This window comes from Prosopis cineraria, unplaced genomic scaffold (genome assembly GCF_029017545.1).
Source record: "Prosopis cineraria cultivar Desert tree isolate PC_DT_omini unplaced genomic scaffold, ASM2901754v1 PC6, whole genome shotgun sequence".
NCBI lineage: Eukaryota > Viridiplantae > Streptophyta > Magnoliopsida > Fabales > Fabaceae > Prosopis > Prosopis cineraria.
In genome coordinates, this window is record NW_026555337.1 from 15,327,520 (window position 1) to 15,399,608 (window position 72,089).

General features: G+C 32.5%; 4 protein-coding genes across 5 annotated transcripts in view; 2 read left to right on the forward strand and 2 right to left on the reverse strand.

Annotated features, from left to right (window-relative positions):
* Positions 1-2,811, reverse strand: part of LOC129312358 (protein CYPRO4-like) — a 2,968-nt gene extending 157 nt beyond the window's left edge. Inside the window, exons 1-3 of one of the 2 annotated variants that reach the window (XM_054954918.1) lie at positions 1,725-2,811; positions 715-760; positions 1-42 (exon numbers count right to left, since the gene is read on the reverse strand). The exon at positions 1-42 is cut by the window's left edge and continues 157 nt beyond it. In XM_054954918.1, coding sequence (XP_054810893.1) covers positions 1-42; positions 715-760; positions 1,725-2,762 — 1,126 coding nt within the window. In that variant the 5' untranslated portion in view covers positions 2,763-2,811. Of the gene's footprint in view, positions 43-290; positions 761-1,724 lie in introns of those variants that run through there. The other variant, XM_054954917.1, reaches the window with a different exon arrangement.
* A 5,197-nt stretch (positions 2,812-8,008) lies between these two features.
* On the forward strand, positions 8,009-13,860 carry LOC129313937 (uncharacterized). The gene is made up of 5 exons (XM_054957325.1): positions 8,009-8,017; positions 8,876-9,048; positions 11,060-11,183; positions 11,723-11,977; positions 13,373-13,860. The coding sequence occupies exons 1-5, from the start codon at positions 8,009-8,011 to the stop codon at positions 13,634-13,636; spliced, it is 825 nt and encodes a 274-aa protein (XP_054813300.1). The 3' UTR covers positions 13,637-13,860.
* A 19,580-nt stretch (positions 13,861-33,440) lies between these two features.
* On the reverse strand, positions 33,441-54,924 carry LOC129313582 (uncharacterized). The gene is made up of 3 exons (XM_054956824.1): positions 54,770-54,924; positions 34,632-34,853; positions 33,441-33,921 (listed from the first exon to the last, which is right to left on the reverse strand). Exons 2-3 carry the CDS (start codon positions 34,833-34,835, stop codon positions 33,709-33,711), a joined length of 417 nt encoding a protein of 138 aa, XP_054812799.1. The 5' UTR covers positions 34,836-34,853; positions 54,770-54,924; the 3' UTR covers positions 33,441-33,708.
* Positions 54,925-71,848: 16,924 nt separating this feature from the next.
* Positions 71,849-72,089, forward strand: part of LOC129314649 (UDP-glucuronate 4-epimerase 3-like) — a 1,936-nt gene continuing 1,695 nt past the window's right edge. Inside the window, exon 1 of the mRNA XM_054958136.1 lies at positions 71,849-72,089. This exon is cut by the window's right edge and continues 1,695 nt beyond it. The gene's annotated coding sequence lies outside the window, so the exon portion shown is untranslated.

The window sequence follows — 72,089 nt, forward strand, 5'->3', positions numbered from 1 at the left end:
GCCTCAAGGCGTCCTCATGATTCCAAGACTTCTTTTGCAGAGCTAAGAAACACAATATTTGCAATTTAGAGAGAAAAAGCATGTCAGCATCTGGTTGGCTCCGATTTAACGAGTCAAGACTAAGTCACATTAAGATTTAGTGTATCGGGGGTGTGAGTAAGAGAGAAATAAGGGCTATTAACTGTATGTCTATATTGATGATGAACTGATGATGATTCTTTATAATTGCATTATTATTTTATAATAGACAAAGTACAACTACTATAATTATAATAACCAAGTCGCCTGAATGAAACAAACTAAATTCTGTTATCACATTACAAACAATGGCTGTATACATAAATACAAAACTAGTATGGATGGATTCAATAGAAATTAATAGCCTATTAAAAATCTGACCAATTACTATTCACCCCTGAATGAAACACGGAAAAACATGAGAAATAGATAGACAACAAAGGTTGAGATTTCACAAACGAGGTCGTTTTCCACACAAGCTAATAGAGCTAACTTTCATGGGAGTTGCCACAACCAATGGAGATCCTGAAGAGTCACTATCAGCAAATTTGTCATGCATGAATCGAGATTCTACAATTGACTCATCCTTCACAACTATCATATAACAATAACAGCTCTTAAGCCCTTGCTGATTTCTATAACATTCATGAACACTGTTCTTCACCTGCTGAAAACTCCATATCACACTAAACTTACCCGCAGTTGCAACAAGGTGACGCTCCTTTATGCCATTCTCAGTAACCTGAAAGAGAAAAGAAATTACAAATATATGCAGTACTTGCTGCAAGTTTACTCACAAAACTACCCTGTAAATTTAGAACAAGTTCAAGCCTGTTGGTCTGCCACATTGCAAGCAGAGTAACAAAGTATCTGATTCAAGCTACAAATTTCAACAGATTTGAACTATTTGATTCACTTAATATGCAACATAAGCATGGTACTTACATATTAGAATTTAGGACCCTATCCACAACATTTAGTTCTAAAAGTTACTTACTAAGGTTAATCAAATGAATCCCATTAAACATGTGCATACATAATACATTGGACTGGTAAAAAAAGACCAATCAGTGGCAAACTGTTGAGCCGCCGGTAGGAGTCAAGCTTGACAAGCTATCATATTAGGCCTATCTTTATAAGTCCACCCCTAAGAGTTCAAGCTTTGGCTAGCCCTTCATCCCTTATAATTTTTTTTTTGTAACTTTTTTTTAATAGTTTACTTAAAGCTTTGAATTAATATAAGAAAATAACACAATTTGTTGAGATTTTATTTTAGGTGATAAAAATGAAGTCACCGATGTTGAAACAATACCACCTAACCACCTCCTCCAAATAAACCTTTCTTGGAAGATGTAATGTTTTATTTTTAAATGAAGATTGATCATAATAATAACTGAAGAATATTTATATTTTAAATATTTAATTAAGGTATTTTATAATTTACACACACACTAGTATAATAAGAAATTTTAATTAAAAAAAGTTATACAGGCTTTTGGGCTTGGCTTGTCAATGAGAGCTGGGCTTGAAAAAAAAAGTGTTAATTTTAGAATAAGAGGGCTTGTGGGCTTGAAGATCAAGGTTGGGTCTATAAATTATAGGTAACTGCCTAGGATTTTTTTTTTATTTTTTATTTTTGATCTGCTACTGGCTAGGATTTTATCGCAACAGTTGCATAATCTAATAATAAAGCAGAAAATAATTACCCAAGAAAAATGGCCACCATGAAACTTATTGTTTATGGCAGCTAGATGTGAATCCTGAGGAGACAACTTCAACAGTCTCGGCATTCTTCCCATGAATCCATCTTCCGTTTCCCCATCTTTAGCCGTGTGTAAGTTGCAAATCAGTATCAAATAAGTGTCAGTAGTGCCTAGCACCCACCTGCCATCATAAGTAACATCAACATGGGTGATAGGAGAGCCTAGCCCAGGAAAAATAGTCTTTGATTGCCACATTGATGTCTTTGAATACAACCGTATTCTTCCATCAAGAGACCCTACAAATATTGAACCATCTCCAGTAGTTACAAAGCACTGAAAATTTGTTCCTCTAGAGAATAGATAGCCATGGTTCCAATGCAACACTGGAGAATTTTGAACCATTCCTTTCCCGTCACGCATATCCCATTGACAAATCATATTATCAGCTAATCCCAGAAATGTCGAATTGGAAGGATCCAATTGTGATCCCTTGGTATCATTTGTGATATCCCTCATAGTGATATCGACTCGATCCTTCTCAAATTTCCATTCATTGACAATCTTAGCAGTCTCGAGATCAAGCTGGTGAAGACTTGACGCGTGTGGTCTTCCTTTCTTCATTGGACTCATCAGCAGCATATCAGTTTCTGCCCTCATCAATATTGCTTTACTTGCCGCTAATTGGTCTGAATTCGAACTTCCAACCAAATTACTACCATCAAATTTCACAGACACACCATTCCCATAGATCCCACGGCTAAAATTTCGGTAAACTTGAATCCCTTTGTCATTCACCAAGAAACTATGATCAAGAGCACCCAATGTCAGGCTCACCACTCGCCCATCAGTAGCCTCCTCAAACTCCTCCATGAAGTCCTCGTAAAATTGATTCACCAATGCTTTGGATCTGGATTTGGGGGACGACTTAGCGTCGTTATCGTTATCATGCTCTTCTTCTTCGCAGTCGTGTTCTGGTCTATCGTCTTCTTCGTACTCAGAGTCGGAGACATCGAAGCCCTCGCTACTCTGAGAAGCTCCCATCGGCGATGAATTTGAGAGAGAGAGAGAGATCGAAATGACTTGGCTTGGCTTTTGATGTTGCGTATGCAGTTTCTAATCATTAACTTCGGCCTTTTGAGTTTGTTGCTTTTGGCGCTCATGTGGAGGGTGACATTCATAGCTTAACCGCGAAGCTTTGAAAGACGCTCCTCTATTTATATATATGTGTGTGTAATAATATTATATTTAGTAATTGTCTCACGATCTTATGGACTTCAATAATATGCTTTTATTATGTAAATAAGGAAGGGAAAATAACAGTTAAATCTTAAAAAGAAATAATAACAGTTAAGTCTCAATAATTTTTTTTTAAAAAATTAATTATAAAAATTTTAATTGTAAATACGATACTTAAATTTTAAATATAATAATTAATTTGCAATTTAAATTTTTATTTATAACTGTTTAAATTAATATTTATAATTTATTTTATAAAATTTTTTGTCAAAAGCTTAATTTTCATTAGTTTATTCTTTTGTGACTTTAATGACAATCTCCCAATAAAGAAACTAAAGGCACTCTTAGTTATTTCCTTGGAATAAAAGAGTTATGATTGAGTTATTAATTTTGTCTAGAAAATAAATTTTTAATTTTATTTCTATTTAAATAAAAAATTTTAAATTTACATTACATTTTTTTTCATAGTTTTTTTTTATTATCACATTCTTTATCATAGTTAATGAGCTTAAATATTGATAATACAAAAAAATGTAATTAATATCCTATCAAATCTTATATTAAGGATAAATTTTTTTTTTTATATAGAAAGCATTCTATAATAAAATCAGGAAGGAGTGTTAGCAGTATGTGAGAAATAAAAGAGAATTTAAGGAAAGGAAGAATCATTTCACATCAGTTTTCACTTAGATGCATATGAATGGAAACATGCACACAATATCTTTAATTAATCCTCTTGTTAAAATTTTATTATAGTCCTTAGCTATCGAAGACTGTTATTTCAAGAAATATAATGTATTTTATATGGAATGTGAAATGTACATAATTTTTCAGAACCCAAGTTCATCTAAATTTACATCTAAATCTATAATATATTGTAAAAGCCGTCGGATGGAAACTATAAATCTATAGTTCCCATCTAGCTTTTTTATTTTTAATTTTTTCTTTGCTATCGGATGGGAATCTTATATGTATTGTAGAATTTTTTTTACTTTTTAATTGTTATTGGATGGGTACTATATCTGACTTTTTATTTTTTTACTTTTTTATTTGATAATTTCTTTAATATGATATAATTTTAAAAAAAAAAGTAAAGAACAATTAAGCACTTTAGTAAAAGAGATACATGTGAGACCTATAAAAAATAAATTATTAATGTAAAACTTATAGTAAAATATTTTGTCTATTTATATCTTAATCAATGATATCTCGCAATACTTATATAAATATTTTTTAATATAGATAGTTATAAAATACAAGCCTTTCTCCTATTTTTAAGATTTTATTTTCATCCACCTAATCATTAGTTGATAGTTAAGTCATGTGTATTAGACTAAAATACCTCTATTTAAATATAAATTTTGTCTAAAAATCATTTAAATTATCAAAAAATTAATTTTTATTATTTAAATGTATTTATTTTATAACTCTTTTAAAAAATTAAATATATAAATTGGCCAAAAAAAATTCAAAGACACAGTCTATGGACTCGATAAAGAGAAAAAAATAAAATAATTTTTAATAATTTAGGATAGTTAAACCATCCTAAATAAACTTAAAAGTTAGAGATGTTAATAGTCAGGCTCAACTATAAATTTTTATATGTTTAGATATTTTAAATTCAATATAAATTGAGGCTTTAAGGGGAATGAAGAGAATGTAAGATTTTAATAAACTTAATATTTTAAAAATTGGAGTAGTGTGGTTTAAAAAAATTTGTGTAGGACCTACTATCAAAAATGCTAGTGGAGATATACATTTATAAATTTTAAAAATTTAAACAAGGTGTAAAAAATAATAAGATTTTTATATTTTGAGAGATCATGTATGATTCATAATACATATTGATGGCAAACATAAGATTTTTAGTAAAAATAATAAGTATTAGATATGCAAAGAAATTACCATTGGTTAAAAATGATTGTGAGACCTATAATTTAATTAATAAAATTTATTCACGTTGGATGAAAAACATGTGTCATATAAATTTTTATTTATAAATGTTAAAATTTTAGATATGGTGTAAAAAACAATGTGATTTTTATATTTTAAAAAATCATATGAGATTCATAATAAAAATTAAAAGTGGATATAAGATAAAAATAAATTTTTATATATTTATTATTAACACAAGGTAACAAATCAAAATAATTTGTATGAGCATATATACAATAAGTTTTTGTTTATATTGTTCAAATGCATAAGGTATACAAATATATCTTATTATATTATTTATATGTAAAAGTTGATTATGGTTTAAATACTTATAAAAATATTCATGTAGTTATATGCCTTAAGTGCAAAAAAAAAAAATTTATAGGCTACAAGTTAAATATTATATATAATTAATGATTTTATCTTCCATTGCACTCCTAATCTTTTCTTAATAATCATTGTGTTACTTGCAATGGCTGTACATATGATTGACAAATAGTATTAAAATATGGATTATATTGTTTGCTTGATTTAGAACCATTATAATTATAATTTATAAATAATATTATTACATAAATTATAGTACGATTCATTATAGTATATGTTTCATCCTTAAAGTGATATATAGGGCAGCCTATTTTGAAAAAAAAAAACAAGCTAGATTATATTTTAAATTACAAGAAGTGAGAAATTTAAAAAGAAATAATGGTAATTTTTAAAGATGTATAAGAATAGGTATCATCCTATTAATTTTTAGTTTTAATCTTATACTTGTTAGCTGTAGGGATACTTTTCTTGCTGGCTGTAGGAAAGTTATTTCTTAAATTTTTAACTTACACAAGATAATACGTTTTAAAATAAAATAAGTTATCATTTTTAATACAATTAGGAATATTATGTTAAATATTATGAAATATTTAATTTATTATTTGTATTTATGTGGAAAAAAATTAAATTGTTAATTTATCATTATAATTTATTTATCTATCCTCTCGCTTCCTAATTAATGGAATTTCAAACAATTTTTTACCAAAAAAATTTTAACAATTAAGTATAACAATAATTTAAAATATTTTATTAAAATTATAAAATTTAAATAAACATAAATATAAAATTATGTTGACTAATTTATCTCTTATTCCATTAATTTTTTTCCTACACATGTGTTTGAAATATTATTTTAATAGACTTACTTCTTTTGTTAAAATGTGTTTGATTGGAGGTTTTTGGAGGGGAGGGAAGATGCTCCCCTTATTTGATTAAGAAATTTTGGAAGAGAGGGGAGCTAAAATAACCCCTCCCCTCCCCTTCCCTCCCCTCCCCTCATGCTACTTCTCTCCAAATTAGGATTTCTTATTTAAAGAGAAGTTAATTTTTTTTAACCATTTTGTCTTTATTTAATTTTAAATATTCTAAGTATATTCATAATTAGTTTTTTTTTCATATCAAATTGTGTTTCACTCCCAAATCTCCACTGACCTCATTGATTGTTTTTTTAAAAGTTATGTGTCATCATATTTTATTATATATTTAGTTATTTATTTTTTATAAAAAATTATTATCATTATAATTATTGGTTTAACTTTTTTCACATACTAACAATATGAGAGGATGAGAGTGAATTTTTAAAAAATCATGTAATTTAAATTGAGATGTAAGATTATTTTCAACAAGAAAAAATTTTAAAAAATTAAACTAATATATAAGAATATAATAATAAATTAGTTATTACCTCTCCTCCCCTCCCCTCCTAAACCAAACAAAGAATAATTAAATTTTTTTTAAAAGTATATTAAGAATGGTATTTTAGTGCAACATACATGACTTAATTGTCAACCGATGATTAGGTAGATGAAAATAAAAACTTAAAAGTAGAAGACATATTTGTATTTTATAACTCTTAACTATTAATTTTAAGAGGAATTTATATAGATTTTAAAAATAAAAAAATCTTTATAATTAAGATAAAATAAAAGAAAAGGTAATATATTTTATTTTAAGAATATTAAATATTTTTAATATTTTTATTTTTATTTTTGAAAATGAAAACATTCCCGTGAATCTCACGGGTATAAATCTAGTTAGATGCAATGGAAACATTATTTTTTGTCAAAAAAACGTGAAACATTATTCTAGATTCATGAATACGGAAAGAAAATAAAGAGATGATCCCTTTCACCGAGGATACAATCAAGAAAAGTCATGTTTGTTACCGTGGAATAGGAGGTAATAGAATGAAAATGATAATAGGAAAAGCCCATTACCTGATAAGAGTGGCTATTTCAATAAAGACTACCTTCCAATATTTTAAAAGCCGAGTTGTACGTTGAATTGAAAAAATCAGTTGGCCTTAGTTTTTATGAATTAATTGGTTAGATCAGTGATTGAATCAATAATATAATAATTAAATAAAAAAAATATTAAATATATATAAAAAATTTATAATATATTAATAAAATGACATAATATAACTGTAAATTAATAATATTATAAATTATAATTTTATAACTTATCAAATAGGTATATTTTGATTAAATTAGATATAAATAGACTTATAAAAATATCTGTATTTGTATTTATAATTGTCAATATCTTTATAAAAAATAATCTTAAATCATATTTTATATATGTATATTATCAAAAAATAAATTTGACTTTTAGTAAGATCTAATTTTTAAATTTTTTAATATTATGCTGGAAACAATTTGATTTTTTTAAAAACCATTTCGGTTCTTACTTAACAACAGCTTAACTTCAATTCAATCTAACTTATTTATGAAAACAGTTTTTTTTTTTTTTTCAAACCAAGCCATTAACATCCAACCGTTCGACTATTCGATTGGATTTGGCTTTTAAGTCATTGCTTTATTCCATCACTAGATCATGGGAACAGATTTTTTGGTGACCAAATTGTTCATGTGATTTTTTGAAATTCCAATTTTATCCAAATTCCCAATCTATCTCCCTCACCCTCCGCCACTCGCACTTTGTCTCACTATCACTGTTTTTTTGGCCAGCACCGTTTGCATGCTACACTCATCTCTCAAGCCATCCATTCCTCATCTCCATCGTGGTTCTGTGTCAACCTCTCTCACTGTCATCGCGTTTTTGGGTTCATGGTTTTGGTGAGAATTTAACCTTGTATCTCTTTTGTAACAAAATAGATATTATATTATTGAGCAACTTGATAATATAATTTATTCATAATTTGATGAACTTACTCAATATTTTTATAAATTTTTTTCTATAATTTTTTTATATTTGTAATAATTTTTTAAGTCAACTAATAATTAAATCAATATGAGAAAACAAAACTTTGAGTCTTTGCATTTAGCTTACGTTTTGCTATAGATCTCTACATTTTTTTTTAATATTCTTGATCCTTACACTTTTGTTTTTTAATATTCTAGGTTTTTCCATAAACAAAGTATAGAGATCTTAGAAAGACTTAAAACATTGAAAAACAAAAGTATAGGAATCAAAAACATTGAAAAAAAATACAGAGACCTATAATAAAATGCAAGTAAAGTATAGAGAATAAATTTATGTTTTCCCAATTAATATATTGGAAAAATGTTATTTCCTCAAGAAATTATTTAGGAGATTTTCAGATTATTTTTTATAATTTTTTAAGTTAACTAATTTCTTGCCCTAGCCTTCATTATAAAGTATATGCGCTTGTTCTTCTTGTTTTTTTTTTTTAAGTATAAATATAAATTATAGAACAAATTGCATTCAAAAACCTATAAAAAATATTATTAACAAACAACTATCAATAAAAAATAGTTTAATATTAAAATGAAAATGTTAATTTGTTTTTCTTAAACAACGGGTTGTGAATAATTTTTTTTAACAAATACTTAGAATCGATTTTTTCTAAATTATATTTTTAATTCTTTTATTAAAGCCCTTCGTTGGCCATGCCAATCCAAACTCACCGTTCACTTGAGATAACATTAGTAGCAGAAGCGGAGTATTGTTAGTCCAAACTCCAAACACCAAATCCCTTTCTTCTCGTTGCCTCTCCATTGATCCATTCTTGTAAGTACCGAAATTCATTTCTTCCTCCTCTATCGTTACGGCTTCCATTTCCAGCTCCAAGTCTCACTGATAACGAAGTCGCGACGCACCCAATCTCTTCTTCCTTGTCGCACAGGTACGCACCCGTTCTTTTGTTGAATTTCTTTTTCTGTTTTGCACAGCCAGAGTCGCATAGGTTTTTAATTTTGTTGTTTTCGGTTAAATTTTTAAGGGTTTCAATTTCTTCTCTATAAATCTTTGTTCATGTTCGGATTTGATTCCTGATAAATGAAAAGGAAAACGAAGATAAGAAAGTACCAATACTCCCTATTCCCTGCACTCCCTCGCTCTTTACCTTTGCGATAATAGATGTGGGATACGAGTTTGTTTGTGTTAGAAATGTGAGCATGTTAATCACTTAATAATGTGAGTGGTTGGTTTTCGCATGTAGGTTGCAATTGCTTGTGGTTAATATTCTCCCTGTACATAATACTGTTTAACCTAAGACGACATTAAGTACCATGAGAGTTTGTTACAATGCCAATAAATATTAGATTACCGAAACATTCTGTATATGATTTAAGAATTAGTGCAAATAGTGTAAGATACTATTTCTTAAAAGTCTTTATTTTACATTCAATAACCATCATGTTGAAGGCCGAAGCTTATATTATCTATTTTTACGCTACATATATCACAAGCCTATTATGCTGATTCAGCTGATTCAGCAAATCTAACTGTGTTATTCCCGTAAACAAACATTGTGTGGTAGCGACCCTTGAAAATATCCCCAAGAATCCTGCATTTTAGAATCAACATGACCGAGTTTGAGGCTTAACCTAGGCATCTTATTGTTTAGTGAGGAACAAAGGTAGAATCCCTGAGCAATTCAGGGAGACTTAAGTCGAACAGAATGTCAAATAGAAGCTAAAAGCTATATGATTAAGAAGTCATGATAGTACCGTTGAGGCCCTCGAGAAGGGGCTATATATAAAGCTGTAAAACCACTAATGCATTGTGCTGCCTCTCCATATCCCACTTTCAGAACATACTGATTCATAAAATTGTCCCATTAATCATAGCAGAAACTATGTTTATGCCAAATGCAAGGGTTTGAAAGTCACGATACGTGGCTTGGTGAGAGGCCAAACAATTTGCCACCAATGGTGAAAGAAATTTTTGGAATGGAAGATAAGCTTCCACATTCAACTGTTGGTTCTCCATTTGGATTGGGAAGCCGATTACAGAGCTGCACATGAAATTGAGTGTTTGAGCTTTTGCTGGGAGGAAGTTTATTTTCTGGGAGACACGAAATTAAGAATGTTTTACTTGACCTCATTAAGAATGTTTTACTTGACCTCATTGATGTAGTCTAGGATCTGGTCTTCTGTCCCATTTAGTTTCAGCCTATTTTTTAATCCATGTTGCTGTCGTCTCACAGAAAGTGCATCCAGTATTATATGACTCGTTTATTCATTGTGTGAATATGAAGGTCTCTGAACAATTTCAAAGTGTGGGTATATGTATAGGATATGATTTGAAGTAATTCAATTCCACTTCATTTTACACCAGGCATCTCTTTTTTGGTTGTTACTGAATGTGTTTGCTTCTGTTGATAATTTTCTAATAATTCTTTTCTTATTCCATCTTCTTAGTTATAGGGGAGATACTGATATGTTGAAAGTGGCCATATTTTATTCTGAAATTTTCAAGGAAAGTAAGTCTTGAGAAATATGCCGGGTATTGATGAGAATGTGTAAAAATGGATAATATTTTAGAGGAATTCTATTTTCATGCTTTTCATGTTGGAGTGTTGAACTACAAATTGAAAAAGATCTCTACTATCGTTTTTTATTTTCAGTTACCTTTTGCGATCTGTCAAATGTTAATTTAATATCTTATATTGGTTACAAAGTTTTCGCTGTTTCCAGGTAAATATACTTCAGCTGACAGAATTCTAACTTGAAGGCTGGTTACAAGTGCCGATGTCTAATGTATGAATTTCAGTGTGCTTGATCAACATACAGAAAAATGAATAGCATCCAAGTTACTGAATGCCAGCCTAGGATCTATGTCACAAATACATCTCATTGTTGCCATCCTTATAAAGCATATGCATTTCCAATTAATACTGGCCCTCTTTCTAGGCTTTCACTTAGCCTAAGAGGAAAACCTTCTTCTGGCTTGCAATGTGTGCCTTTTTCAAAATCACGACAACCTCTTCATGTCTGCTTTGCTGGTGAAAAAGGAATGATGGGAAATAATAGTGAGGTAATGTGTGTTCTCTGTGCTCGGCATTTTGGTATTTGATATTATTATTGCTATGTTTGCTCATGGTTAAGTTGTTTAAGGAAAGTTCTTTGGACTTCTGTCCATCTCCTTTTACTTGGAGCTAAGCCTTTTGTAAGCTGTCTGATGTAGAAACATTTCTTTTGTATTTAGCTTTCATTCTGAAACCCTATACTTCCACTGTGCCTTCCTGTTGTTAATTTAACATGAACTTGGTCTTCATCTTCATGTCCTATTGACATGTATTATGGCTGTTTATGCGTGAAGCAAGATAAGTTGAATGTGTTTTGAAACCTGAATTTCTTGCATTTGCTGTAAGTTTTATTTATATGAGCAATCAACTTATCTCTTAATTTGCTGTTATTATTATGAACCTCTGCAAATCATTTCTGGGGGATCTTAGCAAAGGGAATTCAGGGTAGCTTAGATTCTTGTAACATTGCTCTCTGGGAATTCTATATTTTAGTTATATATTTTGGTTTGACTATATTCGCATTTTCCAATTATAATGATGCAATTAGGATTCACCATGGAAAGCCCTTGAGAAAGCAATGGAAAAATTTAAGGGGCAGTCAGTGGAGGATGTCCTAAAACGGCAGATTCAAAAAGGAGAATATCTTGATGATGGGGGCAGTGGAGCAAAGCCACCACGGGGAGGGAGCGGCGGTGGCAGCGGCAGCAGTGAAGGCCCTGGTGGATCAGAGGAGGAAAGCTTTGGTGGAATGTTGGATGAGACTCTCCAAGCGGCTTTAGCAACTTTTGGCTTTATATTTCTGGTACTCTCCCCCCCCCTGTGGACGTGTTTACACTTTACACCATTATATGTATAAATGAGAGTGATGCAAAACACACACACACACACTTATATTGATTTGAACAGAGTTGGAAAAGAGAGATACAGCAGAAACAGAGTAGGAGATCGAGAACAGAGAGGTAGAGAAAGACAGAATACAGAGAGAGAAGGAAGGACAGACCAGTGGGGGAGCAAGAGAGAATGAATCAGAGCGTAGGGAGAGAGAGAACAATCAAAATATCATTTCTAATATTCATTCATGATCCAAAAGTGTCCAGTACAAGTGATAACTTAGTCTATTTATAGACTAAGCTTTCCTTCCCCTTAAGGAAGCTCAACAACTTGCAAATTTAAAATATATAAAGAGTAAAAGCAAAAGTAAGTCAGATTTTCTTCCTTAGAAGGAAACTTACAAAATACTAAATAATGCAAAAAAACAATTATTTCTTTCTAGAATAACATCTGCCATATTTTCTATCAGAGAGCGTCATGGTTTGATTTATACTTAAGCAGGCTTATCTTTTATGGTGTACAAAAATCATCATATAAAAAAGGGGAATTAGCTAATCAGACAAAAAATCACTTATAACATTGGATCTTCTCAGTTACTTAGTTGTTCAAGTGAGAGAGATAGAAATAGGGGTGAATCTCATGTGGGTCATACTCTATCTTTATCCGTCTCCTCACTTGAGCAATCAAGGGAATCCAAATCCTTTTTGTTCCCCCCCCCCCCCCCGGCGGGAAAAGGAAGGGAATCCAAATCCTTAATAGCCTTAAAATGGTTGATTTTTACGCTTGCAATATATTCATATACAAACTGTTGACCCTTACACATGATGAAACTGATCCCCTGTAGTACCTATCTCCCTTAATTGCTCTAATTCAGTATAAAAGCTAAAATATTAATGTCATTTTTTATGTTTTTCTTTTATTTGTAACAAATTTATCTCTCCCCAATATACCGCAATTGAGCCATTGAGGGAGATAAGTGCGGCAAGGTTCCAAATCCCTTACACATGATTCCTAGGGTTATTATTAATTTATACTCCCTCCAGTCCAAAGTGCAAGCCGTTTCTCCCAGCTAATTTGAGTCCAAAGTATAAGCAACTTTGTAGTTGTAGAACCCCCCTCCCCCCCAACATTTTACCCATTGTATTTATTAATCTGGATTCTTGTGTGAATTTATGACCTTATTCTCACTCATCATTGGTAATTAAGACTATGGATGAAAAGGGAAAATAATATACATATTTTCATGTGAAATAAGGATTTTATTGGTATGTGGATTATTGTTGAAAATTGCTTATATTTTGGATCAGAGGGAGTATCATATTGCAATGTCTCGATTACTAACTTCAAAATTGTTCATTTTTCCTAGTATATCTACATCCTAACTGGTGAAGAACTGGCAAAGCTAGCTAGGGACTACATCAGATATATGTTTACTGGAAAACAAAGTGTTCGGTTAAAGCGTGCAATGTCTCAATGGGGGCAATACTACCTCAATATAACAGAGAAGCAGGTGGTTGACAAGTATTGTCTGGAGAAAGCCATTCTCAATACTCCCACTTGGTGGAATGATCCTGAAGATTACCGCGAAGTCGTTATGAATTACTTGGAGTCAAATAATTCAGATGAGTAAATTTTCTACAGTTTTTCTTTTTTTGGACCATCTTGTGTTTCATTTTAAATTTCATTTTCTCTAGATATGGATGAAGCTAAAGAGGTGTGTTAGGTTGAATTTATATGGACTTTTTGGTGTAATTGAATAGTTGCTGTTGAAGCCATTCAAAGCGCATATGCTATTATGATGTATTTTCAATATTTGAAAATCACCTGTTTATTTAGTTGCAGTTTTTGGCGTTAGACACTTAGACAGTAGTGAGGATCCAAAGAATTTGGTGACAAATTACTGAGCTGGATGAATGAATAGGTGTATGTAATGTGTGAGCCACATAATGACATAGAATTAAAAAAATAAGATTAAAAAGAATGTGAATATACACATACACAAAATATCTTATAGCCTTGAATAAGAAAACTACAGTGGAAATTAATAAAATGGTCCCTACAGTGCAGATTATAGGGACCAATTTATTAAGTTTCCGACAAAAAAAAAAGTACTATATCATGTCTTTCGTGCATCTCATTGAGCTCTATGTAGTTGGGTGTTCTATTTAAGTTTTTTTTTTTTTTGGTTAATTTAGAGGGGCACTTGCAGCTTGTTGTCACAACTCTGATAGAATTGCGCTCTCTAATTTTTTTTTTTTGGCTTGATGATCTCCTATTTATTTTTTTGGCTTGTAATTATAAGGAAACTTACATGTAATTAGATTACAAGATTATTGGCCCTATTTATAAATAATAATAGGAATGTAATATTATATATCGATTTATTTCTTTAAAAGAAAGGAAAATCGTTTCCTTGTTTTAATCAGAGACATGATAATTACTTTTGGTACGGGAGATGAATTGTTAACCTAAATATGTGTTCCCTCATTTCTTTTATTTAGAAAGGATAATTGGCATCTATAATGTTGTTTCGATAAAAGAATTTGGTACACTGTTCAATAGAAACAGAATAAAGGAACAAAATATTATAACATGTATCTTCTCTTGTGATTGAAAGCATGGACAATCTCGAATCAGGCTAAAAGATTTTAGAACTGAGTTTGGGCTGGGTTGATTATATGGCTTCACTGCATGTTTGTATATTTTAAACACGATCTAAATAATCCCATCTTGAATTGAACTCTATCCGCTTGAATTGTTGGCTTTAGTTGAAAAGAAAGAGAAAATGACAAATTTTTCTTGACATTTGAGTTTCTATTCATTCATTGGGAGAATGACAAAAAATATTTTCAAAATATGTAAATGATAATTAAGTACAGTAAAATATGATAATTATTTTTTAGTTTTTGAAAACTTGTCTATCAATTAGTTTTAATGTGAAAAGATTTTGTTACCTTTTTAGAAAAAATTTGCAAAGAATAATTTGTAATTTTTTTCAGCATAAAGAACAACTAGTAATTTACTATTCCAAGTATAAAAAAAAAGTAAATTCTTATTCCATTCAAAACATTTTTCTAGGAAAACTAGTCTTCCTTAAAAGAAAATAGTGACTGATTTTTAGTCATTAGACTTTATTGAAAAAAAAATGCACAAAGCAACTTGTAATTTGTCATTTTGTTTTAGTTATTTTCCAAAATAATTAGTCATTTCTTAAAAGAAAAAAGTAATTGATTTTTAATTGTCGGATTTTACTGATAATTTTTTTTGTATTGAGAAATTTGTAATTTTCTATTCCATTCTAGTCATTTTTCAACAAAAAAAAATTATCATTTTATTGAAAAAAGTAGTAACTGATTTTTAATTTTTTACTTTACTTTAAATTTTAAAATATGAGCAAATGTGTCATTTCATAAAAATGAAAATGTCAGACAAGTCTTTAGAGATTAAAAAATTATCATATTTCACAGTACATAATTATCAACTATATATTTTGATAGTATTTTTCTGTTATTTTCCCTTCATTCATTCTTTGAATTCTCTAATCAATTGAAGAAATTCTTATTCCTAGACGACTATGAATAATCGTGCATAGATTGTCAAAATAAAGGACATGCCTTCCGCTTTTAGAGACACTCAAACTATATTATTTTGTCGATATTTGAAACGTGCACCAGTTTCTTGTTAATTATTATTTTTTTGCCAGAAATTTAATTATGCAAAATTTAATTATTAGAAGATATGGAGACATATTTAACAATATTTTTTACACAAAAAATATGTTTATTCAGATTTATAAAATAATTATTATATATTTCAATGATTCAATCATAAGCATGTGCTAGGCGAACGAATCACTTTGGGAGGAGTGAATTAGTTCTTTACCAAATTTTTAGACTAAGAAAAAAGATAAGTAATACTAGAAACTCGAGACTTCTTTAATTTTACTCTCAGTTTTCAATTTAAAAAAAAACTATTTTACAAATGAATTTTTTAAATTTATTTTTTATAAAAAAATTGTTTGATTTTATTAACTTAAAAAAAATTTAAAAGTTGTAAAAATTCATTTAAAACAATCTTTTTCAAACATGTTTTTTTTTTCCCATCAATCACCATTTATCACTTACCATCATGAGCAATTGCAGTCTCTTATTGCCCCATGATTGTTGTAATTGGTCATTATTGACCATCACCATTTGACCACTATTCCATACAAACCATTACTATTAGCAAATAGTGATAGTTCACAATGATTGATGAGGGTGGCCTTTGGTGTTGGTTAAGACTAATGGTGGCTAATAGTAGGGTGACAATGGCCAATAGTCATAGCATATAACAGCTGATAGTGGGGACTATCAATGTTAGTAGTAGTAGTTAGTAGTAGTAATTAAAAATGATTGATGATGATAGCTAATAATGATATCTAGTGATGGCTGTTGGTAGTGATTAATGATAATAACAATGGCCATTAGTGATTAGTTGGTGGTGGTTAGAATTGTTTAACTAGTAGCAATCAATGGTGGTGACCAATAATAATCACCAATTATAACAATTAATGGGAATCGATGATGATCAGTTGACCACTAATGACAAGTAAAGGTAGATAATAAAAAGTGATGACTAAAGACATTGGTTATTGGTTTTGGTGAGTGTATTAATGTTGCTTAAGACTACAAATAATTAACAAAGACTTTGTAGGTCAGACCTTTAGGAAGAAGATTATGTAAAAAAACATTGAGGCTAGTTCACTTTAAGTAACTCACTTAGTGAGATGGCTCAACTTTCAACCTGAACAAATTTTGCTGAGTTTCTCGAAAAAGCAAACTGCAAACAACAAAACTTACCTTATAATGAAGCTTTTTGTTCATCCTAACTGATAATTGAATAGACAGATTGGTTCTCTAAGATAATTGCTGCAAAGAGATAGGAAGAGAGATTTTCCAAATGTCAGTAAATGATTTGCATGTGAATGTTTTTTTCCCCAATAACTAAGTCATTTCATGCCCCCGAAAAAAAAAAAAACCTAAGTGATTGATTTAACATAAGATTTTCAATAGGAAGTTGTAACTCACTCTTCTTGCCATTAGACGGGCATCGGCTTTTCTTTGTCATCGGCTGGCATAAAAAAATTATCTAATTCTATTGTTTTCATTTGGAAAACAAATTGTATTGCCTTCATAAGAAAATTATTGTTATGTTAAAGATTTTAAACTATTTTTTTCTTAACTCCTTCAATGCGTCGACATTAATGAGGGCAAAATAAGACTAATATTTTTTTTAAAATCTCTTTTTTTCATAACAAATAATTAGTGGGACATCAAAATTAGACAATTGTGTCAAAAATTGATATATTTTAGCGTGTATATTAAACTTAATTGTAGATCGACACACAAGTAATAAGAACATATATTTCCTTGTGTTTTATTAATGCATTCAACTTAAGCATGAATTATGAAGATATGAAGTGAATTAAAGTGAAATTATGGAAGATTAGGAGATTGGATTAGTTGTAGTAGGTTTCCTAGGAATTCTTGAAGTAAAAAAAAAATCTTAGGACACTTCCAAAGTGTTTGGAAAGTATTAAAGTACAAAAAATGTGCATTTAAGAAGTGATTGAGTGAATAACTTACAACCTAACATGAGTTAACTCAAATTAAATGCATGGAATAAAATAAAAAAATAAAACTAATTAATGATGAAGCTTTCAATTTTTCAGAAATTATTTTTTAAAAATTACATTTTTGCCCCCATGCTTTTATAAATCACAATTCTGCCCCAAAAGTTCCACAAATTACAGAATTGAGCCAAATGATCAAAAAAGGTCTATTAAGCTCAAAATGCCCCTAAAGAGTGTTGAAAGCTAGGAAAACAAATGTAAAAATGATATAAATAATAAATATTTATTATGACAATAACTAATGGTGATAGCTAGTGATAATGAGTGACGATTAATAGTAATGACTAATAATAATAATTGATAGTAGTAATCAATTGTGATAATTAGTTAGAATCAACAATGACCATCAGTGAGTCGATGACGGGTGGAGGATAGTGGAGGTGGGTGATAATAAGTGGTGGCAATAGGCACTAGTGATGATAAGTGCTTTAACATCAAAACTAGTTCAGTTGACGTAGTTCACATGGTCATCAGATGGCTCAACTTTCAACCTAAACAAATTCTGCAGAGTGTCGTACACAAGTAACAACGACCAAATTACACAGAACAAAACTTACCTCATAATGAAGCTTTGCGTTCATTCGTAATTGACAAATAAATAGAGCTTGGCTCTTAAAGATCAAGGTTAGGAGATGGTAGGAAGAAGGACTTTCCAATGTCAGTAAATGTTTACATGTGAATGTTTCTTTCAATGACTAAGTCATTGATTCAATATGAGATTTTCAACAGGAAGTTGCAAATCACTCTTTTTTGCTGTTAGACAGGCATCGTCTTCGTCATCAGGGGGCATTAAAAAAATTATCTAACATTTTTAAAAAATAATTATCTAATTGTATTATGTTAAATATTTTAAACTATTTTAAAAAAGCTCTATTTTTTCATAACAAATAATTAGTGGAACCTGAAAGTTAAATAATTGTGTTAAAAATTGATATATTTCAGCGTGTGTATTAAACTTAATTGTAAATCGACACAAGTTCTTTGATTCAAATTTACCCAAGCTCCCAATTAAGCAATTATTTTATGAATTACTTGGAGTCAAATAATTGAGATGAGTAAATTTTCTCCAATTTTTTCTTTTTTTGGACCATCTTGTTTTTCATTTTAAATTTGATTTTCTCTAGAGATGGATGAAGCTAAAGAGGTGAGATAGCTAGGTTGAATTTATATGGACTTTTTGGTGTAATTGAATGGTTGTTGTTGAAGCCATTTGGAAGCGCACTTGCTGTTACGATTTACTTTCAATACTTGAAAATCACCTGTTTATTTAGTTGCAGGTTTTTGGCTTTACACTTAGACAACAGTGAGAATCCAAGAATTTGGGTGACAAATTACTAAGCTGGATTGATGGTAGGTGCATGAAATGTATGATCCACATAACGAAATAAAAAAAAATTAAAAAAGATTTTGTGAATATACATATACAGATATAAAATATCCTATAGCCTTGAATGAGAAAAACTGCAGGGGAAATTATAAAATGGTCCCTATGGTTTGCAATGTTTTTGTAAATGAGGTCCTTGTACTGACTCGTTCTTTAAAGTTATGTCTATTAGCACTGTTAGTTTTTGCAGTTTTTTTTTTTTGAAACTTAACAAAACTTTAACATAACATATTACATCAGGTCCAACTATTGAGAATTGATCTTTGAGAAAATTATTTTAAAGTTTTATTTAACACAATTAATTACTCGTAAGGCAAACATTATGTTATCATTCTCCTAAACTCAGTTATTAGTAAACTTAGGAATAATTAATTGTGTTAAATGAAACTTAAATGTAATTCTCCTTTTATCGTTCCCTTTCTTCAATGTGTGCTGAATGCCCATAGTGTGGGCATGCTTAGCAATATAAAAATTTGCCATTGTCCCAGCTACTAAAGTAAGGGCATCATCGTTAAGAAAAATTTGCTATCGTCATTTTTCTAAAAAAAAAAAAAACTAATCATTTCTTGATATTGAAAAAAAAAATTATTTTTTTAAAAAGTAGTAATTGATTTTTAGTTATTCCTTCATTTTAAATTTTAAAACATGGACAAATATGTCATTTCATAAAAAATGTTAGGCAAGTTTTTAAAGACTAGAAAATAATACTCCCTCCGTTTAAAAATATAAGATATTTTTAACCGTATCTAACCTTTCAATAAAGTAGTTACTTACTTTCAAACTAACATTATCTTTTTATATTTACCCCTATTAAACACCCTACAATAAATATAAAGTCATCCATTAACAGGGGTACTTCTAAAAAAAATAATGATTACACCTTAACAGACTAAAAATATTTTATGTTTATTACTTTTGAAGAAAATGTCTCACTAAAAATGTCTTAAACGGAGGGAGTAATTATTTTTTGTGATGCTTAGTTATCGTTTACATATTTTGGTGGTATTTTTCCGTCACTTGCCTTTCATTTATTCATTGGATTCTTTAATCAATTGAAGAAATTTATATTCCTGAAAATCGACTTTGTGGATAATCGTGTATAGATTGTCAATAAAGGAACGCTCAACCTATGTTATTTTGTCGATAATCAAAACGTGCACCCGTTTCTTTTTAATTATTATTTTTTGCCAGAAATTTAATTATATGAAGATATAGAAACATATTTAACAAAAATTTTTATTTGTGTAAATAAAAAATCAATTTATTCAGATTTATAAAGTGATTATATATATATATATATGTATGTATGTATGTATGTATGTATGTATACGTATATTTCAATCACAAGCAGGTGCTAGGAAAACCAACCACTTTGAGAGCAGTAAATTAGTGACCTTTACCAAATTTTTAGACTAAGAAAAAGATAAATAACACTAGAAACTAGAGACTTCTTTAATTTTATTCTCATTTTTCATTTTTAAAAACTATTTTACAAATGAATTTTTTAAAGTTGTTTTTAATAAAATAAATTTTTTGATTTTATTAACTTAAAAACAATTTTAGAGTTTTAAAAATTCATTTAAAACAATCTTTTTCAAACATGTTTTTTTTTTTTTGTCATCAATCACCATTTATCACTTATTATCATGGGCTCTTGCAGTCTCTTATTCCCCTATCATTGTTGTAATTGGTCATTATTGACAATCACCAATTGTTACCTTAGACGACCATTGCATACCAATTAATCAATTATTACTATTAGCAAATAGTGGTAGTTCACAGTGATTGATGATTTGGTCCCCGGTGTTGGTTGACCAAAACTAATGGTGGCTAATGGCAGGGTGACAATATGGTCAATAGCCACGGCAAATAGTAATTGATAGTGGTGATTATGAGTGCTGACAATAGTAATTAGCAGTAGTGGTTGGAAATAATTTATAATGACAATTAATAATAATATCTAGTGATGGCTGTTCGTAGTGATTGGTGATGATGACAATGATTATTAGTGATCAGTTGATGATAAAATTATTTAATTAGTAACAACTAATGATAATGACTAATGATAATGGGTGACAATCAATGATATGGTCAATAATAATGGCTAATTATAACAATTAGTGGGGATTGACAATGACCATTGATCACTAATAATGAGTGCAGGTGGGTAATAATAAGTGATTATGTACAAGTAATTAACAAATACTTTGTAAATCAGATCACCTTTAGGAAGAAGATTATGTACAAAATCATTAAAGCTAGCTAGTTCACTTGAATTAGTAATTCACTTAGTCAAATGGCTCAACTTTTTTTCTTTTTTGGAACAAAAATGGTTCGACTTTCAGCCTGAACAAATTTTGCAGAGTTTCTTGAAAAAAGTGGACTGCAAACAAACAAAACTTTCCTCATAATGAAGCTTTTTTGTTCATCCTAATTGAAAAGTGAATGGAGAGGTTGGTTTTTTAAGATCAAGGTTGCAAAAAGGTAGGACGAGAAAATCCCTAATGTCAGCAAATGATTTGCATGTGACTTAACGTAAGATTTTCAATAGGAAGTTGTAACACACTCTTATTGCTATTAGACAGGCATCGGCTTTTCTTCATCATCAGGTGGTATAAAAAAAAAAAATCTAATTGTATTGTCTTCATTTGGGGAAAAAAAATTGTATTGCCTTCATAAGAAAATAATTATGTTAAAAATTTTAAACTATCTTTTTTCTTAACCCCTTCACTGCAGAAATTAACCAAAGTCGTAGTGAGGGCAAAATAAGACTAATATTCTTAAAAAATCTCTGTTTTTTTTTCCATAACAAATATAATTGGGACCTCAAATTAGATAATTGTGTTAAAAGTTAATATATTTTAGCCTGTATATTAAACTTAATTGTAAATCGACACACAAGTTTTTTGATTCAAATTTACCCAAAATCCCATTTAAGCAATTATTTTGTGTTTCTCTACAGAAAATTTATAACGTGTGCCTCTTATGTGTCGCTCAAAACCAATCAACAAAACACACATTGTGACCTAAATTGCGCAAAAAATCTGCAAATCATAACAGTAAATCAGGTTTAACTTTTAGCATAAATTTAAGGCTAAAATGCATAAAATTTCCTGAACTTTAAGACTTGTAAATAACTCCCTTCACTTTTAAAAATTTAAAATTAACCCCCAACTTTTAATTTTATTTTTCAAAATCTCCTATTGTTAATTATGTTATTTTTTCATGAGGGTTAAAATGTCATTCAACTAACAAATATTATTAAATAAAAATATATATTGTATAATTATTTATAATAAATTTCTTATATTTTTTGAATTGTTAAGGACATTGATAACAAAAAATATGTTATTATCATAACCTAAAATTTTAAATATTTATGTTTATATTAGTTTACCCATGTTTTTTTTGTCATCAATGGTGCATGATTTTATTATTTTAAAAGATAAATTTTTATTTATATTTTCATGTTAGATTAATGTAACGATATGGCTAAAATATTTAAAATTTTAAATATTATTATGTTAGAATAATTTATCTTTTAATACTAGAAAACTATGCATCATTGATAACAAAAACATAGATAAAACTAACACAAAATTTTAAAATTTTATATGGTAATAATAACATTTATTTTGGGTATTATTAATGTCTCAACTACCCAAAAAATATAAAAAATTATTAGCCATAGTTTTGCAATATAATATCTAGTTTAATAATATTTTTTAGTTGATTCACATTTTAACCCTCATAAAAAATAACATAATTAACAATAAGGGGTTTTGAAAAATAAAATTAAAGGTTAGAGGGTTAATTTTAAATTTTTAAAAGTAATGTGGGTTATATGTAACTGTCTTAAAATTTAAAAAATTTTATGACTTTTAGCCTAAATTTAATTAATCACCTCCGAAAGACACGTTCAAGATGAAGATGAGGGAATGAAGATTCTGCTTGTGGGGGTTTGGTTTGGTTGACGTGTAGATTCCAAATATGAAATTAGAATGAGAAAGGGTAAGATTTATGTACTTAACTTCATATACTTAACTACTTATATTTCATCAAATCATGATAAGTAAATTTTAATGTGTTATAGCAAGAATTTTTTATATGATAAATAATCTATACAAGATTTATAGGTAATGATTTAATTAAAAATAAACACATTAAATATATAAGGTTAATGATATAAGTTTTTCTGAATGAAAAATGAATTGAGTAGAAGTGGGTGAAAAAGAGGGGAGAGACTAGGGCTTGGTGTGGATACATGGAGAAAAAGAAGTTGGACAACTGTTTGACTTAATTGAACAACCATAAAAGATTTGTTACATAATATTTAGAAAACACCAAATTTTAAATTTCTTGAGAAGACAATGTGCGTGAAAAATGTTTTAATTATGATCTAATTAGTTATATGTACATATATTGTCTTGTGTTTTATGAATGCATCAAACTTATGTGTGGATTATGAGAATATAAAGTGCATTAAAGTGAAATTATCGAAGATTAGGAGATTGGATTAGCTGTGATAAGTTTTTTAGGAATCCTTGAAGTTAAAAAAAAAATTCTAACTTAATACAGTTCCAAAATATTAGGAAAGTACACTTAAAACAAGTGTCTACTTTAAGAGGTGATTAAATGAATAACTCACAGACTAAAGTAAATTAATTTAAATTAAACTCATGTGATAAAATAAAAAATAAAACTAATTAATGATGAAGTTTTCAATTTTTCAGAATTATTTTTTAAAATTACATTTTTGCCCCAAAATTTTTAGAATTTGCTGTTCTGTCCCAAAAATTCTAGAAATTATAGAATTAGCCCAAATAATCCATAAGGTCTATTACGCTCAAAATGCCCCTAAAGGGTATCAAACGTTGAGAAAATAGATGTAAAAATGATATAAATAATAGATATTTATCATGACAACAATCAATGATAGTGGTTAGTGATGATGGGTGGCGATCAATAATGATAATTAATAATAATAAGTGATAATAGTAACTAATTATAATAACTAGTAGGAATCAACAAGGACCACTAATGATAGATGGGTAAGTTGTGGCAAATAGGCAGTAGTGGTGATGAATGGTTTAACATCAAGGCTAGTTTAGTAGAAGTAATTCACTTGGTCAGATGGCTCAACTTTCAATCTGAACAAACTCTGCAGAGTTTCTTACACAATGAGAAAATTACACAGAACGAGACTTACATTACAATAAAGCTTCGTGTTCATCGTAATTGACAAATGAATAGAGCTTGGCCCTTAAAGATCAAGGTTGTGAAATGGGAGGAAGAGAGACTTTCCATCATCGGTAAATGTTTGCGTGTGAATTTTTCTTTCAATAACCAAGTCATTGTTATAGCATAAGATTTAGACAGGCATCGTCTTCATCAGGTGGCATAAAAAAATTATATAATATTGTTAAAAAATAATTATCTATTTGTATTTCTTTCATTTGATTAAAAAAGAATTAAATGACAAAAATATCTAGAAACCTTTTTTCCAGAGGTGCGTGTCATCATAAACTTTTTATTGAAGTGTTTTTGCCTTCAATGTTATAAAAAGAGAACATTTTCACCTTAACGTTAGGTTCACCGTTTTGTTGACAATTAATTTGCCTTTAACTACGATGTGGCTGCCACTAAGCATTTTTTTTAAACAGAAAAATTCACACCAGCTTATCCCCATCATGCTTAGCAATGTAAAAATTTGCCATTGGTCCAACTATTAAAGTAAAGCGCATCATGGTTAAAAAAAAAAAACTTGCTATTGCATTTTTCTAAAAAAATAATCATTTTCTTAAAAATAGTAGTTGATTTTTTGTTATTACTTTATTTTAAATTTTAAAACATGGTCAAATATGTCATTCCATAAAAAAAATATTAGAGAAGTTTTTAAGGACTAGAAAATAATTATTATATTTCAGGGTACTTATTTACCATTTACATAAGTAGATAATCGTGTATAGATTGTCAATAAAGGACTTGCTTACCGCTCTTAGGGACGCTCAAACTATGTTATTTTGTCGATAATCAAAACGTGCACCTGTTTCTTTTTAATTATCATTTTTTTTTGCCAGAAATTCAATTATTAGAAGATATGGAAACATATTTAAGAATATTTTTTATTAAACAAAAAATCAGTTTATTCATATTTGTAAAGTGATTATTTTATATATTTCAATCACAAGCATCTGCTAGGAAGACCAATCGATTTGAAAGGAGTGAATTAGTTCTTTACCAAATTTTTAGACTAAGAAAAAATACAAATAAAACTAGAAACTAGAGATTATCTAATTTTATTCTCAGTTTTCATTTTTAAAAACTATTTTACAAATGAATTTTTAAATTTTTTATTTAAAAACAAAAAATTGTTTGATTTTATTACTTAAAAAGAATTTTAAAGTTTTAAAAATTCATTTAAAACAATCTTTTTCAAAACATGTTTTTTGCCTTCAATTACCATTTGTTACTTGTCATCATTGTAGTCTCTTATTGCCCCATCATTGTTGTAATTGGTCATTATTGACCATCACCAATAGTTAATTTTGACCACCATTGCATACCAACCATTACTACTTACTACTAGCAAGTGGTGATAGTTCACAGTGATTGATGAGGGTGGCCTTTGTTGGTGGTTGATCATGACCATTAGCGGCCAAAGTGGGTGATAGTGCTCAATGATTGTGGCAAATAGTAGAGTGACTATGAATGTTGGTGATAATGGTTAGGAATGATGGTTAGAAATAGTTAATAATGATAATTAATAATGATGTCTAGTGATGGCTGTTAGTAGTGATTGGTGGTAATGACAATGGTTAGTGGTGATTAGTTGGTAGTGGTTAGAGTTGTTTAACTAGCTACAACTAATGGTAGCGACTAATGATGATAAATGATAATCAATAGTAGTGACTAATAGTAATAACCAATAGTAGTGGTCAATTATAACAATTAACAGGGGATTGACGGTGCCAATTGACCACTAATGATGAGTAGAAGTGAATGATGATAGGTGATAACAATAAACATTACTTATGATGAGTGCTTTAATGTTGCTTAAGACCACAAATAATTAACAAAGACTTTGTAGATCAGACCTTTCGGAAGAAGATTATGTACAAAAATATCAATGCTAGTTCACTTGAAGTAATTCACTTGGTCAGATGGTTAAGATCAGGGCTGCAAAAAGGTATGAAAGAGAGACTTTTCTAATGTCAGCAGATGATTTGCGTATGAATGTTTTTTTTTTTTTTGCCCCTTTTTTCAATAACTAAGTCATTGATTTAACATAAGATTTTCAATAGGAAGTTGTAACTCACTCTTTTTGCTATTAGACAGGCACTGGCTTTTCTTCGTCATCAGGATCCATAAAAAAAATGATCTAAGTGTATTGTCTTCATTTAGGGGAAAAAAAAATCGTATTGCCTTCTGTTTGTGATAACATTAAGCCCGGAAGCAATAAGCCCAAGTCTGTAAAGCCCAAATTGTAATTAGGTTTAGGGTTTACTTTGTTGCTCTTCCTAACGTTGCCGTCTTGTAAGGTTGTGCCTAAAATGTTCTTTCTTTTTTCCTTATTTATGCATACTGTACAGGTCTCAAGATCACGTTATAACATTGTAAATTATAATAAAATCAATTATATTAATTAATTTTTTCATAATAAATTATATCTAACTGAAATTTAAAAATGTCATTAAAATAAAAAAAATGTGTACTTTAAGAGGTAATTAAGTGAATAACTCATAAATCAAAATGAATTAACTCAAATTAAATTCATTGGATAAAATAAAAACTAAAAAAAATTAATCAGTAACGAAGTCTTCAATTTTGCAGAAATTATTTTCGAAAATTACAGTTTTTCCCAAAGCTTTTGGAAATCACAATTCTGCCCCAAAAAATTACAGAATTGGCCCAAATGATCTGAAAGGTCTATTAAGCTCAAAATGCCCCTATAGGATGTCTAAAGCTAAGAAAATAAGTGTAAAAATAATATAAATTATAAACATTTATTATGATAACAATCAATGATAATCGATAGTGATGATTGGTGGTGGCTAATGGTGATGATCAATAATAGTAGTTGATAGTAGTGGCTAATTGTGATAACTAATAGAAATCAATGGTTTACCATATTGATGAGGCTGGAGGCTAGTGGAGGTTCATGACGATAAGTAGTGGCAATAGGCACTAGTGATGATAAATGCTTTAACAATCAAGGCTAGTTCACTTGATGCAATTCACTTGGTCTGGTGGCTCAACTTTCAACTTGAACAAATTCTGCATAGTTTCTTACACAACGAGCAAATTACACAGAACAAAACTTGCCTCATAATGAAGTTTTTTGTTCATCGTAACTGACAAATGAATAGAGCTTGGCTCTTAAAGATCAAAATTGTGAAATGGCAGGAAGATAGACTTTCCAATGTCAGTAAATGTTTGCATGAGAATGTTTCTTTGAATAACCAAGTCATTGATTTAACATAAGATTTTCATTAGGAAGTTGCAATTCACTCTCTTTGCTATTAGTCAGGCATCGTCTTCGTCATCACGTGGCATGAAAAAAAATTATCTAATAGTTTTTTAAAAAATAATTATCTAATTAATTGCCTTGCCTTCATAAGAAAATAATTATTATGTTAAAGATTTTAAACTTTTTTTTTCTTAACTCCTTCACTGCAGACATTAACAAAAGTTGTAGTGAGGGAAAAATAAGACTAATATTTTTTAAAAAAATCTCTTTTTTTATAACACATAATTAGTGGGACCTGAAGATTAGATAATTGTGCTAAAAATTAATATATTTTAGCGTGTGTATTAAACTTAATTATGAATCGACACACAAGTTCTTTGATTCAAATTTACACAAACTTCCAGTTGAGAAATTATTTTATGTTTCCCTACAGAAAATTATAACTCGTTCCTCTCATGTGCCGCCCAAAATCATTGAACTGAACACACATTGTGCAAAAATCTGCAAATGATATTGTTGATAAAAATAAATCAGGTTTATCTTTTAGCATAAATTTAATAACCTCCGAAGAAACACGCTGAAGATGAAGATGAGTGAATGAAGATTCTATTTCTGGGGGTTTGTTCCGGTTACTGTGTGTATTCAAATGTGGAATTAGAATGAGAAATGGTAAGTAGAAGAGAGTGGAATGGAGGAGAGAGACTAGGGTTTGGTGTGAAAGGCCTGAGAAAAAGGATTTGGATGTGGTACTCAATGTCAATGAATGTGGCAAGACAGCAAATATTTAATTTAATCAAACAGTTGTAAAATATTTTGCCACATAATATTTAAAACTATTAAATTTTAAATTTTTAGAAAGGACAATGTATGTAAAAAATGTTCTAATTATGAGGATTGTTTTACATTTTTGAAGGAAAATATATATTGATAATTTTTAAGTATTGATGAAATTCAATAACTGTAATTAAAATACTCATTGAGTGAGTGGATTTAGCCATTCACCAAATCCAATTCTAGAAAAAATGAACAACATGAAGAGGAGTCCAAGAACGAAATGAAAGAGGTGTGAATCTGGAAAATTGCAATCTGATTGCTCTCACTAAGTGTTATGGATAAAAATAACTCATCCAAGGACTAGGATTTGCTCTTCTCCAAGTGCATTGAAGTGGTGTATAGGATGGTGCATCTTAGGATACTTTCAAGGTTAAAATATGCAAAATTTCCCTAAACTTTGATGCCATTGTATATAATTTCCTTCACTTTTAAACATTTAAAATTAATCTTCCCAATGTTTTATATTTTTCTTCACAGGCCCTACCACTAATAACTCTATTATCATATTAATAGAATTTGTCATATCACATTAATGAGATATACATGGCACCTAACATGAAAAAATATTTTAATTATTTTTAACACAACTTAAGAAGGAATCATATAAATAAAAATCTATCCTTTAAAACAAGAAGAATATGCATTACTAATAAAAAAATATAGGTAAATTTTTTATAAAATTATTATTAGCTTACATAGGGTACCACATAAGTTATCATGTGTTTTTATCATAATATGATATGGCAACTTTCATTAGTAAGATAGCTAAAAAATAATGAAAAAGGAGTTTGTGATTTAAAAAAAAAAGGTTAGAAAGATTTATTTTAAACTTTTAAAAGTGAAAAAGATTCTATATATTTTAGCCTGTTATCAATGGGGATGACATGTATGCACATAGGAAATTTGGGGACGATTTAATTAAATGCAAGCAAATGGAAATAAAAGGAAAATAATATTCTAAAAATGGAGATGGAAATTGGAAATTATGATGATAAGAATGGTAGGAAAATGCATGATTAAAATAAAGGAATTTGGAATTGCCATCAATGTCATCAACGTTACATGCACTTGCAATTTGTATTTCCAACCATTGGATCACAATTTGAGCTCATCAAAGGGTAGAATTTCCTTCTTCTTGCTTCCTTAATCATCCATGAGCATCCCATAGCTTAAAACATAAAATGGACTGATTAAAGACTAAGTTATATGCTGATATATTTCCTTGTGTTTTATTAATGCATCCTACTTAATTGTAAATGATGAAAATGTAAAGCAAATAAATTGAAATTATGGAAGATTAAGAGATTGGATTAGTTGTGGTAAGTTTCCTAGGAATCCTTGAAATAAAAACAAATTCTAACCTAATAAACTTTCTAAGTGTTGGGAAAGTACCCTTAAAAGTATAAAAGTGTGTACCTTAAGATGTGATTAAGTGAAATAACTTATAAAATAAAATGAATTAATTCAAATTAAATTCATGGGATGAAATAAAAACTCAAAACTAATTAATGGTGAAGTTTTTTAGAAATTATTTTCAAAAATTACATTTTGACCCAAAGCTTTTAGAAATCACAATTCTACCCAAAAGTTCCAGAAATTACAGAATTGGCCCAAATGATCCAAAAGGTCTATTAAGCCCAAAATGCCCCCAAAAGGTGTCAAAAGGTAGAAAATAAATGTAACAATGATAAAAACAATGTACATTTATTATGACAACAATCAATGGTGGTAGCTAGTGATGATAGGTGGCAATCAATGATGGTAGTCAATAATAATAATTGATAGTGGTAGCCAATTGTGATAACTAGTAAGAATCAACGATGACCACAAATGACAGGTGGAAGCTAGTGAAGGTGGATGATGGTAATGGCAGCAATAAGCACTAGCGATGGTGAGTGCTTTAACATCAAGGCTAGCTAACTTGAAGTAATCCACTTGGTCAGATGGCTCAACTTTCAGCTTGAACAAATTCTGCAGAGTTTCTTACACAACGAGCAAATTACACAGAACAAAACTTACCTCATAATGAAGCTTTTTGTTCATCATAATTGACAAATGAACACAGCTTGGCTCTTAAAGATTAAGGTTGCAAATGGTAGGAAGAGAGACTTTCCAATGTCAGCAGAAGTTTGCATGTGATGTTTCTTTCAATAACTAAGTCATTGATTTGATTTTGGATTTTCATTAGGAAGTTGCAATTCACTCATTTTGCTATTAGACAGGCATCGTCTTTGTCATCAGGTGGCATAAAGAAAAATCTAATATTTTTAAAAATAATTATCTAATTGTTTTTCCTTCAATTGATTAAAAAAATATAGCCTTCATAAAAAAATAATTATTATGTTAAATATTTTAAACTATTTTTTTCTTAACACCTCCTCTGCAGACATTAGCCATAATTGTAGTAAAGGAAAAATAAGGCTAATATTTTTTTTAAATAAAAAGGCTCTTTTTATTCATAACAAATAGTTAGTCGGACCTCAAATTAGATAATTGTGTTAAAAATTAATATATTTTACCGTGTGTATTAAACTTAATTGTAATCGGCACAAGTTCTTTGATTAAGCTTGATTTACCCAAACTCCCAATTAAGCAATTATTTTATGTTTCTCTGCAGAAAATTTATAACTTGTGCCTCTCATGAGCCGCTCAAAATCATTCAACTAAACACACATTGTGATCGAAATTGTGCAAAAATCTGCAAACGATATTGTTCATAACAGTAAATCAGTTGTGTGGATTCCAAGTATGGAATTAGAATGAGATATGGATGAGTAAAAGATGGTGGAATTAACAGAGGAGAGACTAAGGTTTGGTATGGATGCATGAGAAAAAGGATTTGGATCCAGTACTTGATTAATGAATGTCTTAAATGACACGATAACAATTAATTAATTTACTTGAATGACTGTAAAATATCTTATTAGATAATATTTTGAAAGTATCTAATTTCAAACTTTTAAATAGGACGATGTACATGATAATGTTCTAATTATAAGATTGTTTTGAATTTTGAAGGAAAATGTGTCCTGATAATTTTTAAATATTTATGAATTTCAATAAATAAAAATTTATTTATTTTTCCTTTAAAACAAGAAAAATATGCATAATTAATAACAAAAAAATATGGATAAAATTTTTATAAATTTATTATTAGCTAGGATACCATATAAGTTTTTACATATCTTATCTTAATACAATATGGCAACTTTGGCTAGTAAGAGAAAAAACAATAGAAGGGGAGTTTGTAGCAAAAGTAAATAAAAGATTATGGATGTTAATTTTAAATTTTTAAAGGTGAAAGGGTTGTACGTAATTGCCTTAAAGTTCATGAAAGTTTTATACATTTTAGCCTATTATCAATGGGTATGTACATGGAATTTTGGGAGGATTTATTTAAATGCAAGGAAATGGGAATGGAAGGCCAATAATATTCTAAAAATGAAATTCGAAATTATGATGATAAGGATGATTGTAAAATGCATGATTAAAATAAAGGAAAAGAAAAAGAAAATGGAATCTGGAATTGTCATCAAGGTTTCTTACAATTGCAACTGCATTTCCAACTATTCGATGATGATTTAAGGTCATCAAAGGGGTAGAATTTCCTTTTTCTTGCTGCTATAATCATCCATGAACATTCCGTGGCCTAACACAAAATGGACTCGTTAATGACCAAGTTATGCACGTATATTTCCTTGTATTTTATTAATGCATTAAATTTAGGTGTGAATTATGAAAATAAGAAGTGAATTAAAATGAAATTATGGAAGATTAGGAGATTGGATTAGTTGCGGTATATTTTCTAGGAATCATTAAAGTAAAAAAATCTAACCTAGTACACCTCCAAAGTGTTGGAAAAGTACACTCATGAGATTAAATAAAAACTAAAAATTAATTAATGATGAAATTTTCAATTTTTCAGAAATTATTTTCAAAAATTACATTTCACCCCAAAGCTTTTAGTAATCACAATTCTGCCCTAAAAGTTTCAGAAATTGCAGAATTGACCCAAATGATCTGAAAGGCCTATTAAGCTCAAAATGATGTTGAAATTTAGGAAAAGTAATATAAATATGACATAAACAATAGATATCTATCATAACAATCAATAGTGATGGCTAATGATGATGGATGGCAATCAATGGTGGTAGTCAATAGTGATAGTTGATAGTAGTGGTCAACTATAGTAACTAGCAAGGTTTAAAGGTAACCACCAATGATGGGTGGAGGCTAGTGAAAGTGGATGACAGCAAGTGGTGACAATAAACGCTGGTAATGGTAACTGCTTTAATATCAAGGCCACTTCACTTGAAATAATTCACTTGGTCAAATGACTAAACTTTCAACCTGAACATTGCAGAATTTCTTAGACAACGAGCAAATTGCAAACACTAAAACTTACCTCATAATGAAGCATTTTGTTCATCCCATTTGATAAGTGAATAGAGGTTGGCTCCTAAAGATCAAGGTTGCAAAAAGGCAGGAAGAGACTTTCCAGACTCAGTAAATGTCTGCATGTGAATGTTCCTTTAGCAAATATCGGCATGTGAATGTTCCTTTCAATAACTGGGTCATTGAATTGACATGAGATTTTCATTAGGAAGTCCCAATTCACTCATTTTGCTATCAGACAGGCATAGTCTCTGTCATCAGGTGGCATAAAAAAGCTTTCTAATATTTTTTAAAAATAATTATCTAATTGCATTGCCATCGTAAGAAAATTATTATTATTTTAAAGATTTTAAGCTATTTTTTTCTGAACTCCTTCGCTAGAGACATTAACCAAAGTTGTTCGAGGGGCAAAATAAGACTAATACTTCCTTAAAAAGATCTCTCTTTTTCATAACAAATTATTAGTGGGACGACCTCAACATTAGATAATTGCGTTAAAAATCAATATATTTTAGCGTGAGTATTCAAACTTAATAGTAAATCGACAAGTTCTTTGATTCAAATTTGCCCAAACTCCCAATTAAGCAATTCTTTTATGTTTCTCTACAGAAAATGTATAGCTTGTGCCTCTCATGAGCCGCTCAAAATCATCAACTAAGCACACATTATGACCGAAATTGTGCAAAAATATGCAAATAATATTTTCGTAACAGTAAAAAAAAAAATCAGCCTCTTGTACAAGACATTCTCACGGTCACAACGGCAACCAAACCATGAATAATTGAATATACCTCAAATAACCTAAAAAATGAAACCTTTATATTCATATTGATTTAGCCTACCTCTCTATTCCTATCTTCATCAATCTAATTTGGGGGGGGGGGGGGGGAAGACAAATGCAGGGAAAGAACCAGACAGGATGATGACAGAGTCCTGAAAATGAATTTATTGATTTGATTTTGATTGCAAGTAATTCCTTTTGAGCATAGCCTTCTCCAACCACTGCCTGTCCACCACCTTCTCCGTCACGCTCTGGCAGAGTCGGTCCCATTTGAACATGGCTCGCTTTAATCTCACACTTCGTCTTCCACTATACAGATAGTTAATGTAGTCCTTAGCTAGCTTTGTGAGTTCCTCGCCAGTGAGGACGTAGACATACTGGAAAAGTAGAACGTGGAAGTTAACAAATGAAGCATGGCATTATCACCAATCATCCAAGAGAATCATGTCCAAGGTGATACTCTATCCACCAGCAGCGTGAAAATAAGTATATTGCAAGCTTAACCTCATGCATTGTGAAGACTTCATCAAGTGTCTTAGAGGTTATCACATATTTCTTTTAATGTAGTGAATTTTTTATTTTTTTTTGGGCAAAACTTCTAATGCAGTGATACTTGGCAGTTACCTTGCTCTTGAAACACGTACACAATGTTACCTTTTCTTTTATCACATGGCTAATTCTACCAACAGTGTGTGCATAAATGTATTGCAAGCTTAACCACATGCATTATGAAGACTTTCGCAAGTGTCCTAAGGTATCACCCTTTTCTTAATTATTATAATTATATGCAATTATAATTGGCTTCTTGTTGTTATCACATGCAGTTATACTTGGAATTTTTAAAGTGATCCCACCTAATAGGACAAGACTTGTTATTCAATATGCGGTTATACCTGGCAGTAATCTCGCTCTCAAAATTCATCCACAAAGTTACCTTCTTCCCTTCTTTCACTTGGATATTTCAACTTGATGCTTTTATTTATTTATCTCTATTTTTAATAATAAAAGATAAACTAGGGTCATGAAACTAGAAAGATGAGGCAATTCCTAATACACATCATAAGATATCAAGAGGAGAGAAGAGTACCAGAAATAGAAATCCAATGGTAGCTAAAACAACTTGGAGAGTCTCATTGGACTTCCCAGCAAAGCCTCCATCCCCTGATCCACCAGAGCCGCCGCCGCCGCCCCCTCTTGGTGGCTTTACCCCACTGCTCCCATTGTCATATTTTTCCTTTTCAATCTGCTGCCGTAGTACCTCCTCTATTGACCTTCCCTTAAATTTTTCCATAGCTTTCCATGGAGAATCCTAATTAACGGTATTTATTATGTTTAGTAACAGCTACAAATATCCATACCACAATATGTAAAAGATAATTACTAGTGACGATAGTTAAAACCATCTAACCAACACTCATTACCTCTGTATATTTCCTCAAGAAAGAAATAATAAGTGAGAAAATTCTGAGCACTTTCGAGAGTTAGAAAATATATAGGGTCGGTACATTAATCCTAATTGTTCAAGATCAGATTGAACAACTTTAAATATGCACTCAAAAAAAAAAAAACAATAAATAATTAGAAGTCTTAAACTACCTATGCCTACCCACCTGCACCTGCTCTTTTCAATGCCTCTATCAAATATGCATTATTCATAGGGAAAAGAAATCAATGCATTTCTTTGCGAGTTTACCATTTGGTTTTCTAATTAAAATATGACAAAGCATGGTTATTTAATAGCATCATTTGATAGAGGTGGTGTGGTGATTAAAATCAATGACAGTATATTTTTCATCTAAATTATTCACTTCTCGTGTTTCAATTGAAGAACCTGATAGTAAAGATATAAGGAGTTGCATCATAAGCTGATCCTTATTCATAGCTGTATGTCACGGGGCTAGTCTTTCGACCTGTGCGGCACTTAGACAACCTTCACTGGAAGTTGCTAAGTAAGCCTAACTCGTATGAAAGGAGGATGCTTGGCTAAGAAGAGGAAAGGGAAAGCTTGAAGGCAAAGGAGAGTAGAGAGAGAATGTGAGAGTTCTATAGCTTTGAGAACTCAAGGTTGATTTACAAATGAGGAGGGGTGAGGTATTTATAGGCCTCCCCTTGGATCTAGAATGTTCCCACCTCCTTAATGGACGGTGGAGATTAAATCTATCCTACGGTTACAATTGATTCTCTAGAATTCTCTTAACAAATATCTAGATATTTTAACGGAAGAATCTAGAGACAATATTAAAATATTGAGGCTAGAGTTGTGTAGGCTTCTCTAGAATGTTCTTGCACTCTAGCACTCTTAAGGTTAGCTGGGAGCCTTCTGGAGGGTTCTAGAGCATTCCGGACCTCTTTAACCTTGTGGAAAATGACGAAACGTGACATTCTCCCCCACTTGATTTCGCGACGCCCTCGTCGCGCCTTCCTCCTTGTAGCGTTGGATTTGGTCAGTGAACTGCCACAGGAGGTCTTCACGTTCCCAACTAGCTTCAAAGTCTGGTTGACCCTTCCACTTGATTAAGTACTCAGTATAGTTGGGAACTCCTCTCTTTCTGATCACCCTGTCGGCAAGGATTTCTTCTATCTCTTTGTTGTACTCAGTGACGACCGCTGTCGGTGCTCTCTTAGAGATACCTCGAGATGGATCTTCTTCATCTCCATAGTATTTCTTCAAGAGACTAACATGGACGACAGGATGAATCTTAAGCTTGGGAGGGAGTTGTATCTGGTACGCAACCTTTCCCACACGTTTAATGATAAGGAAAGGGCCTTCATATCTCCTGACCAAGCCTTTGTGGACTTTGCGTAGTGACTTGAATTGATTCGGTAATAACTTAACCATGACCAAGTCACCTACTTGAAATTCAATGGGGCGCCGCTTCTTGTCTGCCCACTTCTTCATTTTTTGAGAAGCTTTATCCAGGCATGCACGAGTAATGTCGGCTTCTTCTTGCCATTCCTTGGTAAACTTATAGGCAGCTGGATTGTCTCCCTTGTATGGAGTGGCAAGTGCGTTAGGGGTTAGAGGTTGTTGTCCGGTAACTATCTTAAAAGGGCTCTTACCTGTCGACTCACTTCGTTGCAAGTTGTAAGAGAATTGGGCCACATCGAGCAACTTAGCCCAATCTCGTTGATGAGCGCTCACATAGTGGCGAAGGTAGAGCTCTAACAAAGCGTTGATTCGCTCCGTTTGTCCATCGCTCTGAGGATGAAAGCTTGTTGAGAAGTTCAAGTCTGTCCCCAAGAGCTTGAAAAGTTCTCTCCAGAATTTCCCGGTGAATCGGGGATCTCGATCACTGACGATGTTGCGAGGGATCCCCCATAGCTTCACAACATGCTTGAAAAACAAGCGTGCTGCTTCATCAACCTTACAATTTGCTGGGGCTGGTATAAAGGTGGCATATTTGCTGAATCTATCAACCACCACCATGATACTCCCACATCCTTCAGACTTAGGGAGAGCAACTATGAAGTCCATGGAGACACTCTCCCATGGTCTCTCAGCCACTGGCAAAGGTTCGAGCAGACCAGCAAGATGTTGTTGTTCAACCTTATCTTGCTGGCACACTAAGCAAGTTCTCACATATGCTTCGACATCATCTTGCATATGTGGCCAATAGAAATGATTTTGCACGAGAGCAAGTGTTCTGGTCATACCTGGATGTCCGGCCCACATGGAATCATGGCACTCTTTTAAGACATCCCTTCGAAGGTTGCCCCATTTCGGCACATAGACTCGGTTCCCAATGGTGTAGAGTATTCCATCATTCACCCAAAATCTTCGAGTCTTGCCTTCAGTAGCAAGCTTTACTAAGTTGCTTGCAGATGAGTCCTGAGACATACCTTCCTTGATTCGTTCAAGGAAGTCATTCTGGGGCATGCTTGCTGAGAGAGTGGCTAACTCGGCTTTCCTGCTTAAGGCATCCGCCACCACATTTGCTTTGCCTGGCTTGTACTCCAATCGATAATCAAACTCAGCAAGAAAATCTTGCCAGCGAGCTTGTTTCGGGCTAAGCTTCTTTTGTGTTTGGAAGTAGCTCGTAGCAACATTATCTGTCATAATAGTGAACTTACTCCCAAGTAAGTAATGACACCAGGTTCGTAGACAATGGATAATGGCAGACATCTCTTTTTCTTGCACCGTGTAGCGTCTCTCTGTGTCATTGAGTTTGCGGCTCTTGTACGCAATAGGGTGCCTTTCTTGCATTAACACGCCACCTATTGCAAAGTCTGAGGCATCAGTGTGTACCTCAAACGGCTTGGAGTAGTCAGGCAAGGACATAACAGGCTCTTGCGCGACCATCTGCTTGAGCTTTTCAAAAGCATCTTGGCAATCTTGTGACCATTGCCAAGACTTATTCTTCTTGAGCAAATCTGTTAATGGAGCAGTGATAGTTGAATACCCCTTAATGAACCGCCGATAGTAGTTCACCAGACCAAGGAATGATCTTAACTCTGGGACCTTGGTAGGAGGCTGCCATTCTTGGATGGCTCGAACCTTAGTTGGGTCCATTATGAGCTTTCCATCCTTGATCTTGTGCCCCAAGAAGTCCACCTCTTGTTTACCAAAAGAACATTTTTCCAGCTTAATGTAAAGTTCATGATCAGAGAGTACCTGGAAGACTTTCTTCAAGTGTTGAGCATGCTCTTCAAGAGTGTTGCTATATACTACGATGTCATCCAAGTATACCACCACGAACTGGTCCAAGTAAGGGTGGAACAACTTGTTCATGAGTGTGCAGAACGTTGCCGGGGCGTTCGTCAGTCCAAAGGGCATGACAAGGAACTCAAATGCTCCATATCTCGTCACGCAGGTTGTCTTCGGTTCATCACCTGCGGCGATGCGTACTTGATAGTACCCGGATCGGAGATCAAGCTTAGAGAAGTACCTGGCTTTTCCAAGCTGATCGAACAAGTCGGCGATCAAAGGTATCGGGTACTTATTCTTAATAGTAATCTTGTTCAAGGCCCTGTAGTCGATGCACATTCGCAATGATCCATCCTTCTTCTGGAAAAGGACTGGAGCACCATATGGGGCCTTAGATGGTTGAATATATCCTGAATCAAGGAGATCTTGCAGTTGTCTCCTTAACTCTGCAAGTTCTGGAGGTGACATGCGGTAAGGTGCCAAGGCAGGTGGTTTGGCACCAGGCTCCAACTCGATCTGATGGTCTACCTCTCTTCTGGGAGGTAGTTTCTTGGGCAACTCATCGGGCATGACGTGCTTGTATTCCTGTAGCACCTCTTGGATGCAAGGTGGCAAGATTTCCCGTGGTTTGGTTGGGTCATCCCCTTCCTCGGCCAATGAACGTACAGTGGCAATATACCCCTCTGAGTTCTTGAGACCCCTCTTGAATTGCAAGGCAGAAATCATAGGGTTGGATTTCTCTAAGCGTTTCAAGGGGATTACCCGAATCATGTTGGAGTCAATGACCACCATAGACTTGGCTTCAGGAATAGGGAAGGCATGTGCTTTGCAAAAGAAAGCAAGTCCCAATACAACTTTGAAATCATCCATAGGGACAACAGTAAAGTCTAACGTACCTTACCAGTCCCCAATCTTCACCTTCACATCCTTGGCAATCCCAAGGACTTGTTTGGCTGGGGAGTTCACTGCCTTAATGGTGCCTTCTCCCTTGTTGAGTTGGATACCCAATCTCTTAGCTTCTTCAGCCTCCATGAAGTTGTGGGATGCTCCTGTGTCGAGCATGGCAGAGGCGAACTTGCCCTGAATAGCAAGATCAGCATAAAGTAGACCCTTCTCTTCCTTCTTAGATGGAGAAAAGAGTCCAGTCAAGGAATTCAAATGTTGGAGGGAACCAAGGTCGATCTGTTGTTCCTTGTCCCGGTTATCCTTCATCTCAGCAACCAAGGCATTCATAGCCTTACGGTTGGGGCAGTCACGAGTCCAGTGTGGACCATTGCACATGAAGCATGGCTTCGGTGGCTTTGAGGCATCACGCCTGATTGAGGGTGGTTTATCCTGTCTAGAACTCCCACCAAAGAATCTACCACCATCCTTACGATCAAAATTCTTCTTTTGTCCTCCTTTGTCTCCTCCACTGCTACCAGGATTAGGCTTTTTGGACTTGGTGGAGTAGGCGATTATAGACTCAGCAGCAGCAATTGCCTCATCTAGAGTTTGCACTTTGCGTCTATCGAGTTCTACTCTCGCCCAGTCTTTAAGTCCGTCCATGAAGTAGAAGAGAGCCTCCTTGTCGGACAGGTCCTCGATCTTGAGCATGATGGTAGTGAACTCTTTGATGTAGTCAGGAATACTACTAGTTTGTCTCAATCTACGAAGCTTACCTCGAGCCTCTGTCTCAGCATTGTGGGGAACAAAGTGCTTGCGGAGTTCTGACTTGAACAACTCCCATGTGTTGAGAGTGCAAAGACCCTTTTCTCGTTCAGCATGCTTTCTACGCCACCATAGTTGGGCTGCATCCCGGAGAAAAGTTGAAGCATTGTTGATCCTGATCGAGTCGTTAGAGACTCCCATGGCCTCGAAGTACTGTTCTAGGCCAAAGAGAAAGTTCTCCACAATCGTGGCACTACGAGTCCCATTGTACATGGCTGGCTTGGGCACTTTCAGTCCCTGAGAAGTGGCGTTTGAAGTACTACCACTAATAGGGCTACTCACACAGTGATGAGATTCCCATTCATGACGAATCTCATCCATTTGAGAGCGTAGACCTCGTACCTCATCTCTTACATATTTGCGGAGATCGGCGAGATCACGTCTGAGGGAACGAATGTCTTCCCCTAAATCATCGTTAAGGTCTGCAATCATCAACTTGGCAGCCCGCGTTATCTCAGCATTCTCTTGAAGGAGATTGTTGAGTTGATCGTTGAGTCCCCCTATAGTAGTTCTCACTTCCTCCATGTTAGATTCCAAGCTACCAACACGAGGTTCAAGGGACTCACCTGCGGGTGCCCTGCTCCGGCCTCGCTCTCGCTTGGACCTGGGGTGAGCTTGCTCCTGTTGCGCATGACCTTGCTCCTGTGCTTCCGTGCCAACGACGTTTCCTTCCTCAGTTGCCATCGTATAATACCTTCCTTCAAGCACAACGGTAGAACCGTGCTCTGATACCAACTGTCACGGGGCTAGTCTTTCGACCCGTGCGGCACTTAGACAACCTTCACTGGAAGTTGCTAAGTAAGCCTAACTCGTATGAAAGGAGGATGCTTGGCTAAGAAGAGGAAAGGGAAAGCTTGAAGGCAAAGGAGAGTAGAGAGAGAATGTGAGAGTTCTATAGCTTTGAGAACTCAAGGTTGATTTACAAATGAGGAGGGGTGAGGTATTTATAGGCCTCCCCTTGGATCTAGAATGTTCCCACCTCCTTAATGGACGGTGGAGATTAAATCTATCCTACGGTTACAATTGATTCTCTAGAATTCTCTTAACAAATATCTAGATATTTTAACGGAAGAATCTAGAGACAATATTAAAATATTGAGGCTAGAGTTGTGTAGGCTTCTTTAGAATGTTCTTGCACTCTCTAGCACTCTTAAGGTTAGCTGGGAGCCTTCTGGAGGGTTCTGGAGCATTCCGGACCTCTTTAACCTTGTGGAAAATGACAAAACGTGACATGTAGCTGTGGAAATATATAAATAATATTTATTGTAAATATTTGCTGTTATTAGGATTTATTCGATAGGATCATATTGTATCAGATATATTAGGAATTTCTTCTGTTTTTATTTCTTTTCTCTGTAAATCCCTAGAATCTCGGCCGAGATACTGGCTATCCTCGTGCATATAGTCTATTGACTTTTGACAATGCAATATTATTCAGTTCCGCAATTTCTCCTTCATGGTATCAGAGCTCGGTGAAGAAGGAAGAACTGAATCAGCAAGACAGATATGGATTCAAACTCTCTGTCCAAAACTCACCACAAATCTGAGTCGACTGACTTAAAGGGTTTGTCCAGTGTGGGCCCATGTGAGTTTGGGTCCTTTATGACTGGTCAAGAGAGCTCACTAGTCTCCCTTGCTTCAGACAGACTTGCTGGCGCTAACTACAGAGAATGGGCCCAGTCTATTCGACATGCAATAGAGGGTCGTGGCAAGTAGGGGTATATGTCGGGCGAATCCCAATGTCCAGAATCAACAAACATCAAGGCTGTCAAAGTCTAGAAGGCCGAAAAGTCCATGGTATGTTCATGGCTAGTGAACTCAATGTTACCAACTGTGAATAAAAGCTTCTTATTCCTGCCAACAGCTAGAGAGATATGGGAAGCTGTGAAGGAAGCTTAGTGCGATGGTGAAAATGCTTCTCAGGTATTTGAGATTAAATCAAAGTTGTGGCTAGTGAAGCAAGGTAATCGTAATCTAAGTGAATACTACCTTGAAAAAAATACTTTATGGCAACAACTGGATTTAATTACTGCTGAGTGGACCAACTCTGAAGATGCTGCTAGGTTCAGGAAGTGGATTGAGAAAGAACATCTTATGAATTACTAGTGGGGCTCAATTCTGACCTCGACGATGTCTGTGGCAGAATTCTGAACCTAGAACCTTTGCCATCTGTTCATGAGGCTTTTGCAATGATTCGAAGGGAGTGTTCAAGAAGAAAGGTAATGTTAAAAGATGAACCTATCTCTCAAACTAGTACTCTCAAAACCTTAGCATCTGCTCTTGCAGCCAAGTCTAATGATCCTAGAAACACTAAAGGGTGTCCTACATGTGAACACAATAAGAAAGTTGGACACACAAAGGACAAGTGCTGGGATCTCCATGGCAAACCCCCTAATTGGAAGCCAAGAAAAAATAGAAAGCCGCAGATATGTTGCTGAAAGTTGTATGGGAGATGATAATAGTTCTCCCTCCTCAGTGCAGCCCTCAAATGATCAACTAAACAAAATTCTTGAGATGCTTTCAGCTCTACAAACTAATAGTAAGCAATCTGTTTCCACTATGGTTCAAAGAGGTAACTTTTATAAAGCCTTAGCCAATTAAAAGTGTATGCACTGGAAGTTGTTGGATAGTAGACTCAGGTGCTTCAAATCATATGATTGATAACATTACATTATTCACAACATATGTACCTTGTGAAAAGAAACTTACAGTCAAGATTGCTAATGCTTCTGAATTAGTTATAGCTGGCATTGGGAGTGTACGAATTTCATCTACTCTCACGTTACATGTTCTTCATGTTCCAAATTTAAAGTGCAGTTTACTTTCTATGAGTAAATTGGCTAAAGATGAAAAGTGTCATGCTGACTTCTTTGCTACTTGCTATCTTTTCTAGGATCTACTAATAGGGATGATGATTGGCAATGCTAGAGAGTTTGATGGTCTCTACTACCTCGATAAAAGTGAAGTCAGCAAAGTTAGGTCATGCAATAAGGTGTCTCTCCCTAGGACTAGTGAGTTGGAGTTATGGCACAAACATTTAGGTCACCCAAATTTCAATTATATGACAAAAATGTTCCCTTCAATTTGCAATAAAGATGATTGTTCTCAATTCTTTTGTGATTCTTGTGAGAAAGCAAAACATCACCATACTTCTTTTTCTCATCTACCATGCATTGCATCCAAACCTTTTACAACAATTCATAGTGATCTGTGTGGACCCTCACGAACTCCTAATAGAACCCACTCAAAGTGGTTTATCACCTTTATTGATGATCATTCCAGTGTCAGCTCAGTATTTCTTTTAAAAGACAAATTTGATGTGTCACAGGTGTTCATTGATTTCTACCATATGATTAAAACCCAGTTTCAAACATCTATCCAAACCCTTTATATTGACAATGGCACAGAATATTTCAATAAACACCTATCTACATTCCTAGCTTCAAATGGAATTGTGCATAAAAGTACTTGCTCATATAGTCCTCAGCAAAATGGTATTGCTGAGAGGAAACATAAGCACATTCTTAAAACAGCCCGTGCACTTCTTTTCAGCAGTAATGTCCTTAAACATCACCAGGACAACTTTCCTCGTTAATTGTCTCACAAACCGCACTCTATTTTATCAAACTCCTCTTGATGTTTTACACCAAACACATGACAATCCTTACTTGGAAAACAAACTTCCCTTAAGAGTGTTTGGGTGTACTGCCTATGTCCATCTCTATCATACGAATAAACTAGATCCCAAAGCTATCCGCTATATTTTCCTAGGTTACTTTGCCACTAAAAAGGGGTACAAATGTTTTGATCCTCTCACCAAACATGTTTTTACCACTTGTGATGTCATGTTTCATGAAATTGAACCCTTTTACTCCCAATCTACAATTCAAGGGGAGAATTGGAATGAATTGCAGATTACCATGAGTGACAACATGAGTGAACCACCTAAAGAAATTCTTATACCTCACCATTTGGACCTTGACAATCCTGACCTAGAAATTGAGACCTACAACACCACCATCCTACTTGAAAACACGAGGCCAAACTCTAGTCCCAAAGAGAAGGAGAAGTCTATGATAGGGGGAGATACCAAATTTGCACAGACCTATACATGAAGAAACAAGATAGGTAAAGAGATCCTTGCTCTAAGCACTGATCAACAGTCAGAACTGGATTTAGGTCCAAACAAAGATAGTGATGTTATTGTGGAAGAATCAAGGTGTGATGATAATCTTGATTTACCTATAGCTGTGAAAAAGAAGCCAAGAGCCTATACTAGGCATCCTATCGAGAATTTTGTGTCTTACAAGGCATTGTCTGCTAAATTTTATGGATTTATTGCTCACTTAGATAATGTCATAGTACCAAAGAATGTTGAAGAAGCCTTGGCTATACCTGAATGGAGACAAGTTGTAATAGAGGAAATAGAGGCATTGACAAAGAATGACACTTGTGATGTTGTAGAGTTGCCTCCAGGTAAGAAAGCAGTTGGATGTAAATGGATTTTTACCCCAAAATATAATATTGATGGAAATCTAAACAAACATAAGGGAAGACTCATTACTCAAGGTTTTTCTCAAGTATATGGTATAGACTATACTGAGACATTTACACAAGTAGCCAAGTTAAATATTGTCAAAATAATTTCTTCACTTGGAGCCAACCTTGACTAGCCATTACATCAATCAGATGTGAAGAACGCCTTCCTAAATGATGAGTTGAAAGAAGAAGTATATATGAAGTTACCTCCTGGGTTCCCAGGGAAGAAACCAAATCAAGTATGCAAATTGAAGAAGTCCTCATATGGGTAAAAATAGTCTCTAAGGGCTTGCTTTGAAAGACTTACATAGGTACTAAAAGGCAAGGTTCACACAAGGTCATAGCAATCACACAATGTTCTTCAAACACCAAGATACCAAAACCACTATACTATTGGTCTACGTGGATGATATGGTTCTTACAGGTGATGATTCTAAAGAGATAGAAAATCTTAAAAATGCAATAGCCCAAGAATTCCAAATAAAAGATCGTGGAGAAATGAAGTACTTCCTGGGTATGGAGGTGGCAAGATCTAAGAAGGGAATTTCTATTTCCCAGAGAAAAATGTCCTAGATCTCTTAAAGGAGACTAATATGCTAGGATGCAGGCCTAGTGATACTCCTATTCGAATTGACAAAATAAGCAATGAAGAAGACCTTGGCAAATCTATTGATATGGGGAGGTACCAACATATGGTAGGAAAATTGATTTACTTGTCACATACTAGGCCAGATATTGCCTTTGCAGTTGGAATGGTGAGTCAACACTCACACAACCCCAAACAAAAACACATGAATGGGGTCTACAGGATCCTTAGGTCTTTGAAAGGTACTCCTAAAAAAGGTTTATGGTTTAAGAAATTTGAGAAACAGCATGTAGAAATTTTCACAGATGCAGATTGGGTAGGTAATCAAGAAGATAGAAAGTCTACATTTGGATACTACACGTTTGTTTGGGGAAACCTGGTTACTTGGAGAAGCGAGAATTAAAGTGTAGCTGCTCATAGTAGTACAAAAGCAGAATTTTGAGCCATTGCTTTAAGAATTTGTGAAGGTATATGGCTCAAAAGAATTCTTGAGGAACTAAGGAAAAATGTCAACTTGCCTATTGCTCTATACTCTAACAGCATGGCAGCAGTTAGTATCTCACATAATCCAGTCCAACAAGATAGGACTAAACATGTTGAGATAGACAGACACTTTACCAAAGAGAAGATTGATAGTGGCATCATCAAGATGAGGCACATACCAACAAGGGAACAAACAGCTTATTACTCACCAAAGGATTGACTAGAGATAAGTTCGATTATTTTATTAGCAAGTTGGACATGATTAACATTCATATTCCAACTTGAGGGGGAGTGTGAAAATATAAAAATAATATTTATTGTAAATATTTTCTGTTATTAGGATTTATATGACAAGATCATATTGTATCAGATATATTAGGGATTTATTCTGTTTTTTATTTCTTTTCTCTGTAAATCCCTAGAATCTCGGCCCAAATAGTGGCTATCCATGTGTATATAGTCTATCAACTTCCGGAAATGAAATATTATTCAGTTCTGCAATTTCTCCTTCAGTAGCTATAGAGCTAACAAAGTTCTTTACTTTTAACATGCTTCCCATTTTTAAAGGTGGTGTGATAAATGATAACACTGAAATGAAAACCAAAAATCTTCAAGTCTCAACATGAATTCAAGTTTTTCTTGCTTCATGCATAAAAAGTCATCATCAGAGGTAATAGCTATCCAGATATTTATCAGAGAAGTTAAAAAGGGTGTTAAAATCTCTCCAACAATAAAGGTTTGTTTTATAAACCAGAGCACCATCTCACATTTGAAACAAGAAAAACATTAATTAGATGAAGAACCTGCTAATATAGCCTATGGCAAGGAAACAAAATAAAGAGAAGGTTGTACAATTACAGTCTCTTATTCTAAAAGATACTCCCTCCGATCCTATTTATAAAGTGTTTAAGATATTTTTCATGTACATTAAGAAAAGTTGTCACTTTATTTGTTAAAAAAATCCCATCTTTCTAATTACATCCTATTAATTAAAGGGATATGGCTTTGTGCAAATGTTTTCTCAACTTAAAGGGTAAAAATGGAACATTACTTCATATTTCTGTAGAGCACCTTATAATTAGGATTACTTTTTATTTTTGTAAAGAACCTTATAAATGGACTGAAAGGAGTATATCACCACATCAGATGGCACAAAGGGAGGAGAAGCTAAAAACCTGCTAATATTGCCTATGGCAAGATGTTTAAAGAAGATTTCTCACAGTAACACTCCAGCAAGATGAAAACATGCATGAGATAAGCATTTACAGCATGACATCCAATACAAAATTATAAAGTCAAATTGTACTACCTCATTATTTTCCATCATTCCTCTTCCACCAGCAAAGCAAATTTGAAGAGGCTGTTGTGATTTTGAAATAGGTATGCGTTGCAAGGTAAATGAAGTTTTTGCTCTTAAGCTCAAGGATGTGTGAGAGAGAGGGTCAAATTTTAGAGGTAACGTACAAGATTTAGATGGAAGATGATACAAACAAGATAATTTTTTGACAAAGGTCAAATAGCAGGCTGCAACTTGGGTTTCCATTTTCATCAAACAGGTCAGGTATCACAAAATTCACACATTACACTCCAGCAGTTAAAACAGGTTTTGAGCTATATTCCTTTAGCTGAAATATTACCTGCAAGCGGAGATAATTCTGTAAGAAGACTATGATATTAAGGTTTACTGAAGTAACTGCACAAATAAACTGAGTGTAGAAATCAAATACGCTATAGTCCAATATTGAGAACAATATTTGGTTATTCCTTTAAAACACTACCTACTTTTAAGTATCCACTGATCACATAAGCCCCATTTCTCAAATAATATTTTCTTTGAATATTTTGTTACTTAAATGTAGCCCCTGAATAGCTCATTGACTCTAACAAAAATAAATAAATAAATAAATAAATAAATAGTCACCATAGATACAAGCAAATTAAGCAAACCAAAAGAGACATATCAGGGAATTAAGGCTGCAAATTACTTGGAACTCGAAGACTAAATTACTCAAATCCACATCTCCTTAAAATCCCCGCCAAATGCGCCAACTCCTTTAAAACTTTCAGAGAACTTAGCCAACTTTCCACTTATCCACACTATATAGTTATTTCATAAACCCCCTTATATGATTTTGAATTGTATTATTAGAATTCCACTTTTGTATCCCGCCAAGTTCCATTCTTGACATGCTTAATATGAATGCTCAAGTAGTCTTTGTGCGCCTCCCAGTAATGAGCTCACCAAAGTAAACTCATACGCACTCATGGAAGTAATATTGAAAAAGCACTGTTTACCAAGCATTGCCCAGAATAAATTCCAGTTTAGATCCCAAATGAATTACATTATAAAAACAATTGACAGGAGTGTGGGTATAAATATTTGAAGCTTAGATATGTTGGAAAATGCTGCACACGCAAAATACCATGTCTTTAAGTGTTAAGACCATGAGTGAGGGGAAGTCTTCCTATTTTTTGTCTGTAATCCTTCTGTCTATTATTTAGTGTTGATTATTATTTTAATTTTTACCAAAAATGCGTAAACAAACTAACTGGAGGGTCTCACACTTCTTTGGAAAGTATAAATATCAATGTTCCCTTTGTTGTTGTCGTTAGTTGTTGGTGGCATGTCGTTGCATGTAATTTTCACGTGGTAATCCATCATGTCCTGTTTGATGAGGTCCACCACATGAATAAGATGCTAAAGTGTAAAATTGGATTCCAGCCCATCCCTCAACTGGGTTTTAGCCTGCATACGATTTGAGGAGAGGAGTCTAAAACTGCAGAAAAATTTGATTCATACATATTTGTTTGACACTTCTCTTTCTCAATCTACTTTGGTCTGCATGGTTATTCCAAATATTCTCCTAAGATTGTCATTGTCTAACTAATTCTACCCTGCCCAAATAAAAGGCAAGAAGTTCCATTGATATGCTAGATCAGAGTAGCACCTGATGCAAGCAATAATGGATAATGATCAGATTTGAGTGATAAAATATATACCCAATATTTGGATCTGTTATAATTCTAAGCGGAAATTAATACCCCACTCCTCACATTGGCTTCTCATTCTTCAAACTCACATTCTTCTATTTCTTCAAACAAGCTTTATGGGCACTTAAGCATAAAAGATCTCAGTAGATCCATGTTGAAGAGATATATGCATTATTGAAACAGCAAATGACATGTCAACTCTTCTCGATGCTTCTGTTTCTGAAGCCAGATAATCCATAACTGAGTCTTGTGCAGAAAATTGTAAAAGCTGGTTGACTTCCACTTTCAGTGTAAAGTTCGATGGCCAAATGCATATGTTTGAGAGAAAATAAGCATGGCCTTTAATTTCTTGTATGATTTGCTATAGAACATCAGAAACTAGTAGAAAGTTCATTGGTTTCAAGAAGAAGAGGAGATATAGCAGCTTGTATGGACAATTGCAAAAGTGGATTCAAGTCTTCCTATCACCATTGCCACGTCCTTACCTTATTTGTTTAATGGAATGGAGGTGATGCAACACACACACGCTCACACTTACACGGATTTGAACAGAATAGGAAAAGGGAGACGCAACAAAAACAGACAGTGAGAGACTGAGAACAGAGAGGGAGAGAAGAGACAAAATACAGAGGGAGGGAGAAATGTGGAAGATGAAGGTAGATCAGTGGAGGGGGAAGGAGGCAAATGAAGAGGGAGTGATTCATCCAAAGAATTATAACACTCATTTTCATTCATCCAAAATCTGATTCTAAATACACCTTATTTATAAGCATGATATTTCCTTCCCAACAAGAAAACCTCTACCCACTTGCCTAGACAAAACATTTAAAATATTTTCACTTGCTGGCTAGTTTCCTTCACAAGAAGAAAACTCACAAAAAGTAGTTAAATGAAAAGCAACACAAAGCTAACAAACTATTCCTTCTAAAGTACTCCCTCCATTCTAAATTATAAAACATTTTTAGACAAAATCTTACATACCAATAAACCTCATTAAATACACTTAACAACCTTATCTTTCCAAAACAAAACTATAAACTTTCAAAAATACCCATCATTTGAATATATAGAAAAGAGATGAAAATTAATTATAGAGAGAAAAAAAGGTAATATTGAAATTGATGCATTTAATTAAATTTTAATTTATACAAAGTGTCTTATATTTTAAAACGGAAAAACTCCTTCAAAGTGCCCAATAATTTGGGACGAAGGGAGTAATATTTTTCATATTTTCTATCAATTTCCCCTTGCATCAAAGAACTCTCCTTTGGAGAGGTAGAAAGTTGATAGGCTTTGAACCGTGCAAGATGAAGTTGCTAGAATTCATCTTCAAAAATCCAAGTGACATCTTCATCAGAACGACCTTCCTAATGAACCAAGTAACAACAGAGGGGCACCTTAGAGGTAAAAGACCATTGGATCATCAATAATGGTCTCAATTTCTGAGACAGACGGCAACAGCAGAATTGGCACTTGTGAAAGCTGAGTGCCTGTAGAATCATCAGCAAGCAAAGGGGGAGGTTCAAAAGTTCCTCGATAAGGCATAAGATCCTCCACATTAAAAAATGCACCTATGGCCATAATAGGAAGTAATTTTAAAAAATACACATTAGATCTTAATTTCTTTGCTATACAAAAAAATCCAGAAGCTCAAGCATGCAACTTTTTAAAGACATGTTTAGGGTAACATTCTGGACGAATTTGAACCATAACATAATCACCTATGTTAAACTTTGAAATAGGCAATGAGCATTAGCAAATAATTTATATTAATCATTATTCATTGCTAATTTGCGCCTACTTTCAGCACGTAATTCATGAAGGTGGTAGGCAAAAGATTCACTAGATTCCGAAGTGCAAAATGTCAAAGAGATTGGCATAAGATCAATAAGCTATTTAGGATTAAAACCATGAACAATCTAGAAGGGACTCATGTCTGTAGACCTATTCACCAAATTATTATACGCAAACTCAACAATGGGTAGAACCAAATCTCAATTCTTTGGCTTGTCTCCAATTAAACTTCTAAGCAAATTACCTAAATTTTGGATAGCAACTTCAATTTGCCCATCTATCTGGGGTGAAAAGCAGAAGAGAACTTTAGCTAGGTACCAAAATGTTTCCGTGGGGTCTTCTAAAAGTAGCTAACAAACTCGACATCCCTATCGGATACAACAGCAATAACCCATGTAAAAGTACAACCTCCTTAAAGGACAACTTCACCCAATAAGAAGCGTTTGTAGCCTTGCTATAAGGAATAAAATGAGTCATCTTGAAAAATCTACCCACAACAACCAATACAAAATCATGACCTCTAGTTATTCAAGGCAATCCAAGACAAAGTCCATACTCAAGTCTTTTCAAAGTGCCTCCAGGATCAGCAAAGGAGTGCACCAATCAATATTGTATCTTCTGACTTCAAAATTTTGATAAGTTCAACATCGAGAAACTATGCGAGCCATATAACGCTTGAGTGATGGCCAATTGAATCTGTCATCAACTAATGCCATAGTCTTATTAACCCCAAAATAATCAGCTAAACCTCCTGCATGTAATTCTCATAATCTCACATCATGGGATGCACAGCTTGCTTCCACGGAAGAGATGACTGTCCTCAAGGATGAAATCAACATGAGCGTGATGGCTACCATTATTAACTTCCTGGAATATTACCCCAAAATTAGGACATGATATATATTTCTCCTTTAGGTTGTCAAAGTCAACTATACTAACACTTACGGTGTGCAACAAGTTGATCCATCGGCTTAGGGCATCAGCTACTTTGTTTTCTATTCCTAAACAATGCTTGACAACAAAAGTAAACCCTTACATATACTCAAGCCACTTAACATGTTTAGAACTTAGGTGCCATTGAGAGCTGATAAATCTAAGCGTCTAGTGAACAAAGTAAAGAAAAGTAGGTAATATTTCTAATGCCCCAAGGATCTCACAATCACATAAAACTCTTTATCATAAGTGAAGTATTTTGCTTAGCAACGTTGAGCTTTTCACTAAAGAATGACACTGGATGACCATTTTGGCTCAAAAAGCCACCAATTCCTCTCCCAAATGCTTCACAAGAAACCTCAAAATACTTTGTAAAATCTAAAAAAGACAAGCCTGGAGCTTCAAAAAGCTTTTTCTTGATATCTTGAAAAGCTAATGATGCTGCAAAGGTCCACTTGAACTTGTCTTGTTTCAAACAATTAGTTATAAGAACCATAATGGTATTGAAGTTTCTAATGAACCATTTCTAAAAAGAAGTAAGGCTATGTATTGGATAAGGGCCTAAGGTGCCATAGGCCCATATCAAGATTAGACCTATTTTTTTATTTAAATAAGATCTACGATCTATTATTAATATCTGATTTTATCTCTTATCAGCATCTGATTTGATTTGCCAAGATTATAGGAGAGATATTAATGATTTGTATAGATTCTCTTCCTCTCATCTCTTCTATATATGTAAACGCTTCTTATGAATAAAATATTAATGTTGTTCTAACCTAATTATAACATGGCATCAGAGCTTTGGTCTGTGATCAATGGCATATAAGGCAACTCTAACAAACCAGCCGCGAGTCTTCACCACAGGCGACGGCACAATATCGTCAGCCAATGAAGGCTCACAAGGTATTGGTTTGAATGCACACAGCATGAACTCTCCCTTTAGGAAGTTGAGTTCAAGGAACGATTCGTTCTCGCAAGCTGTGATCATTTATCCTCTCAATGGCAACAACTACCTCCAATGGTCACGACATATTTTAATGTTTGTTCGAGGAAAGAATCGCAAGAAATACCTCACAGAGAGTCCTCTAGCAATTACAGTTGCAAAGTTTGAGTCCTGGTGAGCAGAAAACAATATGGTTATGGCCTGGCTCATGAATTCTATGACTCTTGAGATTGGTGAAAAATACCACTGGCAACTACAGCCAAAGAAACATGGGAATCTGCAAAGCACACCTACTCAATCAAGGAGAACACAGCTGCCATTTTTCAAGTGAAGCGATTGCTTCGGAATCTCTTGGAAGAAGAGCAAGCTATCACTCAATATTACAGTGCTCTCATGAGGCTATGGCAACAAATTGATATTTACGAGGTCCATGAATGGACTTATCAAAAAGATGGGGAGCACTATAGAAAGATCGCTGATCGAGAAAGGTGCTATGAGTTCCTACTTGGACTCAATGACTCCTTTGAAGATGTTCAAGGACATATAATGGGCATGAGGCCTCTTCCATCATTAGAAGATGCCTTTAACATGCTCAAATGTGAAGAAAGTCAAAAGACTTTGACTCAGGGACATTCTACGCCTTCTTCTACTTCACTCGAAGGTTCTGCACTTGCTGTCAAAGGAAATCAAGGAGATATGAAGGGTAAGAAGTCTGGAAGGTGTGATCACTGCTATAAAAATAGGCACACTTGAGAAACCTGCTGGAAGCTACATGGCAAGCCTCAAAATTGATTGATGGGAAAAATTAAAATTACATGAATTCTTTATTGTTTGATCAATTTTGCAAAACACTCAACGCTCTAAGAAACAATTTGATATTACTTTTAAGCCCTAGCAACTTTGTCAAATGCTGATTCAAAAATCAACAACTTTTTTACTCTCGAGCATAACAATTGATCAAACAAATGTAGGAACATAATCTCTATTTTTACCAGCGACACATCAAACCAAGGACAAATTCTCAATCATAGACGAGCCTATATGACAATCAATGGGGAGCAAATGAAGTCTTTGAATATGCATAGTTGATATGATGCCCTTGTAAGTTTTATTCTAGATTTATTCCTGCTAGTTAATACACATAGTCTTTGAAATATGCATAGTTGATGTTGTGTGCAATTCTGTGATCGGCTTGCCAGTCCAAATGGAGAATCAATAGTTGAATGTGGAAGCTTATCTTCCATTCCAAAAATTTCCTTCACCATTGGTGGCAAGTTGTTTGGCCTATCACTGAGCCAGGTATTGTGACTTTCAAACCCTTGCATTTGGCATACAACATAATTTCTGCTATGACTAATGGGACATTTTTTATGAATCAGTATGTTCTGCAAGTGGCAGATGAAGAGGCAGCACAATGCATTAGTGGATTTAAAGCTTTATATATAGCCCCTTCTCAAGGACCTCTACGGTACTATCGTGACTTCTTAATCACATAGATTTTAGCTTCTATTTAACATTCTGTTCTGAATGTGGATTCTACTTTTCTCCTCACTAAACAATAAGATGCTTAGGTTAAGCCTTAAACTCAGTCATGTTGATTCTGAAATGTAGGATTCTTGGGGATATTTTCAGGGGTCACTACCACACAATGTTTGATTATGGGAATAACAGAGTTGGATTTGCTGAGCCAGCATAAGAGGCTTGTGATATATGTAGGGTAGAAAAAGATAATACCTCACCTCAAGTAGTGTGAAATATAAGCTTCAGCCTTCAACATGATACCTAATTGAATGTACAATAAGGACTTTTAAGGAATAGTATCTTGCTTAATTTGCCCTAATTCTTAAATTATACACACAATGCTTCGGCAATCTGATATCTATTGGCGTTGTGACAAACTCTTATGGTACTTAAATGATGTCTTAGATTAAACAGTATTATATACAGGGAGAATATTAACCATAAGTAATTGTAGCCTCCATGCGAAAACCAACCACACAAATTCTTAAGTGATTGATATGCTCACATTTCTAACACAAACAAACTCGCATCCCACATCTATTAACGCAAAGGTAAAGTGCAAGGGAGTGCAGGGAATGGGGAGTATTGGCACTTTCTTATCTTCGTTTTCCTTTTCATTTATCAGGAATCTAATCTAATCCCAACACGAGCAGAGATTTATAGAGAAGAAATTGAACCCAAAAAACACAATTAAAAGCCTATGCGACTCTGTGGCGGTGCAAAACAGAAGTAGAAATTCAACACCAGAACGGGTGGGTACCTGTGCGATAAGGAAGAAGAGATTGGGTGAGTCGCGACTTCGTTATCAGTGGGACTTGGAGCTAGAAATGGAAGCCGTAACTATAGAGGAGGAAGAAACGAATTTCGGTACTTACAATGATAAACACTCGTCCATTTATGATCTTCCAATTAATAAAAATGGAAAACTTTAAAACAAAGCGAGGAAAAAAAAAAACGGTTCGACAGCGTCCAACGCAGGGTTCACAATGAATCGATGACGCGGGGAACAAAATGTTAATTCAAAGCCATATTGAACAATCAATCTCACCGGATTTTGTTAGAAGAATAGGTTCGTACCTTCTTTAATACTTGCCGGAGAACGACCACGCCGGACAGCGTCCGACGACGAGCTCGACCAAGTGCGGAATGCCGAAAACAAAAAATGAATTGCTCTTGGTAGTTTGGTAATCGCCTACTCCGACGAGAAAGGGGTGAGTTTTGTTAGGGATACGTGAGATTTACGGACCCAGAGAAAACGACAATAAAATATGCCAAATGAGCAAATGATAAAAAGTGTGTTTGGATTTTAATTAAAAAAATTATCATGTTTGAATAATATCTTATAAATTTGATTTTGATAAAATTAAATACATTTAAAAAATTTTAGAATTAATTTTAATTATTTAATTATAATAAAAGGTATTCATTTTGATAATGTAATATTGATAAAACTATTAATCCATGTACAAAATAAATCAAGGAATCTAACTTAAAATAAATTGAATAAAAAAATATAAATATAATTTTTTAATGATAATATGAAAATAAGTATGTGATGAAGATATTAAAGAATCATTTTACTATTGCTTTTTTTTTTTGAATTGGTTATGTCTATTATATTAATATATTGATTTAATAAAAATATTTTTTATTAAAAAGATAAAAGATGTCCTTTTATATAAGGATTAATTTGCTTCTACAAAAAGCGTCTCTCCTCTAGCCATCCATTGGCCGGCTCTATCTTGACACTGTTTTTAGCAATGTTTTCAAAATCAGACGAGATATTGAACCGAAAAAGTCAACGATTCACAGTCCGTATGGTTCAACCGAGTTGGATCAATGGTCCAACCGATAACGTAATAATTAAATTAAAAAAATATATATATGTATATAATAATTTAAATATAAGAAATACATATGAAATTACTATTTAACTTTAAAAAATCAAATATTTTAAGTTTATCATAACTTAACAAGCCACATGATACAACACAATATCAAATAATTAAAAAAATTAGTTATTTTTAAAAAAAATTGATAAAAAATAAAAAAAAAGTTTTTTTGAACAGTCTGATTTTTAAAACCCGGATCCAGTTCCCGACTTGATTCCAGTTTCTAGTTCGACCGCCAATTTGAAACAGCTCAACTCAGCTCAACTCTTAAAATGACTTTTTTCTATAAACCAAGCCGATCGACAGTCGGACCGATTACCATTCGGTCCAATTTGGTTTTTAAAACACTGATTTTTGGTTAAATCTTGACCTGTTTGTGAAAACTCGCCTTTCACTGGAGGAGGAGACATGAGCAAACTGGCTCTTACAGGCCAGTTTGAAATTGACAAGAAGTTCTTGTGAGCAAACAAGAAAATGTTCTCTTCTTTCGACTATTCCCTCTCATCTATACCATCGAAGTAGCTGAAGGAACTTGACAAAGCTCGTCGACTGAAGCTGTGCTGATAGAGAAGTTGGAAGAGTCAAACAAGAGGAAGGAGAGATCAAGAACTAGAGGAAGCTTTTTAAATTCAAGAGGGTAAATGGAGAAAACATATGGAAAATTGCTCGATGCCAAAATCAACTCCATTGGAGGAAGATTAAGCCAATGTGAAATGGAGTTTTGGGAGTGAAACGAAGTTTGAGAAAATGGGGCATTTGGATAAAAATGTTCAACACTATGATTTTGGTCTCCATAATTAATTTTAGAGAGTATCAAAACAAGTCAAAATAGGTACTATGAAATATAATAATTATTTTATAGTTTAAATAAACTTGTTTCTCATTTTAAATTTTTGAGAAATGATATATTTGCCTCTGGAAGAAACAACCTCAGCTAGGAAAGACAAATTTTCTTTTATCCCAACCATCAAAATCTCTAAAATTCATTGAAGCAATCAAAGTTCATATAATGAAGTGAATAAAATCTTTGTCCCCCTTCTTTGTCCATTACAATTCAAATTCTAAGTTCTTGAATCTCAAACCACCAAAATAGGAAAGGAGTTCATCAGAAAGTCTATTGCAATAGTGAATACGACAGTAGTGTAGAAGATGCTGGCAACAAATCTCTAGTTTAATGTGTATAAGTTGTACGACATGAATTGTTCTAGCTGCTAGTAAGTCCTTACAAGTCAACAATGTTAGGTGGAACCAAGTTGGATCAATTTGTTAGTGATGTGTCAACATTCACAATAGAGATTACATCGATGACAAAGGTGAAGGTGGTGCCAGTGTGATGAAGAGGTACAAGGAAAGAGGAACTTGAGAGAAGGTGTGAAGTGTGGATTAATCTTAGCCTTAAGTGGATTTGAGAACATGAGAGTAGGTGCTAAAGGTATATGAGGGATGTAGATGCTAGCAGAAGCAGCCAGTCCATTTTTGAACCTTAATTGCAAAAGGTATTCAAAGGATTTGTTTGGACATTTTGATATTGGGTTCAAAGAAAATTCTTTAACTGAGGTTATTTCTAGCAAGGGCAAATATGTCATTGCTCAAAAATTCAAAATGACATACAAGTTTCTTGAGACTAGAAAATAATTATCACATTTCGTGATACTTATTTATTATTTGCCTATTTTGGAGGTTTTTTATTATCTTTCTTCCTAAATTAATTCAGCATTATTTTTGTTTTAATATTTTTAGATTCCATTTTCATATAAAACTTATGACTTTTGGGTACTTAATCATCATTTTGTTCTTTTATTGTTTGAATAAACAAAGTTAAACTTTTTCTTTTTACCTTAATTGAGATAGAGCTTTTTTATTTCACCTTCTAGTAGAGGTAGTTAACTTTTTCTTTTCTTTACATCATGGAGATAAACTTAAGATCTCATGTTGCAGGGTTGAAGGTAATTCATCCTTTCTAAGCCTGACCTTTATTGAAAAGAGTCGGATAATTTTTTTAAAATCTTTAAAAATTTAAATTTTTAATTATGTTAATACATATATAAATTCTAAAGGACGTGAATTAAGAGTTAAAAGGACATTGATAAGTTTCAAAATAAAACTAAAATAATATAGTTTTTAAATAAAATATACAAATTTTTATTAAAATTTTAATCATTATATTATACAATTTTAACCAATTGTGTTATTTTCACATGTTAATTCAAAAATTAAAATAAATTAAACAATTTAAACTATGTTATTTTGCAAATATAACAATTCGGGTTCAAGTATAAACCTACCCCTTAAAGTTTTTCTTGAGGTACGATTAGTATCCTTAAGTATTTTTAGGTGCAATGTTCTCTCTGATGTAATTAAAATGTTTCAATTTTAACCTAACCTAATAGACTAAGGACATCAGCTATTAGTTGACTTATTTACGCTTATAAGGCATCCATATCACCTTTATTTTTTTTAGATTATCACAACTGAGGTGGAAAATACATGATTAAGGAAATAATAATAAAAATAAATATAGGTCCCACCTTCCTTCAACCTCCTCCTAAATCCCATAGTTAACCTTCTTCCACCTTTAACCTTCTTCCAGATCTAAATTGTCCCATTGCCCTATCACTCCTTTAAGTCGTTCGTCACTATTATTGCCTCCCTCCTTCCAATTATTCCTTGTATCCCATCACTCCCTGGTATTAAATAGAGCACAATTCTTGTAATTTAATTAATTGATCAAGGGTAATTAGGTAAAACTGAGTATTAATTGATTTAATGATTGTTAGTGATTGCTAACAAGCCTAATTGTATTGGGTACAACTTTTAGATTGAATACGGAAGTGTTTTGGCTACTTAGGCCTAAATTAAAAGAGTAATTTGGATCAAGCCTCTCTATGTCATCTGCCATGGTAGAGGCACCATGTGCCGTGGCAAATATTCAAAAATTTAAAATAGTCAATTTGTATTCGTGAACTATAGAAGAGAGAAGGGAAGAAAGGAATAGAAGGAGGGCAATAAGAGTAGCTTGAGTTCTACTAGGGTATCAATCGTTAAGAACTTTAAATGTGTGCTTGATTTCATCTAAGCAAGTCTTTTATATCCTTTCCCTTTTCCTCTACATGAATTTGGGTTTAGTTTTAGTGTTAGAAGATCAATATTTTATAATCTAGGTTATGGGTCTAAACCCGTTGGTCCTAATAGGATGAATAGGATTTTTTTAACATTTTAAACCTGGTTTTGAAGATTTTATAAGGTTATATGTTTGGGTCTAGGGTTTTTAGTAAACCCTAGCCACTTAAGTAAGAATTTAGTTTGTTAAGTGATATATTAATTGTTATTTAAACTATTAGGAGCTAAATAGAGTTAATAGGAGTCAATAAACTCATTAAATGTGAGATTGAGCTTGTAGTTGGGAGGTTTGGCATTTAAAGTGTGAATATAAGAGCTGGATATGGTGTTATGATGATCATTAGTAATAACAGTGGTTATTTTTAGATTAACCTTATGGCATGTTGTTTGAACTCAATTCTAGCTCAAGAAGCAATATAGTGTAATATTTGAGTTCTCAAAGGTTTGAGATAATTGGGAGAATTTTATTTTGTGCTAATTACTTATTATATTAATTATGATTGCTTGTGAACTCAAGAAATGTCTTTAGTAGCATAATGGACTTAGAATTAGGGTTCTAAAGTTTAATTTGTTGTTTTTGATACTTTTTGGAAAATAATGTGTGGGTTATTTTATATATATATATATTTAAGAATTTTGAATATGCTATGATATTGTATGCCATGTGATGCATTAGATATGTTTGCATGATCACATGTTAGGCGGGAGAGTGCCCTAGGAAGAGTTAGTTATTTATTTCCACATGAATATTTACCAATACCATGAGTAGCTCCAGTGATTAGTTTAGGATCGAATCTTCTTGAACCTCATTTAGAAATAGGTGTAAGCATATATGGCTTAGACCTCTAGCCCTTAACATCATTGTAGGCAAGGTGAGGTTTAAGGCTTGCGATACTCCAGTGAATTTGAGAACGGAATAATCCATGGTTTGAGAGTGAGTGTAGTGCCTTTGGCTAGGTAGCTCCTTATGATTGGTGTTCTTGTGCTAATCTGTTTGCACGAAATTAACTTTAGTAATTTGTTGGCCCAAAGATTTAGTCAGCAGCATATGTAGGGAGATAAGGAGTGGTTTGATCATACATATGTGATATCATGAGATTTAATATTGTGTTGTATATTGGATGATTTTAAATTGCCCTTTTTACAGCACTTAATTGATCTGATTTGTATGTACATGATTTAGAATTTCCTTAATTATTGAGTGATTGTACTCATCCCTATTTAACGTTTTATAGGTACTAGCTCCGGGAAAGACAAGGAAAAGACTCTTGAGACTTAGGAATCCTTTATTCCTATTGTAGGCCTCCTATTTTAATTTATATATGTGTAATTTGATGATAATATTGCCAACTAGGATAATTTTTTATTTACTTGTGCCATTACGTGTCATTTATGTTGATTGGTTGTATTTAGTACCATAAGTTTTTTTATGAGTTGTTAATGTTCAATTAGGGCCTAAATACTTGTGCAAGTAGGTTTATAATTATTTCAATTAATGTAAGTGATTACTTAGTGATTTTATGCTTTTTACCCCCTATGCTTTTTCACAAAATTAGGGTTGGGGAATAAAAATGTGATTTGAGTTGTATATTTTTGTTAGTATGGGCTTTTGGCATTATGGGTTGGTTTTCAACACCTTGGAAGTTTAAAAGTGAGAAAGAGGAGTGTTTTTTGTTCCAGGTGTCCAACTTTTTTAATATGATATAATTTGAAAATAAAACTAATGACATTAGCTAGTTCATTGAATGAGTTTTTTGTTGACACCTAGATCACCTAATCAGATGTCAAATAAGGAATTAGGGTTTATAGAAAGTTCGTCTCATACCTGTGTTTTGATAGCAAATATGCTATCATATTTTGTGTAACAAGCTATAGCATACAAATGTTGGCTGCAATGGATACTCCAAAATTTTGGTAAACTAATATTTTTAACACTTTTTCATTATTATTTTCAAGCTAAATGGTATTGCATGCTTCTATATGCTTTTAAACTTTGATCTATGCATATTTGGGCCTTGAAATGCTTGTTCAACTTGGGATCCTAATGATCTGTTAAATTATACCTTTAATTAATGGGTTCAACCTTTTCTAGTATACCAATATCCAATAAAAGGTTTTAATCCTTTCTACTATGGTAGTGTCCATTTATATACCTTTAGTTTGAATTATACTTGTAAGTTTAATTTTATACTATCACCTTATTTAACCATAAATACCACACTTTACCATGATAATTAAAAAAAAAAAATCCTAGTTACCTAATTGTAGTAGAGGAAATTACTGCAGTTGAAAATAACTAATCATAATAGAAAAGAAAAAGACTTAGTTTAAAAGTCTATTATATTTAAATAGATTAAACTTATAATATTAAAATCTCAAAATAACCCTCTCCTATAGGGTAAAATGGATCCTACTAAGGTAAAATAACTTCTAATATTAAAGTCCACAATAATATAAAGGGTTAAACCAGTCATTTAAAAAATACTATGGTAGTAAAGTTTATAGGTAAATCATATAAAAAGGAGAAAGTGTACATTTGGGATCCCTTGTTTAGAAAATCATTTTCTAAATTAACATTTATGTTAAATAACATCTTATCAAGTTTTACAAGTAATTGAAAGTATGGGATACCATCACAATTCAAAAACATTGAAAAATAAAGTTTAAAATATCATATTTTAGGAAAATGACACATTCATGATGGCTTATTAGAGATCTACCATGATTGATAGCACAGAGCCTGTTCGTGTAACATCCTAAGTTTTAATCCGAGTTTTAATTGCTAATTAAGGGTATAATTAGTAAATAAGTAAGTTAATCTGAGTAATAATGTTTCTAAATTACTAGTAGATGTTTCAGATCATTGGGCAACTTTAGGGTCGGGCTAAGAAGGAGTTGGAAGCAAATCAAGGTCGATTGAGAGCTAAAGGTTGATGGCACATTCTATGCCATGATTTGCAGCATGTGCATATTACGCTACAACGCATGACATATTAAATTAGTTAATAAGTCGTGAATTAGCATTTTATGGCAGAAAGAAAATTTGAGAATTTGGAGAGCTCGTAGGGAGAAGTGAGGGGTTCTGCTAGGGTTTAGCAAAGTTGAGATATCAAAAGTTGTTTCATACTATCATACATTATGGTAAGCCTTCTCTCTTTTCTCTCTACTTCTACACCATAAATTTCAAGGGTTTAGAGAGCAAGAAATGATTTGTCTTGTAAAAGCTGGGAATTCATACTTTAAGGATTACATATGGTTCTTATAGCTTACTCTAAGTTATTAAGAAATGGATAGGTGGTTCTTTGGGAAAAGCGATGTTGGATGATGAGTTGGGGGCTAAACCCAAAGTTAATTTTGATTATGAGGGCTTGATATGTTGTGATATATTGAGATATTTAGTGATATGCTATGATTAGGTTTGGTAGGGACTTGAGGGGATTGTGTGAGTTAGTTGTGATATTGGCTAACTTTTTTGTTGAGAATATGAGTGAAGAGTATAAAATTTAAGGTGATTTATGCTATGAAAAGTACTTCTATTAGTGAAAAGTTAACATATAATACTTGTTGTAGATTAAGGTGTGTGGGACTTCATTATGATTAAAGAGGTGTTCGTAGTGATTTCAAACCATGGGTAACCTTTTTGTAATAAAAAAAGTTAAGGTATAAAGTTGTTTACAAGTTGGTTGCACATGATAAATTATATATGTAAATATATGTTTTACAAAGTTAAAATGTTTTGAAAGAAAGAAAATAATAGCATGTTAAATTGTATATGTATATAATTATGTGAAGATTAGATTATACATGAATTAGTAGCTATTTATGTGGTGAATGTAAATGATAGGAGTTCACCTTAGTAGAAATAGTGAAAATTAAATCCATATATTATTACCATCACCTTGAGATGTCAGGTACAGCTTATACTCTCTTTAGTACCCGAAAAGGTGTGATGTTGGAGAATTACTCTCCTCAGTGCTTAGAAGGATGCGGTATTAGAGACTGCTTTTTAGCATATTTATTGTGTGATATTAGAGTAACGACATCTCAATTACTTATAATAAGGGAAGCCTGTAGTCTAAAAGTGGTTTTATGATGCTTTTGGATGGGTAGTCCTATCACGGAAGGTGAGCTTGGATTAGACATATAATTTTGTCCTGTAGAATAGCCTACAAGTTCAATTAGGGGTACTGGAGGTTCAAATGGATTGAATCATGCATGATAGTATTGTAATACATGTAACATATGTTATATTTGTAAATATAATCATAAGTATTGATTATATGCTACTTGTTTATAACTTTACATGTGAATCAGTAGTATAAATTATCCTGGTTACTGAGATTATATCTCATTTCATGGTTCATATTTTACAAGTTTTAAGACTAAGAAGGGACACAAGAAAGAGGTAGGCAAGGACTAGCTATTCAGCTTTTGTTTGTTGTAAAGCTCGATTCTATTTTAAGTATGTGTATATAGCTTTGTATGTGTATATATATAGTATTTTGAGTTGCTAATTAGAAATACATTATGTATTGTTGTATGTGCATTTGTATGATGGCATTTTTAAAGGTATTTTAGCCTAAATCTATTTATATGGGGATTTGTGATGATAAGGCTAAAATACTAATATAAATGTATGGATATTATAACTTATGATGATAATGTATAAAAGTGGTGATATTACTTGTATATGATGATTGAAGTGTCACATAGATGTATGTGGTTAGTATTATGATGATTTAGCCACCAATGGTATGTGTATGTAGGTTGTAGTAAATGGCCATGTTAGGAATTTAAGGTCAAGATGGCCAAATCTTGTATTTATAGTTGTATTGGGTTATTGTATGGTCAATTAGGTGCTAATAAGTCTATTGGACTTGATTTAAGACCTAAACAGAGGTGGAGAGAGAGGGGACTGGCAGGGGCCACGACCCCTCAAACTTTTTAATTTTTTCTTAATGAAATGTAGAAGTTATATATATTCGACTCTCCTAAGTTAGTATATTTTTGAAGTTATGATACATTAGATAGAATTCTCATTTCAATTTTATATGTAGTCAAGATAATGTTATACATGCTCTTAAAGTATTAATATCATTTTATTTTTCTTTCATTTTATATTTGATTAAAGAAATTATGAGAATTATTATTAACAAATTTTGTTAAGCATTGCAATAAAAATTTTAAAATATATTGATTGCTATGTGCTTGATATCTATCATAAAATCACTTATCCAAAAATATTGATGTGCTTGATATAGTGAAAAAAATTTGTGATATTAATGATTTTTACTCTAATATAATTCGATAAGTTGAGCATTATTACTATGTTGATATATTTATCTACTATAATTATTAATTAAAATAATTAAATATTAAATTCAATAAATAAGTAATAGAGCTTATTACATTGAATAGAATTTTAGATTTCAATGATGCAATTAAATCATTTAATGCCCATTGGCATAATAAAATTTTCACCCATTCAATGATAATTTATATCGAGAAGAAAATTGTTAAAACATTTATCATAGACATAATAAATAATAATTTTTATACCATGAAAAATTAATAAGCAAAACTTTATATATATATATATATATAGTCATATATGTGTAAAATTGAATATAAATATATATGTTGAAATATTTAATTACGTTGGTGATATATAAATATGTATTTAACTTTCTTTTAATTATCACATATAATTTGTCACCTTGGCCCTCATAATAAAAGTTCTTGACTTTGCCCCTCAGCCAAAAAGTGGCTAATAGCAGAAAGGTGAATTTGAACACTCAAATGCGAGCACAATTGTTTAAAACCAACTTTATACTATCGGGTGTTCAAAATTTGAATGCGATGTTGGATCGAAACCAAACTTGAGCCATTAGTCAAATTATTAAATAAGTTTCGTGTGAACCCTTAAATCACCCTAATCAAATATTGGATGCAGAAATGACACATACTAAAAGTTTACTAAAAAAGCTGTCATAATAGCTTCATGCTATTATGATAGGGTATATGCGCTGTGGCACATGGATAATCCACCATAATATATGGCATAGACGAGAGAATATAATCCCAATGCCACATGCCATGAAGCGTGTGCTCTATGCCATGATGCATTGTTCCTTTTAAGCCAATATCTTGTTTTTAGCTCTTTTATCTTGTGTTTGGTGCCTTATTTGATCTTATGCTTCCATTATAATTTTGAAACATTATGTTTGAGTTCAAATACCTTTTAAAAAGGGTTTACAAGATTCCAATAATTTTAAACATGTTTTATCTCATTATTTTTCTTTAAACCCTTCTAGTTGAATTAAGGCTCAAGAATGCTTAGTGCTTGCTAATTGCTATTGTGTGGTAATTGTTTTATGGTGAATTGTAGTAATGTTCTTTGATTATCGTTTCCCATCAACTTTTAGAGATGAGAAGGAAGTAAAGTTCTATGCTTTTTGCTAGGGGGATCTAAATGAAAAAGAGTTTATTTGAAAGTTCAATGAGCTAGTGAAGTTCTCTACCTATCTAAACAACAAAAATGACAGTCAATAGAAAGTGAAGAGACTATTAGAAAAGATAGGGCTGGAATATAGATAGCATATTTCTTTATTGGGTGTGCCTATATTTGATGATATGTGCAACCAACTTCGAATTGCAACCAAAAAGGGGTGAGACATAAAGGCTAAGTGGTGTAAGGATAATCTTTGGAGGTTCTCATTTTCTCTGAGCTCTTTTAGGGAAATTTTAAAGAAGTCTACTTATGGCCTAAGTGGATCTGGAGCATTAGGCAAGAAAGGTTTTAGTAGAAGATCGTAGCTGCAGTGGATGGTACAAAAATTCAAGCCCACATTTCTGCACCTCTACTTGTTCCTAGGTGGCCCAATTCAATTCCATGCTCGATCTTAAACTATTATAATAGGCCCATTAGTTGTCTCCAACAATCCTTCAATCAATTTATGCTCAAAATGACTTAGTTACCCTTTATTTACTTACGGGTTTAAAATTTAGGATACTACAAATTCTATTAACCATAGTTAGTTATCCTTCATTTGCTTATTTAGCTAGGGGTCTAAAATTTAAGATGTTACAATTTCTGTTAATCATAATAGACCTTCAACCTTGGTCTTTTCCTTTTCTATTATGATTATCTCTTTTTAACTGCAATTAAATTTATTAAGTTATTGGAATGAATTAGGCAATATTACTATTTCGTCCTTCCTCCCATGACTTCAAGCTCAAATTGATATAGTATCCCGTTAGCTTCCAACATCTTTAGGCACCCTTGTTTCTCCTATTAGAGCATTTAAGGATTCTTCAAAGCAGGTCTAATATGCAAGAGACTAAGACCTTAACCAACAATAATCGACTGTACGCCTTTTGAATTTTTGTGCAACCCTTAACTAGAATGATATTTCAATTCAATGCATCCCTTTACTAGGATGCCTTTTATGATGCTTGCTCTTACTACTAGCAAGGTACATCTTCAATTCTCACCTCCATTCTTATTGTATTCAAACCTTGACCTAGATTCTTATATGGGTTTTAAATTGTTTGTCTTCAAGATTTTGGTTGGTACACTATCTCTTATTTTACACTAATAAATGGGGATTTTTTAACCCTTATTTTGATTGAAAATTAAAAATGATTGTTTTGGGTTTTAAATTCTTTGTCAATGTTGGATTGTGGCTTAATGATAATTTTTTTAATTATCAATAATTGTTCAACATTAAAGCAAATAAGGCTGAGAGGTTTTGGTTGAAGTTACAAGTTATGGTTCCTAGCAAATTGTGTTTCCATAAGCCATAGATCATAGCCATTGATGTCCTAGGTAAAGGTAAAGAGAAATTTTTAATATGTAAATGTTCACCAGCAATGAGAGATGAAGATGAATGAGGGAAGAGATTGGTCAGTGTTAGGGAGCTTTAATTAGAGGCAAAAACAATACCCTAGTCACATTTCAGCAACCATGTTTTCATCCTGTCATATGCCATGTGGAACTCCAATGAAGAAATGTTCAAAATAAGCAATTTCATAATCAATGTCATCATTCTATTAGGTTAGGGCAAAATTGCAATGTTTTAATTACATTGAGGGGGAACATTGCACTTGAAAATACTTAAGGATATCAATCACACCTCAAGAAAAACTTTGGGGGTGGATAGACCCTTTAACTCTAATAATTTCAACTAAATAATTTCACTCACATGTTGATTGGAGGCCAAAAAAAAGAAAAAAAACCGTGCTTAACAGGGTTTAGCTTGAGCCTAAGCCAATTTTTGAAAGGCTTATAAGAGTTCGACTTAAAAGCATTTGGATGTAATAATCTTTTTCATTCCAAGCTTGGGCTTCATAAAACACAATGTCTAAATTGGTAGCCTGCATGGCCAACCTTTATTAATGGCTCTAGTTTTTACCATTAACAAAAATTAACTTTAAAAACTAGTTAATAAAAAATTATAGAAAAAAGATCTCAATTACCCAAAAATACCTAGAAATGACAAATTAATATCATATTGAAAATTAATTCTAATTAAGTTCTCTAAATTACAAATAAATATCAAAAGAAAGTATTATTTAATATATCAAAATTAAATTAAACCTTTAAAATTTGGGTAATTTGTTTGATGTTTATAATTCAAATACAAATTTAAAATTAATCAAATATTATTGAAAATGATCAAATTTTGATCATGCATAATATATGGTTAAATTAAAAAATGTGAGCATGCTTTTTTAAATAAAACTTCACAAAGAGATGCCCAAAATGTGCATGAAGTAGAAGAGAAAAATAATTAATTGATTTGAATAATAGAATAACAACAGCATATATATATATATATATATTCCTCTTTAACCAAATTTGATATACATGCCAAATTATAAAATAATTAACAGAAAATTATATGATACATTGTAAATAAATATTCTAAAAACTATCAAATCCTTTGAAACCATGCCTCCGTGAAAATAAAGCATCATAATATTGCCATGAATGTTAAGTCAGGATCCATGTATTGAGATGGACAAGGAAGTTGGAAAGGGTGAGGGTAGATGCGAGGCTATGCTGTTAGGACTAACAATGAATCTACATGTAAGCACCCATATTTCCCACTTGAATTTACATTGAATTTTTTAAAAATTTTCTTTATTAAAATTACTAAAATGGATTCTAGTCCCCTCTGTTTTATGGTTATTTGAAATTTCTCCCACGCATGCCACACTGGATCTATCTGCAAGGTCGCCTTTATTAATTTGCAATTAATTTCAAAACTCAGCTAATCATGAACTAACCTAAATGGATTATCAAATTTGTTAAATTTTCATAAATGGGATCCTAAGTTTTAAAAACTTAATGCTTTGATATCATTTCACAAACTTAAATTAGAGTAAAATATGTTTTTGATTTTAGAAGCATGGGATATTAATTTATATCAAAGCATTTGTAAAAAGGTTGGAATATCATTTTCCAAAACAGTGAGGTGCACCATGGCTTACCTTTATTGTGCCATGTATTGTGGCACATTGTACAATTTTGACAGCATTAGAATTGTCAAATGACAGCTCCCAAGGTGGATTTCTAACGTGCCATGTTTCTCTATCTGACGTCCAATTGATATGATCTAGCAGGCTACAGGAAACTCTCTCAGAATTAACTAATGGCACTTGTTTCACATGCATATCATTTCTTGTTAAAAAGTTGAACACTTATTTGCAAACTTACCCCTTTAAAACTCATAAACAAATTTAAGGTGTCCAATTTTATTTCCCAGTGCCAAAAGCTCACACAACCCCTAGATCACACTAAATGAACCAAAAAGGACCCATGTAATATACTATAACAATACAACAATTTACAAATAACAATTTCAATACTCAACCTCTTAATCACAAAAATAGAAGGAGGAGCTAATTTACTATGAAATATCACAATACTCCTTCACAATTATCCTCATCATAAATTTCATATTTGCACTAATATTTTGATCTTATTTAGGCATCAATATTTAACATATAAGCCACCTATGATCTAAAATACACAATTCAATTGAAATCATCATATAGTGTAAGTAATCAAAATAATACAACCCCTAGTTGGAAATTTCAATAAAATCATACACATAAATCTCAAAATAATTAAGGCCTACAAGCTAGAATAATAGAATCCTATGCCCCAGGATATTTCTCTTGTCCTGATTCGATGTACTAGCACTTATAATGTTAAAGAGAGAGGAGTGAATATAACCATTCAATAACTAAGGTTAATCCAGCATATACAAATGCATGTCAATCAATTATAAGGATGGAAGTGGCATTGACTGATTATCACATTATCACATATTTATCTCAATCATAATCATCACATCAATTATAGTCACAACACATAACCATGTGAATCAATAACCATAATATGAAATGATTATAACACTAATAACCATGTGCTCTCAGTATAAAATGCAAGATCATAATAATATCAAGCATGCGACCAAAATATGATATGCATGATCAATACTATCTTTATACCCTTTTGATACCTCTTACATGAAACTAATGCTTATTAGTGTATTTTGTCCTTAGAATCGAATTATCTAAGTCTTCCACTTGTGAGAACTTACTTGACCAAGGCTACTACACTCACTTGTGAGTCATAGTTTACCCAATACTAATAACCATTGGGTGTTATGCCTTTAAGCTGGCTTCCTCATGAATCGATAAAGACTAATTAGATTTGAGTTTCTCAATGAACAAGTGGAACAAACCCTCGAAGAATAAGGGGGACAAATAAATAAAGAGTCAAGCCATTAAACTCCAAATAACAACCTTACCACATGAATTTAGAAATCTCTACTCTTCTCCCTATGGGCGAACTCTAAATTTAAATGATCATGTAATGCAATTCATACTTTTCCTAGCACATACATTTACTCAATAATTAATTGCATTTTATTTCATCAAATATTACATTCATAGTATGCCTAATAGCACTCATCAAGTCCAATCAATACTTACACATATCATACTCTCCTTTAAACTCCTAATACAACTATTCATTTCATAAACTTATATTCTCTTCCATCATGCTCTAACAAAGCATAAAAACATATTTTCACACAATTCAAGTTCATTTTCAAAATAAGACTTCGAAAATTCATTTTATGCCACATTTGTGTCCTTTTATTTATTTATTTCAAAGACATACTCGCATTCTCAAATCAAATCATACATTTCTATAACCAATTAACAAACAATGGCATAGACCAAATTTCCTCCGGTTATCTCAAATCTTTGAAAGGTTAAATGTTTAACCCTCAATAACTAACACTTTCGATAGCTCAATTGGTGTCAAGAAATGATTAATCCACAATTAATCATACCAATTGTCATTAATATTGCTATTAGGATATTTTTTCACTATTTACTCAATACTTCTACAGCTACCAAAATTTTAATTCTTCCTATTCAAACTTACCCATAGAGTCTATCAACTTCCTTTGGCTCGCATTAGTCCCAATAAACTATTAACCATCATTAATGGCTATCTAACACCTCCAACAACCTCATTAATGCATATTTTTGGGTATTCATTTCCCTACAACCACCAAAAATCATATAGTCATTAATACTAAGTTTAAATAATTTAAACAACTCCCATTAACTTCATTTAGGTCAATGGGTTCAGACCCAATGCCCTATATGTTCGAAAATTCACTCCCAACTACAAAACCTAACACAAAAATGAGCTAAAGAGGAAGGGGAAGGAAGGTTAGAGCTAAGGGAACTTACTGGAAGAGGTTAAATGCTCCAAATCACTCTCAAGTGGTTGCAAGATCATGCCTTGATAGAGCAAGTGACATTTTTATCATTTTCTCCTTCTAATGCTCAAATGTTGCAAGTTCTAATTTAATCAAAATTTTGATCATGCGTCACGATGCACACAGCATACACCATGGTGTATGGCATAGAGCAACCCATCCTTTGCTAGCTACCACACATGCGCCTTTATCCATGTGATTTTGACAGTTGATCATATGTGTTGCACAACAGAAAAAAATTTACAACAAAAAGTTTGTAAATAACAACTTGCTTTCATTGAATTAACATAAAGATGTACATCAATTTGGATAATTTCATGCTAATACTAACCCTTCTAGTGAAACAAGTACCACCATGAAATTTTATATCAAATTCCATGTTTGATATATACAAAAAATTAGTAAATACATTTGACTTGAAATTTACAAGATAAAATTTTCTAGTTATCCATGTTCAACTTCAACTATCGAAACCACATTTCTTATGATATAAATGGACATTTCACTATAAAAAAAGAGGAACTTTCATTAAAAATTAATGGACTTTGCTCGTTTAGACAAAAGCTTTTGTAAAAAATTTCACCACCATGCTACATAAATTTTCTCAAAATATACATATATTTGCTTCAATTTCGAACAGGACAATTGAATTGAATTCAAATATGTCATGAAAGGTTATTGTTGAAACAAAAAATACACTATTCCTAGGTGCAATTGACAAATATAGGTCATTGATAGAGGCTTTCTGTTTTGTCAACCCAAGAGTTTGTGATGTTACTGCTCTCTTCTTTTCTTGCGTCCAGCAACTTTGTCTCTGTGATGCTGGTAAAAATTAGAAATTCTGAGATGTTGTTCCATAATTTTTTGTTGGTTTTCTTATTGATTGTTGTTTGAATCACTAGCTTTCCTTATGTTTCCCATAGTTGCGATGAGAAGGAGAAGAATGTGTAGATGGTAAATCTCCCCCCCCCCCTCTCTCTCTCACACATTTTTTTAGAATTAATTACACGAGACCTTTGGGCCCTCAATGCATGCCTTATTAGAATCTATTAGGTTTTAAGAGCAATTATTTTACTTTTGAACACCTTATATGCAATTCTCCTTAAATTAATTAAACATTTAAATAATAATATTCAAAAATAAGTTTTAAATTCTATAGATATTTTTTCCGCAAAAATTTAGATGACCATGACATGATTCATCAGCCAATCTTTTCAATTCTAGAGTGAGGTGGCTCGCATCTCAAAAAGCACCGCTCATTATATTTTATTTATATCCAATTTGACTATTTTTAAGTTTTTAACTATCGTCTTTTTCAAACCGCGTCCTTCTCTGCCCCCGAGTCTCCTGTAATCTGTAGTTTTGAACTCCTCATTTCCATTTTTCCATATTCATACAGAGAGAGCCGAAAAAGAAAAAGCCAAAAAAAAAAAAAAAAACCAGTCTTTTCGTTCTAGTCTTCTAGATAAGTATCAGAGGAACGGAAGAATTTCCTTTAAGAATCTGCCCATCACACTCCAATCTGAGCCATTTCTCATTTCCTTTCCTTGTCCTTGTTCTTTCTCAATTGCACGG

Coding starts and splice junctions, on each gene's coding strand:
- LOC129313937 (XM_054957325.1), top strand. Junction 9,049..11,059: donor TCTTCTTCCTTGTCGCACAG/GTACGCACCCGT, acceptor CCCTCTTTCTAG/GCTTTCACTTAGCCTAAGAG. Junction 11,978..13,372: donor CTTTTGGCTTTATATTTCTG/GTACTCTCCCCC, acceptor CATTTTTCCTAG/TATATCTACATCCTAACTGG.
- LOC129313582 (XM_054956824.1), bottom strand. CDS start 34,835: ATGGAAAAATTTAAGGGAAGGTCAATAGAGGAGGTACTACGGCAGCAG. Junction 33,922..34,631: donor CCATTGGATTTCTATTTCTG/GTACTCTTCTCT, acceptor CTACTTTTCCAG/TATGTCTACGTCCTCACTGG.